This window comes from Pseudorca crassidens, chromosome 12 (assembly GCF_039906515.1).
Source record: "Pseudorca crassidens isolate mPseCra1 chromosome 12, mPseCra1.hap1, whole genome shotgun sequence".
Taxonomy (NCBI): domain Eukaryota; kingdom Metazoa; phylum Chordata; class Mammalia; order Artiodactyla; family Delphinidae; genus Pseudorca; species Pseudorca crassidens.
Window position 1 is genome coordinate 44,320,692 of NC_090307.1, and position 72,089 is coordinate 44,392,780.

Below are 72,089 nucleotides of genomic sequence, written 5' to 3' on the forward strand. Positions count from 1 at the left end.
CCACTGTAAACACCCACTTCATCTCACATTCTGACCTCTTTTTATCAACAACCATTTCTGAAAACCTGGGAAACAACAACAAAACAAGCAGATGAGCATACTACCATGAAATATGCAAAATTCTATATTCTTGTTTGATGGGTTGTATCTATTGCCCTTAATCCAGTTTACAAATTGAAGGAGCTTAGGATGCTCACCGACCTTTGTGTTTGATGAAGACACGACTATATATTTAAGAGCTGGCAAGTCTATTGAGCCTGGCTGTGATTGTAGCAGTAATTAGGCATTTTAACACATATTAATGTAAACAGCTGTGTAAAATCCAGATCAATGTTAGAAACACAAGTGATATGGTTCAACTAAAATATTACAAGGTTGGTCTCTGAAAGTGGCTGGAAAATGCTAAGATGTACCTGAGAAAATTCATTGTTCCCACACAACAACCTAGGCTAACAGAGGTGAATTTAAAGGAACTGCCTTTCAGATCGTATAAACCAGAGAGGATGCAGTAAACGGGAGACTCTGGGGCCAGGATTCCTTTTCTAACTCAGCCCCAGTCTTCCTGAGATGTCCTGCATCTTGATAGAGCAAGTCTCACTATTGCTCACGGGAACTGGAAGATCTCAATAAAAGTAAACTGGGCAAGACTGCAAATGCTACACCAAAAAGTTACTTGTCACATTAATCAGGCCACAACTAACCACTGCCACCTCTGACGAGTTAGCAACTATCAATAAGTAGCTCCTACACTGGGAAAACTTTAGCCTAGAAGCAATGTATAGGTTTTTGGGGTGGACACACCTGATCTCAAATCTCTGCCCTGCTCTTTACTATCTAGATCTGTTCTAGATCTCAGTTTTCTCATCTGTGCAAGGGACACAATATCTGTACTGTGTTAAAAATTAAATGAAAGTATATATCTCCTGAGCGTGCAATATAAGACCCATATTGTCATAGATGATATGGATATCCCAAGAAGGATATCATAAGCAAAAGATAATAAAATAGACTGTTACTCTATCACTTTATTTATTATGCTATACTTAAAGGATCCGATCCTCCAATGCTTCCACAGTCTTACGATGGTAGGTATGTTGCCCGTAAGGGGCAAGCCAAAGGACTGTCTGAGTCCACCAGCGTGTTCTGATGGCCAGAATCCCTGGGGTCAGAAGCAGAATTTGAAGACCTCAATACCAGCTCTACTGAAGCCAGTGCTAAAGCCAGCACTGGATCAACCAGACAGTCAAATGGTCCAGGTAAATTCCTGCTGTCCTTGGTGGGAGAGAGACAGAGATAGTGTAACCCTGCCATCTGTTGACCTAGCAGCATATTGTGCTGCTTCTCATATGATCTAAGGGCTCTCAAAGCTCAGAAGGAGGATAAAAGATCGATGTTTACAAGAATGGAATTGCTAACTTTATTCTGCAGACTCTAGCTGTACTACTGCACTTTAAATATTATACGCAGTCTGGTGAAACCAGAGATCCCAGGAACAATATTACCCTGCAAGTTCTTTCAGTTCTATCCCACTCCATTCCACCCGAATACCAATATGATTATTAAAACAGCTATCTGCACTTCTCTGGGGGGCACATTCAATCGATTTTTGAAGGTAAATCATATGAACAAAGAAGAATAACTCCAATATATGTCACTAGAAATAAAAAGCTCCCTATAGGGCATGTGGCCTTTTTAGCTTTACATACCCGATCTGTTGGCAAACACACAATACTGATCAAAAATTAATATACTATGTTCAGGGGAAACTGTAGTTCTTGTTCTAAAATATAAATTGACCTCTGATTAGATTTAAAATCCCCTCCTAGAGCTGAAGCTGTATTTCTTGAGAAAAAGAAATCAAGAAATCATCATTCCCCTATTTCTAAGCAGGACTACCTAAGTGATTTTCAGATAGCTTCTAGTCTATCCCATTTTGAAAGATCTCCAGAAATTCCACTCTTGTTCTCCTTCCATTAGCAACCACAAAAGCACCTACAGCTGTAGGATGAGCTCGCTTTGTGCCAGGCTTCAAGCTCCTTTATCTGTTTTCCTGTTGCCAATGAGGGTTGGCATGAGTGGGTTAATAAACCCTCTCCTAGAAGAGCTCTCTAAATCTTTAAGACAAGTATTCAACTTGACATTCATGTACTCGTTACTGAGGATTTCCTTTGTTTTGTCGTGTTTTGTTGGTTTATTTTTGAGAGACAGGGATGTTTTCATTCCATTTATGCAATGAAAAGATGTTTACATGGTGCCTGTTAAACAGTGAGCAAAATGCTGAGTGATGAGAATTCTGGTGCAGGGGTTGGATACGTCACAAGCAAATACTCAGGTGTGGGAAATGTGGAACTTTTCCACTTTTTTCTTTGTGTCCATTAAAATCCCAATGTTCAACCCACATTTCATTTAATTAAGGAAATTTGCTACAGGTCAGCTCAGGGTTGTCTCACTCCCTTTCTCCCTAGAGTGGCATTAAAATTCCCAGAGGATTTCTGAGAATTTCAGGCATCCTCCATTACCTACACGTTCTCAATGCGGAGTCCCTCTTCTATCTCATCTTTGGTCTGGCTCTAATTTTGCTGCAGGGAGGTATTTCAGGTCCCCAGATGGCCACTGCTCCTCAGGCCCTGGTAGTCACTCTGCGTCCCCACATCTCAACCCCACGGCTCCTGCTTCCACCAGCCCGCTTGGTGGTATTCCACACCCCTCTCAGGAAGCACAGAAACTGTGATGTTCTCCTACACCTCTCTGGGTGGCTCTAGGAAGGAGGAGAAATGTCAGTTCAGGAGGTCTGTAGAGTTCCTGGCAACCAATTTTTGTTTGTTTCTTTCCGCTACTCTTGCCTGGGGCCGTGGAGGACTTCCCAGAGGGGCTCTGCCCAGGCTGCTCTCCTGTCCATCCCTTCTCCACTCATCCCCATCTCAGGCTCCCTGCCTGCAGCAACCAAAGGGCCCTCCCTTGGGACACATCTAAACATTCTTCTGGGACAAGCTAAGCTCTTACAAGCAACTCTTCCCAAACTGAAAAGTATTTTCACTACCCTTAAAGGATGTGAATAATCAGGCTTTCACTTGTTTACTTACTGTTCTTTTGTATCCTATTCTACTATTGCATTCCATTCAGTACATACCCCTTGAGACGATGAATGTCACTGATTCAATGGGACAGAAAAAGGTGGGAAATTTGGAAGGGAAGTGGTGGCTAAACTGGAGCTAATACAGTATCTCCAAATTTTATTTCACCACCCACCCAAAGAGGTGGAGCACACACTAGTGAGATTTCTGATCTGACCAGCCTGCAAATTATTTGAAGGTAATGTAGTGCAGTTAAAATCCTACTTCCTGTCTTTATAATTACGCATCTGTTCCCTGGAACTCCTCCTATTTCTTCCTCCTTCCTTTTTGTATAATTTCCATTACTTAAAGTTTCTAAGCGTACACTGACCATGAAAAATGAGTTGGTCCTCCCAAAACAATGAGGTCAATCCCAGCATTTCACCTTCTGATAAACCATGTGGGGGGGGATGGGGGAAGTTTTAGTGGATGGGACGAAAAAAAACTAAGACATGTTCTTGTTACTGAGTCCAAGCTCGCTCTGCTCACTGCACAACAGGCCAATAAATTGGAAACAAGGGGTTGAGGCAAGGAATAACGACTTTATTTGGAAAGCCGGGGGTCCGAGAAGATGGCGGACCAGCGTCCTAGAGTACCATCTTATCAGGGTCTGGATGCTAGTTTCTTTTATAGAACAGAGAGGGAGACGAGGTGAAGAAGCAAAGTAAAAAGGCCATAAGTCTTGCAAAATATCTCCTGGTTTTGGCCATCCTCTGGGAGAGGATGTGTTCATTTCTTCTTTTCTGCAGCCATTCACAGGTAGGCAGGGTGAGGGTGTTTCCCTGTGGGCTGAACAAAGGGACTTTAATTTAACATTCAGGCAGAGGGACAGGGTTCCCTGAGGCAGGCCATTACGTATGCCTATAACTATAGAGAGATCACCAGCAATGGAAAGCAAAGGTCAAAGTAAAAGAAACAGATCCAACATGGAGTCAGATTTTGTTCTTCCCTGTTCCATTTTGACAACCACATTTCAGGGAGAGTTACCCTGTACTTGGTCAACCCCAAGAGCAATTCATTCTCCCTATACCCAGATGATGAAATTGAGTATTTCATGGAGAGTTAAAAAGATATAGAGGGACTTCCCTAGTGGTCCAGTGGTAAAGAATCCACCTTCCAATGCAGGGGATGCAGGTTCTATCGCTGGTGGGGCAACTAAGATCCCACATGCCGCAGGGCAACTAAGCCCACGCACCACAACTACTGAGCTCATGCACCTCAACAAGAGAGCCCATGTGCCTGCAAACTACAGAGCCCGTGCACCACAACTAGAGAAGAGAAAACCCGCATGCCACAACTAGAGAGAAGCCTGCGTGCCGCAACTAGAGAGAAACCCAAGCAGACCGAACACTGTAATGAAAAGATCCCTCATGTCTCAACAAAGATTTCATGTGCTGCAACTAAGACATGATGCAGCCAAAAAAAAAAAAAAAAAAGGATATAGAAAGCCCAGCATATCCTCTAAGACCTTATTTCTTTCTACTACCCTGAAAATCCTGGAAGAATCATCAGTCTAGAACATAATATTTTTAGTTGTTCATTTTCAGGAATAAAAACCTCTATATTTATAAGTTCACATAGTATCTTTGTTGGATAAAGCTGGAAGAGCCCAAATGGTTTACAGTCACAGCATTTGGCAAGGTGACAGAAGCACACAAGATCACCCCTTGTTGAAAGGCAAGGATGATGCTAAATCAGAAATCTCTATACCACTGCTACGTGTCCTCGAACTCAAGTATTTAAACATATGTTCCAGTGTGATGATTGACCTTTACTTTTCCTCTCAAAAGTCCCTCTTTGGACAATAAATATATGGTCACCCTTTCCAGAGTCTAGGGCAGTTTGATTTCCAAGGTTTTCCTCCTGTACAACTCTGAAAACTGTTGATGGCCAAATTTCCTAATGTTTCGGAGGCATCTACCCCCTCGCCAGAGTGGACCTCTTCCCTTCAGGACTATTCCCTCTACTTAACAAATGCACATTATTTCCCCTAATAAACTTCCTGCAATTTGCCAGCTTTTATGGAGTGATAAAGGCTTTCTTTGAAACACTTACCTTGCTTTTTAGTTAGGAACAAAAGAAAGCCTGTTCCCCTAATGTTTTTATCTCCTATATGGTGGCAAGTGAGAAACCACCCCTTTTCCCCCTCCCCCACCTACTTTTTTCCCCATGCAGTGTTTAGAAAACTCTGTCCAAGAATATTGCTCTATAAAAAAAGAATCATCTCAAAATTATTAAAATCTCTGTGGGAATTCATGATTAATTTTAAGGCCTGGCAGATTAAAATACATTATTATGTACACTCTAGTGCATCCTTTCAGATATTTTCAGAATCTGATTTTGCTCTCTTGATACACACCAATGACTCTACATGTATCTAGTAGATTGCAAGGAATAGATTAGCATTAAAGAGGCAGTATTGTGTTGTTAGGTTGTTATATGTAACTTGTGCTCATACATCAAGAAAAATGTACCTGGCATTCCCCTGGACATGACCAGGCCTCTTAAAAAAAGAAAACGAGCGAGAGAGTCATTAATACTTGGTGACAATACAGTTGTGGCAGCAGTTCTGAAATTCTGACCTTTGGAATATCCACTGACGTTTTTATCCAATTCCCAGACAGAAGATGAACCACAACAGCCTGCTAGAAAATGGAATACAGGCATTTATTTTCTGAAGCTGTCAAACTTCCTACTTCCTAATCATAAAAGAATTGTCGTTTTGGCTTTTCCTAGGAGGTCACGTTTGCAGCTGTAGAGAGAAGGATAAGCCTACAGCTTCCTTCTCTGTGTTAAGGGCAGAGGGTGAAATCTATGATAAACTAATAAACAGCAACATAGACAAACCTTATCATGTTTCACTTCCAGGTTATTCAAATACACTGACAGGGAAATTAGCTCGTCTGTTCTTCTAGGATATGACACACCCACCATTTACAACCTTCCTCCTTGCATGACTTTGAACAAGTCTAAAAAGGGAATTCAGTGAGAATCCCACTTGAGAGCTTGTATTGCTGAGCACAGAGGTGATGTCCTCCAACTAGCCCTTGCAGGAACACAGGCTGTGGTAGGAGAGCTCTCACGGAGACAATGTCCAACTTCAGGGCCAGGCGAGGCTAGTTCTAGCCAGGAAAGCGGGTGTGGAAGTGAGACTTTGCCTAATGCTGGCCCAGCTCAGTGCTGGTCATTGACGATACCAAGGCAAGGTCAGAGCTTCTAAATTTTGTAATGATGAAAAAGATGAGATGTTTTCATCAGCTTCACATACATTCTCAATAAATATCAGATGGATCTAGTAAATACACATACATACATATTGTGTGAACATATGCCGATAGATAGATGTTATATAAATAGGGAACAGTGAGAGAGAGAAACTAGACAAAGAGAGAAAATACTCAAGGTAGTATTACTCCTTTCCATCCCACTTATCATTTTACGTCCAGGAGAATAATATATATAAGCCATGTAGAATTAAAATAGAATCATCCATTAACATTTTAAAAAAAGTTAAAAAAATTTTTTTGGCTGCATCAGGTCTTAGCTGCGGCATGGGGGACCTTTCGTTGCAGTGTGCGGGCTTCTCTCTAGTTGTGGGGTGTGGATTTTTCTCTCTCTAGTTGTGGTGCACAGGCTCCAGGGCGCGTGGGCTCTGTAGTTGTGGAGTGCGGGTTCCAGAGTGCGTGGGCTCTGTAATTTGAGGTATGTGGGCTCTCTAGCTGAGGCACACAGGCTCAGTAATTGTGGTGCATGGGCTGAGTTGCACCATGGCATGTGGGATCTTAGTTCCCCAACCAGGGATTGAACCTGCGTCCCCTGCATTGGAAGGTGGATTCTTTACCACTGGACCACCAGGGAAGTCCTGAAAAATTAAAACTTTTAAATAATAACATCATTATTTAAAAACAATGAAGCTGTATGATATAATGGAAGAAACAAGCACAGTTTTTGAAAGTTAAACAGACTCAAGTTTAAATACTATCTCTACCGCTGTGTGACTTTAGGCAAGTCACTCAACCTTTCTGAGAGCTGGTTTCCACATCTGATATAGTATATTCGTGGTTACTGAAATTCAGACACATATCAAGTATCTCGGACACTGAGTTTTCAAAAAATTTTAGCTGCTTCTGTTTCCCTCATTGTTGATAGCATAAAACACAAAAGAGGGTCCTCTGAGTGCAGAGAGAGAGGTAGCTTTCTTTCTTGAAGGAGAAGGAACAAGAATACAACTCCATCTGCAGAACTGAAATAAATTCCAGAGCCAGAAGGGCTGACCTTAGGGTCCACAGGCAGGGAACAAACTTGGAAATAAATTCTGTAAAGATCAAGTTCCGTAGATGCTAGGACTAGAGGTGAGCAGTGGGGATCCATGTCAGATGTGACTGAACCAAAGGAATTAAAGGTTTTGTGCCCAGGAGATAGGAGAAGAGCCACTCTGCAGCCTTGGTGACGTGTATTTGGATAAGTCATTAAATGTAATCATGTGATCTGGAGAGAAGATGAAGTGTGAAGAATTTACAGCTGTGGTCCTTACTTGGAAGGAGTTCTTTCTTTCTTTATTATTTGCTTGATTGATTGAGTTGTTTTGCTCCTCATTAGGAAGGAGAAGGCAGTGAAGAGTAGGCTAGTTTACACACTCATGAGTGTGTGGCCTGAAAAAAGAATGGTTAGATGGGAGGAAGCTGCAGCCTGGGAGTGAGGAGAAGAGCCTTCTGGAAATCTGGAAGAGAGCAAGAGGACAACTGGCCTCCTTGTGCTGTACAGTCTGGGAGCTTTCCTAAGAAGTTATGTAGTATTTTTACACAATGCAATATCCCCTCGTTGCCACCACCCCCTCCAGGAGACTTCAGTGTTAACAAAAATAATATTAATTGCATCTTCCAGGTATTACATGTTTGCCACGTACACTAGTCCAAGCTCGTGAATAAGTTAATCCTAACACACACCAAGGAAATAGGTGCACCCTTTACTTCATCTTGCAAATGAGGAGACTGAATCACAAGGAGGCTAAACAATTTCCCTCAAGTTACCTGCCCAGTAAGTGAAGGAACCTGGCTCTGGAATCTGGGCTCTTAGCCGCTAGAGAGTGGCTTCGGATTCTGGAGTCTGATGTTTGTTTATTTTCAGTGAGATCACATATGAAGAAGAGAAAACGATGCCCCTGGTTTATTCTACCCACAGGACTAATTGTAGCAGTGACAACGGCCACTACCCTTACTTGTGATGTGCCGATTACCGGTGTTAAACACTTTATACATTACTTAATCCTCTCAGCAGCCCATGAGGCCGTCACTCTGTCAAGTTACCTTCAGTGAGGAAACTTTAAGCTCATAAAGATTAAATAATTTGTACCAACACTAAGTGAGATATATCTATGCCCTTATAGTCTCTGGTTTTAAGTCGTTTTAGCTTCTGGGTTGAGATGGGCAGTGTGTTGGTGGCAGACCCCAGTGTCTGGAGCACCATGAGAGGACTGGTGAAACTAGAGGGGACAGAATTACTGGGGACAGCAGTGACGGAGGTGCTTTTCGTCCTGGTGACTTGCTAACTCACAGCCGCCCCTTAACTCGTACAATTAAGTGTCTATGAGATGCATTAGGCCACTTGCCTACCTAAGGGGCATCCCTGGACATGCAGGCAGTCTCACACACACACACACACACACACACACACACACACACCCCTCAGTGTTGTACCCTAACTCTCTCTAGACTTAAACCTCGTATTGATGGACAGCTAAAGTGGAAAACAAAAATTCAGGTCTCCTATTCGTTCAAGTTTCACTTTTCACAACAGTATTAGATAATAATTCATAAAATAGGCTCTGATTATGATGAGTTTAAGTCCAAATACATTAAGATTTCCACTTGCAACCAGGGTTAAAACGCTGCCTTGATTTTCTAAGACCTCACAGTGAAGTGGGCCCTGAATTCTAAATGTCCTACAGTATTAATTCCCCTTTGTGTCTGAGGCGGCTTAGCCAGCAGCTGTGGGCAGACCTGTGAGTAGGAGAAAGAAGAAGCGAGAGGAAGGTGAAGGGGGAACCAGTGGTGCATGAATTGACGGAACTCAGCCTTTCACAAAAGGATTCTGTAGTCAACATTGTAAAAGGGCTTCTTTGTGAATTTCCCACTCATTTTTTTTCTACCCTTGTCACAAGATTTTTTAGTTTTAAATGGGAAAAACTGTAGAAAAGAATCATCAAAATCAAGAAGAAAGTGAATAAGGGGAAAAGCAATGTTTGGTCATTATGTAAAAAAAAATTGGAAGGAGGTATTTGTAACTGCAATATCCTTTGCTGGAGAATTCATTAATTCATTTATTGTTTTATTCAATAAATATTTACTAAGTAGGCACAGGGTCAGGAGTGGGAGATATAGTATACCCAAAAAAGATGACATTCTGGGCTTCATGGATTTCATATTCTACTGATAGGGAAAATCAATACACAAGTACATGTTCAAATAAACTTATATTCATGAATATTATGAAAGAAGGTAACAGAAAAGGGAATAACAGCAGTGGGAATAATACCTTGGGACAATATTAAATTGGATAGCTGGAATAGAAAACAGAGAAAATCACATTAAAAAAATCAGAAATTCTCATTCAATTAATTTTTTTTTTTAGCAGACATTCAACACTGTGCTAGGCATGGGTACATTCTTGGTTTTGATTGTGACACAGTCTAGATGGAGAAAAAGGAAGACAGATGGTCACATCATTGCAATAGCCTGAGATATCTCCTCCAATGGAGGTATCCATGGTATGGAAACGGTTGGAAGGGCTGAGTAATCAGAGAAATCTTCAAAAGAGGAGACTTTTAAGCTGGGCCTTAAAAGATAGCAAAAACTTAACAAATGGTAATGTGTCTGGAAAGAAACTTGGAATAGTATTATTATGAAGAGATGCCTGTCTGCTAAGGAAATTACCCTTTATCCTATGGGCAATGGGGAGCTACAGAGACTTGTATGCAGAGGAGGGGGTCCATCACATTAATGTTTGAGAAAGATAGCCTTGAAGAAAGTGCAGGGAATCTGTAAGATCAGTCACGGATAGAGCCGGGGAGAGTAGTTAAGAAGTTATTAGGTCACAGGAGAGAGGCCCTTTAGCCATGTTCTCTACTCCTAGTAGCCCCAGTGAGAGTTATGGAAGGAAATAGGCTGGAGAAGGGACCACAGCCATGCATAGCCTTTGCTCAGAGGTCAACGGGCCATATTAGGGGCCTGTGGGCATGCCTTCCCAAGCTGGCAGGTGTGAAACCTGCAAAGGAAGGCACAAGGCGGGGACAGTCCCTTCCCCGAAAAACTGAGCCTACATCCTCAAATCATTGTGTGCCTCCACCCTGTGCAGATACAAGCCTGAAGAAGAAGTGCTCTCATCTACACAAGGCTCTCTCTGTGCTTTGGCACTTTGGGGATGAGAAAAGAACACCACTTGTCATGCCTCAGGAAGACACCTGTGCCATTAAGACCGAAAGGATCTCTTCCTCTAATCCCACGTGTTTCTAGCCCTCCAAAAATTCAATATCATTGTGAACAAATAATCCTAAACTGGTTATGTTTGAGTAGGAAAGTAAACATACCATCAGCATTAAAGATATAATTGTTCATCTTCCTCATTATTCAGTAGCCTTGGTCTCAATTTCAATGTATGTACTTTTTATTTAAAAAAAAATGTATTTGGACAAAGTGTTGTTTTTAGACTTGCAGCTGTCCTTGGTCTGGTTTTGTGTCATTTCCTATTTGAAAACTTCAGGTGTGGCTTTCAATACTTGCTGTTCTTGTCCTGATGATTTGTCATACTGGCATATCAAGCAGGACCTGGCAACTAGAGGCCACGGAGACCAGTAGCCAGGAGGGGAAAGATATATTTTTAATAGGCAAAAATGACATGGAGAATATAACAAGGCTACCCAAATCCAATGGTAGAAAAAAATCTACTCCCCTTTTCTCATTCTAATTCCTGACACTTTCATCCTTTCTTTAAAGGTATTTCTTTCAGAGCTCAGTCCCCCTCCCCCCAATAATGCCCATGATAAACAGTATCTTGGTTTCGTGATAGGAGGCTTGTTTTGTTATGCAGAGAAAAACCAACACACTCGTCACAAATCCAGGGGACACAATTCTCTTATTTTCTTAGGTTTACCCGCAGAAGCAGCACAGCTACTTAGAAGCCTGGGAAATTTTACATCCTATGAAATTGGATACAAACCACCTCCTTGAAAATCCACAAGCCAGGAATACATCCTGCGAGCAACCCATGCTTTGAGATTTTCAAACTCACCCCTGAAACATAAATTATTATTTTTCCCTCATGTAATTATTTTTCTATAACAGTTGTTCTGCTTTTCTAGTTCTCTGCTTGCCTCCTTTCTCTACCTCAGAGAGGATGTTCCCAGACTGATCTCACGCGACTGAGAAATAGTCACCCCAGCTTCCAAACTCCAATCAGAGAGAAGGTCCAGTAAGGGAAGTGAAATGGGTTTTGTTTCTTGTTTTTAATGGAGAGCCATTTGTGGGACCCAACATGGGATTCAGTGACCTAATTCCCCCATCTCGGGAAAGGCGCTCCAGTTTACCCATTCTCAGAGGTGATCCACCCAAGGGCAAGAAAGAACAAGTAATAAGGTGTTCTTGTCATGCAGCTCAAGATTTTTAAAACACATTAACTGTAATTTTTAGATAGTCAGAATTTAGTGAACCATTAAAGGTGGCCCAGCTCACTGAACCAAACTGAACTGAACAGATGGAATTCCACCCTTACTATGCTTGAGCGAACTCCAAGAACAATGCAGGGTCCTCTTTTAAATCCCTCACTTAGGCAAACATGTCGGGATGCTTTGGTCATTTTTCTGTGTCTATTCTCTTACTGCAGCTGGAAGCTGGGACTCAGAATATGCCGAATTGATGGGGCTGAGTAGTCCTGATTTTTTTTTTTCTCTTTCAGTACCTGTGTCAGATCCAGCTCTCTTCGTTTTATGGCTCTCTTCCTTCCTTCATATTCTCTTTCTTCCCACAAACATACTGGAGGTGATACTCTCCCGTGTCCTTCGTCTGCTATTGGCAGGCTTCCAGGCACAACTGATTATGGATACTTTGAAAATGAAACGTCTACTCTTCAACCTCTCCTGGTAAAAAGTGGAGCTAATAGAAACGTTCCCATGAATCCGAGAATGGCATCCCTATGGATCAGAATCCTCCAGTAACAATGGCAGCACATCTTCTGTTGTTTAAAAAAAACCCCAATATCCTGAAGAACAATAGGATACAACCATTGGAAAATGAAAATGAAAGGCCTCGCGGAGCCACTAGGCAGTGAGGAAACAGTGAGAATATCTCACAGAAAGAGATACATAAAAGGTTAAAATTGTGGCAAAATAAGAATAAAACCCAAAGACCAAAGCAGAGCCATCTGTACCTACACAGACTTTAGAAAAATAGAGATTAGAGAGGTTTCATTATGCTGGCTCTCACGTGACTGGGGAAGCCGTAAAACAAACTGTGTTACGGTCTCGGGATGAGGTCTTAGAAGTGGAACCAGAATGGGTGCGCATTTGTTTATTTTCGTCTGTATCAGCTTTAAGTGTTAATTAACACAGTGCACTACATTATCTCTGTGTCTGTGGAGCAGAGCGAGGGCCCACGTTGTCCCCACCCCAGTCCCCGCATAGCTTCCATGGGACAGTTTGGTTTGGCCTCTAGCCGCCGTGTAGCGCACAGAGATGCAAACTTTATATCCAGATGGGAGCTTGGCTCCTAATTTGGAAATGACCAGTCAGTTATCCTGCGACTTCAGTCACTCATCGGCAAGATGGGAATGTTAGTACTGTTCATTACGGTCCTGAGGAAGCTCACTGCTCCATTCTGATTGGAAACTCGGGCAGTAGCAGCCAAAGCAATGGTTGACATTCCAGCTTTTCCCATCCTTTACAAATCTCAAGCTCTCCACTCTTTCCAGGCTTTTCTGCCACCTGCCCTCGTTCATGGAGATAATCAAGGAAAGTGGCCAGGAATGTCTGTGTGCAATCTGTCTTCATCTTCTGTGTGGCTGCTGTGACGTGGTGGCCAGAGGAGCCTGAGGAAGTATGACAACACTGTCTTCATTCATTGGTCAAATATAATGTGTATGCAACTAATCTTACTCTTAGTTACCTCCAAGTAATTCATTCATTAGTTAACATCTATCAAGCACCCACTATATGCAGGTTCTACAGAGACAGAAAGATGGATAAGACAATCATTGCCTTAAAAGATGTCTAGGGGGGCTTCCCTGGTGGCACAGTGGTTGAGAGTCTCCCTGCCGATGCAGGGGACACGGGTTCGTGCCCCGGTCCGGGAAGATCCCACATGCCGCGGAGCGGCTGGGCCCGTGAGCCGTGGCCGCTGAGCCTGCGCGTTCGGAGCCTGTGCTCTGCAACGGGAGAGGCCACAACAGTGAGAGGCCCGTGTATTGCAAAAAAAAAAAAAAAAAAAAAATGATGTCTAGGGGTCATCAGACTTAAAAAATAGTCATCATATGAAGATGCAATGGGTATCTGAAATGGCTTGCACTGTTTCATACCAGTGCAATTCAAAACATTTTTTTAAAAAAGAAACAAAAAAAGAAAAGAAAAGAAAATTCCGTACCAAACAACTGAAGTCAAATAATAAACATTTTTCAGTTATCGATTGCCTTTCAAAAAGTGGCATGGACACTTTCAACAAGAACTTTCCTGAGAGACAGGAGTGAGGGTGTTCTTTCTCCAATTATCTTTGTGCCATTGCCTCAAAATGGTCACAACTGCAGCATCAGTGATGTCATCTGGAATTTCTTCATCATTCTCAAGCTTCAAGATGAGAGCGCGGAGCCATAGTGTGCATTTCCTCAGCCGATTTGAAGATTTCAGCAGGGATTCCATCAGCTCCAGATGCCTGGTTGGTTTTCATCTGCTTGATGGCTTTCCTCACCTCATAAAGAGTTGGAGGGATTTTGAGATTGCCACTGATTGGGAGTTGTGGGATGGAGTTGAAAACACTCCCACTGATAAAATAATTTCCACCAAAGACCTTAAAATGGTCTTTTCAATGTGTGTTGACATTTTCTCTCTCACTGAGCAGTTTCCAAGCACACTTACCTTCCTGAAGGCTCTTACAGGGCTTCAGTGGCATCAAACCTAATCCATGTGGATGTTGAATCGACTTCACCATGACATCTCACCATCTGCCCTGTGTGTTGGAAGCCTCCTTCAATCTCTACCTTGACTTATAGATGTAACAATGTCTTCTTTTGGGATCAACGACAATGCCAAACACCCAGAGATTAAGAACAAGAGAATCACCGCAGACTTAGGCTCAAGATTGTGATAAGCTTACCAATTTGCATCTACTAAATAATATTTAAGAGAGTCAGGGCCTTAGGGAGAAACTAGCATATTGTGGCTTTTGCAGTGTTCACGTTAGGTCAGAAGAGGTGCATTAATTCACATGGGTATGCATTGTTTTGATTTAAAAGTCTGTTCTCAATAGTAAATTGAGTTCAGAGTGTTCTAATCTTACAGGAAATAGTTCTGAGAAATTGGCTTTCTTTTGTTCTCTGAGTAGATGCCTCTTTCCTATTTACAGGAACTTATTTGGATTATAGCTTCAATTTTTATCATGAGAGTATTATAGCCCCAGTATTGCATTAGGGCTCCTATATTTTACTATGTAGGATCATCTTTTCAGAAGGCATCATTGGGCATAGCAATCTAATGCAGTTTTCTACCCCTATCTAATACAGGACAAGTATTATATATATTGCATTATAATTATCTTCATCATAAACTGTCAGAACTGGAAAGGGGCTAGTACTTTAATTTTTTAGTGAGGAAACAGAATCCAAGAGAAGTGGAGTGATAGTTATCCCAAAGTCGCGTAGCTGAATGGTGATGGAAACCGTTCTAGAACTCAGTGCTTCTAGGGCAGAGTTCTTCTAGCTGTGATATTCTTTCGCTCTTGACAATATTACATCTAATAAGGAATAAAATCCAAATCCTTTATCCTCTCTAATTTCTCTTGTAAACAATACCCAGGAAGCAGGAATATTTAGTGTATTTAGGCCCTCAGCAGTGTGAAGCACTACAGTCACAAACATTATAGCACTGACATTAATAATACATCTTGAAAATCTCAATGTTTAGGGCACCAGAAAAAATATATAAAGACCATTTCATTTCAAAAGCAACAGCAATCAGAAAGACCACAAATGTTTTGTTGCTGTATCTAACAATGAGAAAAGAACTACAGGAATTCTGTAAATGTAAACCATAAGGTGTATGACCTGCCAGAAGACTCCAAGGTACAGAGAAGGTCCACATGTGACTGTCTCAAAGAAACATCAAGATTAGCAATGGATGATCTTCCAAAATACAGGAGTTGGTTTAGGGGTTTCTACTGGGCCTTGAACACATTCATCATGAACCATCATTGTATATATCCAGTGAGCAAACCGCAACAATACTGGAGTAGACTTTCAAAGGCGGCATAAAGCATAAATTCCTGTCCTTGAGTCATTTATTGACTAAAAGGAGAAACAGGACACACGTGAATCAAGGGTATGCAAGTGAGGGTCAAATTATTTCAATGAAGAGTAACAAAACGCATAACCTTGGAAGACAAGAGCTCAACCTTTGTGCAAAGTATAGAGGGTATATATAACTCTAGGAACTTGGTTACTCAGGCTTCCTTTCCACTCACTCTATTTAGCATATTAGAGCCCTGTCCCCAGCCTGCTGTCATACCTCCCTGTCTCCCATAGCCTGACCTACTTCCATGCATTCATGCATTTATTTATTCTGCAAATATTTAGTGAACATTCCCCAGGTAATAGGGCTTGATATGTCAATGAGAAAGCCACAGTCCCTCCCCTTGGAGGTGTTTAAAGTCTAGTGAGGGGACTTCCCTGGCAGTCCAGTGGTTAAGACTCCATGCTTCCAATGCAGGGGGCATGGGTTCGATCCCTGGTTGGGGAACTAAGATCCCACATGCCACGCCAATGGGCCTAAAAATAAATAAATAAATAAAGTCTAGTGAGAATGATAGAAAAGGAAAACATGATTCAAATACAGTATAACAACTCCCTCCGTAGGGGTGGGCACATACTGCTAAATAATATACAAGCCAAACTTGGCATTAGAAGACATGATGTCCAATCTGAAACTGTGGAGTAGAGAGAATTGCACATTTGATCGATTTTCGAGGATGGAGAAAATGGAGGAGTGGCGAGAGAATACTTGAGAATAATAAGCAGAAATCAGACAAGAAAGGCCTTGTGTGCTGATCTTACAAGGTTGAAAAAAAATTGGAGGGGGGGTGGACTATAAGGCAAGATTCTCCTTAATCCTCTCTCATCATTAAAGGGAGAGGTATGGACCCAAACCGTCCATCACCACAATGTCTTACTCTTATCAACTGCATGCAGGTTAACAGAGAAATGTTCAGGAAAAGAATTCACTTTAGGCTCTAATATTCCAAGCAATCTATACAGAACCCACCTTAGCTTCTGACATCTGTTTATCGTCCCCACCATCTTCTCAACTGTACAGAGACTATCCTCCCCGTTACTTATCTCCTGGTCCTACTCCTTACGTGGACACCAAATCTCACGTTTCCTGGGGCTTTTAGATTCCTTCACCCCCCTCTTCCACTTCATGGATGAAAGAGGAGCAGAAAAGAAAGCAATCCTCAAAGGTCTGGCCCCAAACAAGGTAGAAAGCCCGAAGACCGTCACAGAATCACCCTGGGCATGATCACGCTACGAGTTCCTCTGTTCCTTTTCTCTGCTTACAGATGCTTCAGCACAGGCACCATTTTGTGATCGGTGTAGGTTTAGTCCTAAAACGGAGTGAACGTCTCATGCCTTCCGAAGATGTTTATGGTCAAGGAAAAACACCCCATGCTGCTACATTTAGGGTTGTGGCATGCCCCGGAATGTGGATGAGAAGGAGCTAAAAATTAGAAAAAGAGATGTATTCTAGCGCGCGGCATTCCTGTGCTTGGAATGGCTATGATCAGATTTGTGTCTTAGAACACTTCCTCTGGCTACCTTGTGGGAAATAGGCTAGAAGGGGGCATAACTGGAGAGAGGGAAAACCATTGAGGCCTGTATTAGTTTTCTGTTGCTGCTGTAACATATGAACACAAACTTAAAGGCTGAAAACCACATGAATTTCTTCTCATACAGTTCTGAAGTTCAGAAATCTAAAATGGGTAAACAGGGCTGCACGCCTTCTGGAGGTTCTAGAGAGAGAACCCATTTCCTTGCCTTTTCCACCTTCTAGAAGCTTCCTGTGTTCCTTGACTCGTGACCTCACCTCACTCCCATCTGTGCTTCTGTCATCACATCTCTTCCTCTCTCTGGCCCTCCTGCCTCCTTCTTATAAAGACTTGTGCATATATTGGGCCTACCCAGATATTCCAGGATAATCTGTCTCAGAATCCTTAATCACATCTGCAAAGTCCCTTTGGCCATGTAAAGTGACATGCTCATAGGTTCTGAGGATTAAGATGTGGACATCTTTGTGAGTGGGAGTTATTTAGCCCTTTAAAATATCCAGCCAAAAGAGACTTGGGAGAAGTAGGTGGATTTGAGAGATATTCAACGAGTGGAATTAGGATTTGGTGATTGGCTGGTTGTGGGGATGGGGAAATAGAGAGGGAAGTCCAACCAGAAAACCTCATGCTTTTTAACGCTATCAGCTTTCCAACTCCTTCCATTTTCTAAGACAGGATACGCAGGGAAGCAGGTTTGGCGGGGGCTGGATAATGAGGTCCATTTTTGACAGAGTGATTTTGAGATGCCTCTTAGAAATCCAAGTGAGGCTGTCAACTGCCAGGTGAATATACAAGGCTGCAGCTCAGGGAAGGAAGTGTGAACTAAAAGGTATATATTTGGAAATCAGGAGGGAAAAAAACAAGATAATTGAAGCAATGAAATCTGTCAGGAAGGGTATGTAAAATGAGAAGAGATAAGGCCTAGTGACAAAGGAATACCAATATTTTAAGTTCCGGCAAAGCTCTGAAGATTCTAAAGAGACAGAGGAAATGGGGGAAACCTATTTTCTTCCAGTAGCGCCCGTTCTTTCTCTCCTGTTTCCGTCCCTTTTCTCTGCCCCGTGGTTTGGACTTAGTAACTACTCAGCCTCTTTCTTTAAGGAAGCACTGATTCTATATGACCCCCAATAAATGCTACCACCAACACTCCTGTTGAAAGAGTAACCGGCATCTCCAAGGAGATAGAAAGAAAGGAGCAAAAAAAATAAATGTCCGGAAGAAGTACGTGCAACAGTTGATGGGGTGAATGCAGACTCTGTGGTTGGGAAACTTTTCCTCTTCCTGCCTTCTCCCCTGTCGCAAACATCAAAAACTATCAAAAGGAGAGGAGGGGGTCAAGTAAAAAGTTCTGGCAGTCCCCATTAGCAGGGAGGTGAGCCCCTCTGGGAGCCACGGTGGGCCTTCCTCTTTATCACGAAGGCCTATCACAGATCAGGCATAGACAAGACTTCCATAGGCAAGAGGGCATTAAGCTTATAGAGGTGGCTTCTGTATGTTTGAAACATCAGCTCATCATCCTCTGTGTTGAGTTTCTGAGAGTTTGGCAAGGTCGGTTGGAGTATCTTGGGGCCCAGGAGGCACAGTGTCTCTGAGACAATAGGCGGGAAGATGTAAACAACAGCTCCCATTGTTTCAGTGGACCCTGAAAACTCTGAACTTGGATTCAGGCCAGGGCTTAGACTCATATCTAGCGTGCTGTTCCACTGTCTTTATCACATGCCCAGCTAAAATCACATGTCCATCACCAGCAGTCCCCTCCCCGCCAAAGCATCGCAGCATGAAAGAAGAAACAAACGCCTAAGGTCTTACTCTGAAGATGCGCTCTGACCAGGATCGAGACGGATTGCTGGGCAGGGTACTGCAGCCAGAGTGGAGAAGTACTGGTAACCTCAAGAATAAATCCTTTGTGGTGCAACTGCTGATGAGGGAAGTTCAGCAACAGGAAGTGCTGGCCGCCACATCCCTCATCTGATGGCAAACGCCAGACTCCACAGCCAGCAACTTCTGTCAGAATGTGGGTAGCTACTACCTGTGCCATCTCTTCCCCGGGGAAGGAAGCAAAGACAGGGCTTCTGGGGCACAGAGATGTTAAAGGAATTCTCACTCTGAAACAAAAGCATGAACAGTCATGAGAATTCTCACTGTGTTGTGTGTGTGTGTGTGTGTGTGTGTGTGTGTGTGTGTGTGTGGTTAAATCAGAAATCAATTGCTTAGTTCCTATCTGCCATGTTTATCATCTAAGGAAGGGCTTTGTCAACAGTCAGGATTCGAATTGTGGCTCTACCACTTACCCTGTGGCGTGGACACGAGACAGTATCTCAGAATCGATCGCCTGGCCTCTACCTACAGGTATATGCAGTGAAGTAGTTAGTGCCTGCCACAAAGCTGGCATCCTTCCCCTACTCCAATAAGGAAATAAAAGATAAATAAGGCCAAGCCCTTGCCTCAAGAAACCTCCAACTGAAATAGAAAATTAAGTCAAAATGTATGAAATGGTCAAGCCCACTGAAAAATTATTGACTACCCATTCAAGCCAGCACCAGAAAATGGTTAATCGCCAAACCGTCTGCAGACACAAAACTTGGTGAATGAGTTCAGAGGAGGATCTCTCTGTGATCAGAGAGCACAGGGAAGGGCTCTCCTGATAAAAGAATCCCGAGAATCAATACAAAGGGCCATCCTTGAGTCAAAGGCTTGATGTTGTCTGTTCATTATTCCTTTACTGATGTGTCACTTGGGGACGGCTTCCTGTTAGGCACATGCTCTCTCCCTTCAACGAAATCAATATGTTTTGCCATATTCTTTTTCATATCACTGCCTTTTTGTTTTGTTTGTTTTTTTTTTTTTTTCTTTTTTTTTTTTTTTGCGGTACGTGGGCCTCTCACTGTTGTGGCCTCTCCCGTTGCGGAGCACAGGCTCCGGACACGCAGGCTCAGCGGCCATGGCTCACGGGCCCAGCCGCTCCGCGGCATGTGGGATCTTCCCGGACCGGGGCACGAACCCATGTCCCCTGCATCGGCAGGCGGACTCTCAACCACTGCGCCACCAGGGAAGCCCTTGTTGTTGTTTTTGTTTGTACGTGGTCTACGGGGGTCACCCTGTAAAAAGCCCAGCAGGATGGTCTGCATGAGGAGGGATCAGCCCACGTCGTTCTCTGACGCGGAAGTAGGGTTTAGGGCTCTTCTCCTGGGAGAAAGTGTCACACCAAATGCCTCTGGAGCTCCGACTGGAGACTGAGCGCAAAGGATTTCAGACCTTCACGACTGCCTACGCCAGCTCTGCAGCAGCAGAGAGTGATCCATTTCTTGAATTTGTAATCCCTCTATATTTTGTCACTGATCGTGAAGAGCTTTGTGATGCAAAATATACAATATAAAATGATGTGGGGATGAATAGGACTTTCGCACTCACCTGAGGGTTTCTGTCCTTCTAGCTCTTTCTCCTTCTGCCGTTGACACAGATGAGAAACAAAACCCCAGGAAGACCTTCCCTTTCTGTAGTCCATAAGGTGAGAATTCAGCAAAGCAAAGGAAATCCATCTCTGAGGCCAAACATAGAAACTCTCCACCCAACTGTTTGGTGGGAATGAAAGCCAAGGTGTGCTTTGCAGAGCCAAGCACTTTTCTCCTCGAGCCATGAACTCCTGTGCACAGCAAGGGAATTTTAGCCCATTATGTTTCTGATTCATTTGCACTTAACTCATCAAGATATTGTTTTGTATGAGCTGTTTGATGTCCGAAGCACCTTATGAGCCTTTTTACGACCCTTTTATCTGAGAAGCTGGGAATTATGCCTAGCCAAGAATAAACAAATCTCAAAGGTTCAAGTTCAGTTCCAAACACAGAACCCCTATTTAGGCAAAGACTAAATAGTCCGTCCTTTCTGAGTTTTGCTGTGGTTAATTGGAAAGCGACTCAGAGGTGTATAAGGCCAGGAAAAGCCGACCCTGGTTCAAAAATGCTTTCCTTCCGTCCCAGGGATGGTCAGTATTAATTAGTAAGGAAAAATATGTCCTCTTTCCTAACCAGCCTGTTTTTGAAGTGAGGTACAGTGATAAGCAGATTTCATTTTATTGTTGTTTTCTGAGCTTCCATTCTTAATCAGATGAATGAACTTATTTGTACTAGTTAACTTTGCTGGAGTTTAGGAGTTGTATTTAAAACAGATTTTATCCTACAGTGATATTAATTTGATAGGATCCCTGATCTGTAAACCATTGGTTATCTTGGTCTCTCCTGATAAGGAAAAAAAGTGCCGAGGATTTCCAGTTGGTGAGCACATTTGGGCAGAATCTTTCACACGTCACAAATTGCAGATGGGAGGCGGTGATCTCGAACATGCAGTCACATTGCGTGACCATCTGACACCTTCCATTTAGAAAAATAATACTTTCCTCCCAGCATACGCTCCCTGCTGCAACCAGCACCAAAAATTATGCCTGGGAGAGCCGTTCCTCCTAGAGCAGGGTCTTAAATATTTCTTAGGCGGCTTTTAAAAGATTCAGATGGCCGCAGCACCTAGCTCCCACCCTAGTCACGCTTAGAAAAATCCGGGAAAGGCGACTTCGCAAAGATGCTGCTGATAACGAAAACAGCCACAAAGAACAAAAGGGGCGGGGGTGGGGGATCTGGAAGGAGATGAGAAAATTACACCAGACACATTGGTAAGGTGATTTATTCTTGTCTTCTGTGTGATTCAAGCATACTCATGTTAAAGTCAATGGACTTCTTTGTCGGCTCATTTCTAAGCCACTTCACAGTGGCAGAGAATTTCGCAGTCCCCAGGAGGGGCACCGGAGTCACTGGGATTGTGTACAACTTGCTCATCCCCCAGTGTTCTGCACTAACCCCTGCTCATTTAAGAAAAGGAAGAGCATCTCTGCCTGGCCTCCTTCCCTGTACACTTAATGACCCCTGGCATTAGCAAAGGCAGTGATTTCCGACAGACATGTTCAGGCAGAGAGATTTTTAAACAGAAATTCAGAATTCTGATAGAATGTCGAAATGGGCACAGCTTATTTGCTGATTAACAAAGGCCATGGCAAATTCTGTATCTGATCTCTCTACACACACACGCACACACACACACACACACACAGAGGTTGTCTGAATCCATCCATGTACATGCATACACACATATACAGATCGTGCATGACTGTCCCTCCTTTTTGCCCCAGACTGAAAGCAAACACACTTTCACAACCTTCTAGGTTGCTAGTATCCACCTTGTAAGAATGAAGAGGGCTTGGGTAGCTGCTGTCCCTTGAGAAGTGACCCCAAACTGTTTTCTTAGAATCTTTTGGGGAGTTGAGGTGGAGGGAAGCGATATTCTCTCTCCATGATCACAGAACAAAGGTGACCAAAACAGTCACCCACCTGCTTTAAAAAAATACAAGCTTCTTCCCATTTTCACACTGCCTTAGGTTTCGGGGGATTTCCCAGAGCAGCAGCAAGTGAATGGTTTTAAGGCTGTATATAACAGGATCTACCAGAATGTTTAAAAAGAAACTTTTCTTTTTATTAAAAACAAAATGGTACTCGCAAGATGAATACCCTGTTCTCTGTTCTTATAGAAACAGGGAGCAGATAGCCTGATAATTAAATGTAATAATAACATCATCTTTCATTTTTATAATGAAGAGAAAGTGCTTGAAAATTACTTCATCAGAGACAGACAGGTGGGTTTGTTTTCAAGCAAGCTCTAGTGTCAACTGCAGAGAATCTGACTTATTTTCCAGCAGCTTTTAAAAAACATAGGAGCAATCCTCATTTGTAAAATCAGCTCCACTTCTGTATCCAAGGGACAAGAATAGCAAGTGGAGGACTTTAAAAAGAAAAAATAAATTAAAAAGACAAAGCTGCTTTGATCAGGATTGCCTTTAAAAAATCCATCGCTCCAGAGGTTTTGTATAAATATTTTAGCCTGTTGTAGTTCTCTCCAGATCTTCAACGGATAAAGTCTGTAATAACAATAATCTTGGTCTTACAGTCTCTTACTTTCTCTCTCACTCCTTTTTCTACTTGTACGTGAATATTCAAAGACACATATTCAGGTATGTGTACATGCGAGAAATTTAATCAGGTATTGCCTGAAATACCAAACAATATAAAACTTCTTCCAAAGTCAATCTGTCCATGGGATCTACAAGTATCATAACTTTGTAGTAGGGTTGAACAGTGTGTGACTGCCTGATGGTTTCATTAGGTATCTCTTCTAGGTATAGCCTCAATCCATTTGTCTACCAGGTATCTATTAATCTTTATCCCATAGCTTTTACCTCATGACTAACTCAAGGACAAGGTATATTGTATTACCTTGAATAATTAAACAAATGAAATGCCTGATTCCTAAAAGCTCCAGATGATTGAGGAAGTAATGATTTGGGCCTGAACTATTGCCTGTATTGTCCAGAAAACGACCAAATCTCAATTTGATATTGAACTTGGGAAATCTATCATAACTGGCAAATAATAACGAGAGCTCACATTTATTGAGCACTTATTTGCCAGGCTTAGTTTTAAACAATGAAAATGTATTTGAGCAAGGTTCTCTTATCTTCCTTTACAAATAAGGAACCTGAGACACAAAGAAGTTAATTTCTCAAGATAACAAGGTAAATGAGCAGTAGGTCCAATATTTGAACTCTGGAAGGCTAAATCTGCCACACATGTTCCCCACCTCTCTGTAAACTGCCTCTTTGTGAATTCTGATCTAGGGATGCTCACCTAACAGTACTTGGAAGGGCTGCCTGTTCAGGTACAACTCTAATCAAGAGGAAGCTACATGAGATGGAACTTTCTTACAGAGGTTGAAGGGAGGTGGTGTTTAGTATACTTGGGCTAGATTTGAATCTGTTATCTTAACAAGAAAAGCACTTTATGCTGAGAATGGTAGAGCAGAAAGATGGAAGGAATCTAGGTTCTAAGGACATCTCTGTCCCAACCCTGAGGGTTCCCCCCAATCTCTGGACCTCCAGGTATAGGATATAATGTGTCCTTATTGTCTCTCTATGACTTTTTTTGTTATGTTGTGTTACTGCACTATTATATTTGAAGTTGTATAGCCCATTGAGTACTAGAAAAGTCACATTAACATTTTTAGTTTAATATTTGTTAAATTCCCCATAAAGTATTGTCACTATTTTGGTCTAGTATTTATTTAAACCATCATGATATATTAAGTGGTAAAAGAAGTTGTACATCAGAGATTTTAACCATAACAAGGAAAAAATCAAACGTTAAAAAAATGTTAATGGGGACATTTTTAATTAGACTAACGTTATAGTTAGATTCAGTATTTTGCATGTATCTTAAAACTATAAAATTGGCTTATGTGAAAGAATGCATCAAAAATTGTCAGCACTATATCTTAAGAAGAGGGGTAGAAAAGAATAACATATGCATAATGATTACTGTTAGATGCACTGGCCAGATCTGAAGTGTCTTAACCAATTTCGTAATGTCTTTCTCCAAACTGAAAAAAAATTGATGTAAACTAAAAAAAACATAATGTAGACCAATCACTTGTCCATTTTATTTTTAACTGAAGCCATTTTGTGGTAGCTTTTATAAGGACAGATTCATGCAACATTCTATATCTTTCCCTTCAATTTCTTCAGACAATCAAACACAAACCTCTTCATAGTAAATTGAACAGATGCCAAACAGAAACTTCGGGCGGTAGCTTTGCTGCCTCTTCTTTGATAAGAAAAGGGAAAATGCACCATCATTCATTTAACAAATCTGTACAGAGTGCCTATTATGGGACAGGCACTGTTCTAGGGACATAACACTAAATGAAACAGATAAAAACACCTGTCCATATGGAGTTGAAGGAGATGGACAATTAACCAAAAACAACTAGTAAAATAAGTAGTAAATGTTATAAAGAAAATAAAGCAAGAAATGAGGATGGGAATGCCTCTGAGAGGGGGGCTTGTGATTTTAAATAGGATGGTCACAAAAACTGGCACTTAGATGAGGTCAGGTGGCAAGCCCCATGGATATCCAAGGAAAGAGTGTTCCCCGCAGAAGGAAGCCGCAGATGCGAAGACCCTGAGGCAACATCATGCACGGCCTTTTTTTTTTTTTTTTAACATCTTTATTGGGGTAGAATTGCTTTACAATGGTGTGTTAGTTTCTGCTTTATAACAAAGTGAATCAGTTATACATACACATATGTTCCCATATCTCTTCCCTCTTGCGTCTCCCTCCCTCCCACCTTCCCTATCCCACCCCTCCAGGCGGTCACAAAGCACCGAGCTGATCTCCCTGTGCTATGCGGCTGCTTCCCACTAGCTATCTACCTTACGTTTGGTAGTGTATATATGTCCATGCCTCTCTCGCGCTTTGTCACAGCTCACCCTTCCCCCTCCCCATATCCTCAAGTCCGTTCTCTAGTAGGTCTGTGTCTTTATTCCTGTCTTACCCCTAGGTTCTTCATGACATTTTTTTTGCCTTTTCAAGAAGCTGCAGAGGTCAGTGGAGCAGAATAAGCAAGGGAGAGGGATTGTAGTTGAATGTGAGGGTCTTGAAGTAACAGGAACCTTCTGGGGAGGGATGCAGGGAAGCACTTGAAAGCATTTGAGATGACCTTGGCTCTAAAATACTCTCATAGAGGTAGGGCTTGAGGAAAAGCATTTCACTGTGGTCATGCTTTAGTTAGTATAGATCTTTTTTCTCTGCCTCTCATGTGGCCCAAGTCTGTTAAGTGCAGCCAGGGTAATAAGACGGTTCACCATGTACCATATTAAAAGGAATGATCAGCTTGAGACAAAATCTGTCTAATCAGTTATTTTTTTTTACCTTAATTCTATATAGCTTTGCAAGTTAAAATTTTCTTCATGATTTCTTTTAGACTTTTATGAGCTTTTATTTTTTCAGTGTCCAAACAAATCTATTGATATTGTTATATATTTTAATCCAATAATAATACTAAATGAGTTTTAATAAAAACCAGCAGAAACTTGCCCTACCTCTCCCCAGTTCTCCTTAAAAACAGTCATTCTCTCTTTTACCTGCTGTTCCTGGCATTCACATCTCTATATATATTTTGTTTGTTTGGTTGGTTTTGGCTGCGTTGGGTCTTCGTTGCTGCATGCGGGCTTTCTCTAGTTGCAGCAAACGGGGGCCACTCTTCGGTGCGGTGCACGGGCTTCTCATTGCGGTGGCTTCTCTTGTTGTGGAGCACGGGCTCTAGGCGCGCAGGCTTCAGTAGTTGTGGTACGCGAGCTCAGTAGTTGTGGCTTGCGGGCTCTAGAGCACAGGCTCAGTAGTTGTGGTGCATGGGCTTAGTTGCTCCGCGGCACGTGGGATCTTCCCAGACCAGGGCTTGAACCTGTGTCCCCTGTATTGGCAGATGGATTCTTAACCACCGCGCCACCAAGGAAGCCCCGCATCTATATTTATAAATAATTTGCTAAGGTGATATGTCTTTGTCTATCACTTTTGACTTTCTGATACCTGCCACTTCTTCCCATTTTTGATAAAATTAAAACAAAAAATAGTTAAATCAAAAATCAGTGTTCACATTACTACGTACTGCAGAATGAAATAATTATTATTATGATTACATTTCCTTTCTTATACAATTGCCCCTTTCTGGAATTTATTTTTGCCTTTGTCTTTTACCTAAATAGATTTTTAGAAGCAAATGCATTAAAAAAAAAAATTCTGCTACTCCTTTGAAACCACCATACATTTGTAATTAGTTATATATTTTCTTAAATGCTCAAACTCTAGCATCCCTTTTGGCCCTGCCCCACGTTTTTTTCTGGGAATTTTCTTCCTACAACCTTTAGTTTTTCTTCTTCATTCTGAGTCTGATTGCTCTTTAGGTCTATGACACAGACAGCATCCTGAGATTTCCCTGCCCAATTCTCATTAAATGTATATTTTTGTCCCTGAGCCCTATGTCTTCTTTTTCTTCAATTACTTCTTGGTTCTGCCAAAGCATATCCTCTTGTAGTTTGCTTAAAACTAACTAATTAATTTTTTAACAAGATACACAGGAGGTGCACTAGAAATGGAACAACAATCATTGGTTATTCTCTAGATGGGTGATTTGATTGGGTAGAGAATTCTGGGTTGAAAATTACGTGAATGTACAAAGAATTTGAAGTCTTTCCATTCCTGGAGCTCTGCCATTCCCATCGCTTTGCCCAATATGGTGATTTTGTTTCCATCCGTTGTGCTGAGTGCCTTGAATCTCATGTTCTTCAGGGCAGAGAAATTGTCTTTTTCCTGATTAATCCGCTCTGCTTTCTCTACCATCTTCTTCTTTTAGATTGATCGTTTATATATTTTTTCTTATTTTCCTATTCTTGATCTTTTTATCCTACCTTGAAGATATTTCATGATCTTATCTTTAATTCTTCTTCTAGATATGTTTCACCTTGTTTACAGATACTTCATTATTCTCCTTTTCATGTCTGAGAATATTCATTGGGCAGCTTTGTTTCTTATTTCTATTTTTTGGTGTTGATGGTGGTTGTGGTGGTGGTTGATTGGTTAGTTGGTTGATTTTGTGTATTTTCTTCTCTTCCCAGAATCTTCTCTATTTCAAGTTTATTTTTTTGTTGTTTTATTTTTTAAATTTCTGTCCTTTAGATTTTCATAAAAAATAGAGTTACACTTATCTCAGTTTCTGTTTATACTTAAGATTCATGTACTAAAGTGTGTTTGGACATTTTATGTCATTAGGCAAGATTGTTGATTAGCAAACATTATTCTTGAGTCCGAAGGTTCTCCTTCCCCTTTATTCAGAGAATAGCTCACAGTCTTCCACCTGATCAATGAGAGGGTGAAGGATGTTGACTCTACTAAGGGGGTTACTCCTGGGATCTGACACTGTTAATATACTTCTAACCACCTCTGACTTTCGGTACCATCTTCAGCCATGCCCTGCACTAACATGGGAACTCCGAGTCCCAAGTCCCCTAGAGGTTCTAAAATGCAAATCAGTTCACTTTTCATTACTATTCACCACTGCAAGACCTTTAGGTTTTAGTTTTTTCCATGCTCATAACCCCACCAAAAGACATTTTCTTAATATATTAAGATACCTCCTCTGCTGCTCTCTTCTCTCCTTTTATCTTTGCTCTTATAAGTCTGTTTTATCCCTTTATTGTCTTTTTAGAAATAACCTAGAGAGAGAGGAAATAGTATGGTCACACAACCGTCTCTGATCTATAACTGTGATTTTGATTTGAAACATTTTCTGATTTTTTTCTAAGACACACTTACTGACAAGTAACAAATCTGAGACTATGTTGTTTTGATTTGGTTTCAAATAAAATAATGCCTAACAGAGCAGCTACTCATAAACATTTATTTACAGGTAGTGAATATAATGAAAGTATTCTGTAATTTAATGATTACTGTATAAATGACTGGTCAGTTACTGAATTTGAGCTAATGCATAGCATCAGGGAAATATTTTACCTTGTCTATATGAAGAAGTGTCCTCCTCTTTCTGTAAAACAACAGGCACTTTTTTCTTATGAGGCTTCTAGTTAATTTCTTAGCTTCAGAAATATCCATCTCCTTAGTTCTGAAAGCCATATTAGAATAATTTAAATAAGCATTCTGATAGGAGACTGCTCTGTGTTTTCTGGCTGAAAAACCTTGTATGGACCTAGGAAAAGTTACCACCAGATTATATAATACCATTTAATATCGAGTCCCCCCATGAAACCTATATCCTTCTTTGGTCAGCCCGGCCTATGTTCACTGAGGTTTAGGGCACTGAAGTGTTCATGCGAAGATCTTGCCATAAAAAAAAAAAAAGATCTCCTTTTGGAGTTTTTTTTCTCTGACTGACCACAGATTGTTTTAAAAAAAAAAAAAATCAGAAACACTAATATGGCAAACCTCAGCTTGCCCTTAGCTCTGTGATTAAGCAGGATAAGCAATAACATTGACAAGTTGCCTTGATAAATTTCAGAAGCCAAATGAAACTGTTGACTCTTGGGAATGAATTCACTGGAGGATGTTACACTATTCTTAAGGAGTAGTCACTGGAGATTTCCCCAGGACTCCACAGACTTAAATAATAAAAATTAAAAAAATAAAACTGTTGGCAAAAATAAAATAGAAGGGCAGAGACAAAAATAAGGGAAAACTTATAAAAAGTGTTTTTGATGTTGTTGTTTGTTTTATGACAGCTTTTTTGAGATATAATTCACATAAAATATAATTCACCCCATTAAAGTATACAATTCAGGGAGTTTTAGTACAATATGTTTAGTATATAAAATATTTAGTGTATTTAGTATATTCAGAGATGTGTAGCCATCATCACACTCTACTTTTAAAACATTTTTATCATCTCAAAAAGAAACTCCATACCGCTTAATGGTCACTTGCCTTTCTCTCTTCCCCCAGCTGCTGGCAACCATTAGTCACTTTCTGTCTTTAGGGGTTTGCCTATTCTGGACATTTCATATAAATGGAATCATACAATATTTGGCCTTTTGTGTCTGGCTTCTTTCACTAAGCATAATGTCTTCAAGGTTCATCCATGCTAGAGCATGGATTAATATTTCATTCCTTTCTGTCACCAATAATATTCCTTTGTGAGGCTATAATACATCTTGTTTATCTATCAATTGAAGGTCATTTGGATTGTTTTAACTTTTTGGCTATTTTAAATAATGCTTTTATGAACATTTGTGTATTTTTGTAGACATAAATTTTTATTTCTCTGGGGTGTCTTCCAAGGAGTGAAATGGCAATCCATACGGTTTAAAGTGTTAAGAAAATGTCAAACAATTTTCCAAAATGACTGTACTATTTTATGACACCAGTTGTGTATAAGGGCTCCAGTTTCTCCACAACCTCACCAACACATCTTATTATCATTTTTTTTAGCAATTCTAGTGAATGTGAAGTGGCATCTGATTGTGGTTTTTATTTGCATTTCCTTAATGAATAGTGATGTAGAGCATCTCTTCATGTGCTTATTGGCCACTTGTAGATCTTCTTTGAAGAAATGTCTATGCAAATCTTTTTATAATTAGGGTTTATTTCAATCTAAATTTCATTCCATTCATCTATATGTCTATTCTTATGGCAGTACCACACGGTTTTATTTACTGTAGCTTTGTAATAAATTTTGAAATTAGCAAGTGTGAGTCCTCCAGTTTTGCTCTTCATTTTCAAAATTGTTTGGGTCCCTTTTGTTTTCATATGAATCTTAAGATCTACTTGTCAAGTACTGCAGAAAATACAGCTGAGATTTTGATGTGGATTGTGTCAAATCTGTAGATCAGTTTGGGTCGTACTGCCATCTTAACAATACTAAGTCTTCCAATTTGTAAACATAAAATATCTTTCCATTTATTGAGGTTTGCTTTCATTTCTTTCAACAATATTTTTCAATTTTCATGGTAGACATCTTGCACTTCTTTTGTTAAATTTATTCCTAAGTATTTTATTATTTATGATACCATTATAAGTGGAATTGTTTTCTTAATTTCATTTTCAGATTGCTCATTGCTAATATATATAGAAGAACAATTGATTTTTATATAATGATCTTTTTTCCTGCAACCTTGCTGAACTCGTTTATTAGTTTGAATATTTTTGTTGTGGATTCCTCAGGATTTTCTCTATAAGATCATGCCATCTATGAACAGAGATAGTTTTATTTCTTCTTTTAAAATCTGTGTGCCATTTTTTTCTTATTCTCACTAATTTCCCTGACTAGGACTTCTAGTACAATGTTAAATTGAAGTGGTGAGAGCAGACATCCTTATTTTTAATTTTAGGGGAAATCATACTATCTTTTACCAGAAGTATATTAGCAGTGGATTTTTCCTAGATGCCTTTTATCAGGTTGAAGAAGTTTCTTTCTACTGCTAGTTGGTTGAATGTTTTTATCATGAAAGGGTGTTGGGTTTTGTCAAAAGCTTTTCCTGCATCTCTTAAGATAATCATATAGTTTTTGTTCTATAACCTACTAACATGATTGTGTCACACTGATTCATTTTCAGATGCTAAGCCAACCTTGCATTCCTGGGTTAAACTCCATTTGAACATTGTGTATAATCCTTTTTATATGTTGATGACTACCAGTTTGACTTTAGTTGTGATCAATACTCCGCACACTATTTGGAAAGTGGTGACAACACTAAGTATAACAACAGTAATAATATGCTTGCCTGACTCTGTGCTGGACATTTTTACATCCATTGACTCATTTAGTCTTCACACCAGCCCAATGAATTGGATCCTAATATTACCCTAATTTTACAGACTATAAACCTGATTCTCAGAGAAGTTATGTAACTTGCCCAAGGTCATAGTACTAGTACTATTGAGTGGAGATGCTGGTGTTCTGAACAGTCTGACTGACTGACTGAGCTTTTAGCCCCACATTCCAGGAGTATATATTGAGATACGGATACTCTTTCCTAAGTAAGTACTGTATCTTCTCTTTGTATTTTCACTTCCATCTGTCTGTTGTGTTCAGGGTTCAAGCCACTAAAGATGAATTAATAGTGCTGATTGACAAAGTTGTTTCTGGGGCAGAGGTACAGGTTCATTCAATTTAGATTCAGTTTGGCACTCACATACCATAATCTATAGGGATGAGAGTATGTGGATTACTGAAAATAGATCACAGATACACACTGGATTTAATTAGAAAATGTCCAATTTCTTTTCACTAAAATGCAGAATTATGATCTAATTCACTGTCTTTAATATTTGTATGATTCTTTTTTCCAGGTGTTTAGAAAGGCTTCCCTGAGCTTACCTTGCCAGATCTGTTTGGGTCCCTCAGGTTACAAATATATTAAGGATAAGGAGTTTGCAAAGGAATTAAGTCTTAAAGAGAATATGCAAAACTTGTATAGCCATAAAGAGAAATAAAAATAATGTTGGATTGGTAGAACATTGTTTTCATTTTCCAAAATACTCTTTAGTATGAACATATTGTTTTACAGTTCAAGGAAGGAGAAACATTAAATAAGTGAATAAATAAGCTTATTTTGAAGAAAAAGGAGACTGAGATTGTAATGTTTATTCAAATACCATTTTGAATCTTTTTTCTACTTTCTGAGTTATATTTCTCAATGTCCTTTAAATTTACTGTATTTAATAATCTGCTGGGATTTTTTTAGGAAGTACTAAGAAACATTAGCTACCAAGAGGAAGAGCGCTTTGAAAAGCAAAAATAAAATAATGTCCAACAGAAAATTATCATTCAGATTAAACAAAATGAGCTAACGTTAATTAAAACTCCTCTTTTCTTCCTCCTGGTGAATGTCTCAGTTCTTACCAGTAGCTAACAGATCACGTCGGAGAGTATTTAGACGTTCAGAATCCACAGTCCCCAAAAGAACCTCCAAATCTGAACTCCAGGAGCTAATATTTAAGTAGTTGTTCATCAATTCTACTCGGATGAAGAGAATTTCTGAGGAGCCCTTGTCTTTATCAGTGAGAAAAGCTGGAAGAAAGGGGCCCAACTCAACTATCCCTGCCCTAAATTCTTATGATTCCGAGCTCTTCTGTTTCACAAAGCAACCCTGTGTGAAGTGTCAGCTCTGTGCTCTCCCCCACTGCCCGTCTGTAGTGCTGCATGGCTTTGCATTGCTTAAGGATAAACAGGTTGAAGTTGCATATGGTTAACATTTTTTGTTTGAGCTGGGGCAGGGAGAGATTGATTAGCATCTGCAGGTCTCACATGGTGTCATGGGCAGTAAAGGAATGACTGAAGTAGTTGCAGACAGCATGGAGTCTGCGTTCCTCTCTTTGCCTAAGAAATCATGGATAATTAACACGGATTGAATACAAAGCATGAGAGCAGAGGCACGAGATCAGTAACCCCCATCTCCTCGTGGGATCTCCATATTTACCTGTATTATATGAGGCAATAAAAACCAGAGGAGAAAAGTAATAAAAACGCAATAGTAATAAAAACTTATATTTACATAATTTCTTTCTGCCCCAGGATTCCAAAGCATTTGATGAAAATCATATAGGAAAACCTGTCACGGGACCTGTGACTTATAACTGGCAGAAGAGCTCATTAGCAATTACAGGCTGGCCAAAGGAACCAGAGACAAAATGCATTTTAGAAAGAGGGTCCTGCCTTAGGTCTTCTGACTTATCCTGTTACCTTTATGACTATAAATCAGAGTGATCAATTTCAAACATACTCCTACTTGTCATTTGAAAGTGGCGAGAATCATTAAAAGCTCACAAATTCACCAAATGACAATCAACCTGTAACTGTGAAATCCATGCTTCCTTAGGGAAGTGTTAAGTGCGCATTTTATGTCCTTTCATCGGTGCTTCCCAACATGGAATTAAAGGACAAGGCCTTCATCTTATGTGCCCAGCATTATCAGGTTTCCCAGACATCTTTCCTATACATGAGTTGAAATTCGTACTGTGGCTATGAAATCAGGCCGGTTTTGTTATGACTTGAAAAGGTTTGTAAGGCACAGATGTCAGCTCCAGCTGTTTTTATCAGTGATCTGCAGGCTACAGTGGTCCTTTGTAAGTTGTGCTCTTACAAATGCCATGAGGGTGTGTTCTACTAACACCCACATATTGAGAATCCCCACCAAAAACTGGATTTGAGAGAGAAATTGTGCTTGAAGCCAAGAGGATTTTTGAAAGATTAGACAGTAATAAAATAGCTACTTCCCCAGAGCATGAGGACTTCTGTGGCAAATCCATTGCTTTTCAACTCAACAAAATCTCTTGTATGTATCAGACAGGTGTCAGTTATAATTCTACTCCTCATAATAATAGTGAATGCACATGATGTAGGTATTCTGGAAAGTCTTTAAGCATATTACCTCGTTTAAGCCTCAACAACATGATGAGGTAGGTACTACTTTTATTCCCATGTAAGGATCGCAAAGTTTGGGATGGTTAAATTATCTGCTAACGTCACAGCCATTTGCAAAGTGCCGTTGGTTCTAAAATGAAGTCACAATGAAATCATTCTTTAGTCTTATCTCTCAGATTCTTATCTCTAGATAATAAGTCCAAGAAATAAGAGAAAGTAAATGCCCTCCTGCCAGTTTAATTGAAAGAAAAGTGAGGAGTAGAATCTCATAAAGTCAGAGATGAGACAGCAAATATAAAATCAGCCCAATATCCTAGCTATTGATATCATGTCATTATTTTTTATCAATTCACCCAACAAAGACTATATATTTTTCATTGCTATAGTGGAAATCACAACTAAATGGTTATAATACCAATTACACTAGAAAAATAAAGCATAAGCAAAGGGTTTTTATGTTCTACTTGATATGACTTCATGAGACAAGATATAATAGATGATATTACCTATTTGTGAATTTCTCCAATCCACTTATTCACTCTACACACTCCCAGCCTCAGTTTCCCCTCTAAAATCCTCCCAGCTCAAAAATTCAATGATCCTATAATTCTAAGTCACAGCAGTTTTTTGAAAGTATGCTTTTCTCATTATTCTTTTTATGCCTTTCAAATATAAGACAGTTGATATTAACCAAGTATTCTCAAATAGTCTCACAAACATTGGATGTTCATTATAGCAATCCTGACTCCAACAAACTTTCATGAATCAACCTGTTATAAAATAAAGTGTTACAGTAAGGCAGATAAATATTATCATCTGCTACAGCTTCCCAAAACATTCTTCATAAGTGATGTTTTATGTGACATGATTGGAAAGCACTGCCATCCCCCTTAAGGTTAAACTTGTGGTCATCATGTAGATAGGAAATAAAAACCTCTGCATAGAATTGTATTCATATCATTTATGAAGCAGAAGCAAAGAATCAGAGAATGAAACGTTTTCATAACAGCAAAGAACCACAGCTAATATTTTTTGAGTCTTTGCTCTGTGCAACACTTTATAGGCATTACCTCATTTAAATTAAGTGTATAATAATCGTGGGTAAGACTTCTTGAGGCTTCTCTCATTTAATACTCACAATAACCCAATGAAGTAATAAAGTAGATAACTGATATTCTACTCAGCATATTATTATTTAGAATGTTCACATTTTATTTGAATTGTTTCTCAAATTCTCCCCCATTAATAACAGAGACTGTTATTTTCCATCCCATGTATCTCTCCTTCTTCCTTTACTAAGAGAATGCTAATTGGATTAAGGGTGCCAACGTGCCCACATAAACACTTGCATTCCCAGCCTCTCCAGTAGTGAGAGGTGTTCCTGTTACACACGCCTGACCAATAATATATAAACAGAAATTTCCTGCTAGGAATTCTGAGAAAGCCTATTTATTTATTTATTTATAGCAGTAAGACCAACGGCAGCAAAGAGTTCAGCTTTTTATTGACCCTGTTACTAAAGAGGTTTAGTCAAAAAGACCAAAGCACATGCCATCATAAGACTCTTCAGATTCTTCTTTCTTTGTTTCTGCTTTCTTCTCCTCAGCTGGGGCAGCAGTGATGGAGGGGGCAGGACCCCCTGCTAGGGCAGCATCAGCTGCTGGGGCGGGTCCACCAGTCCGCACATTGCGCATGAGGATCCCGATGTTGACATTGGCCAAAGCCTTTGCAAACAAGCCTGGCCAGAGATGTTCAACATTTACACCGGCTGCTTTAATGAGGGCATTTATCTTATCCTCCGTGACTGTCACCTCATCGTCGTGCAGGATGAGGGCCAAGTAGATGCACGCCAGCTCCAAGACGGAGGCCATGGCGCGGGCAAGTGCTAGGTGGGGCTGCCGGGCATGGTGCTAGTCGCTGGATGAAGCGACGGCCTCACCCCAAAAGCGGCCTTTGCTTCTCCGGAAGGACTGAGCAGCTTAGAGGCAGCTGAGGAAAGGCAAGTGAGCCTTTTTGAATAGGACAGTTTGTGCTCTTGCCCGAGAAGATGTTTAAGGGGACACACGCTGCAAACAGATGGTCCTGGGTGGATTTACCCTGACCCAGTCACATCTTGTTTTTCTTTCCGTACCACTTCGTACCTCTGGGTGTCAGGCCCCTTCCTCTCTTCCAAAGTGGGACCATTGGAAAGTGTGGTCTTCACACTCAGTTTGGATGGAACTCAGCACAATCTGGAGAATGTGAGAGGATCCTTAAAGGAATGCCGTTGATGGACAGCATCCATGCACTAAAACACAGGAGCAGGCAAAGTTGTGCTCACCAGGCTTTCACCTCCCTTCTTTGTCACTTCCTCTCCAGATGCTGATATTTCTTTCCAGGTGACCCTACAAGGTGAGTCTAACCCTGACCTCCTGTAAGGTCATTGTCCCACCACCATCAAACCAGATCTACCAGCCTGGGAGACTGAAAGTGGAGAGTGGTAAGGGGGATTCCTCTGCCTCTCCCTCTAGTATCTTCCTAATCTGTTGTTAGATCCTTCACTCTTTTAAATAGTGCAAATCTAAATTTTTAAGTAAAATCATAGAAATACTAGAAACTGTGTTGTAGTTGAAAATGCATTTAATATTAGGGTTGAAATGTATTGATAACTGTGATATCAAAGCAACAAATACTTTAAAGGAAAAGGTAAACTCCACACGTTTGAACTGTCTGAAACAAAATAATTGAAAGACCTTTTAACTGGAAAAATATTTTTAACATATGTGACATTTAGATTTTACTATCTTTAATATATGGAGGGTTCTTAAAAATTAATTTTTAAGAAAGAGCACGTATTCCAATAAACAAATGAGCAAAGAACATGAACCGGCAGTAAAACACATACACAACTAAAGATAGACCAGGAGAGGCTTCCATGGTCGTGCAGTGGTTAAGAATCCGTCTGCCAATGCAGGGGACAAGGGTTCAAGCCCTGGTCCAGGAAGATCCCACATGCCACGGAGCAACTAAGCCCGTGCGCCACTATTGTGCCTGCGCACCTAGAGCCCGTGCTCCGCAACAAGAGAAGCCACTGCAATGAGAAGCCCGTGCACCGCAATGAAGAGTTGGCCCCGCTCGCTGCAACTAGAGAAAGCCTATGCACAGCGACGAAGACCCAACGCAGCCAAAGGTAAATAAATAAATAAATATTTTTAAAAAACAAAAAACGATAGACCAGGAAAAAGTTTTAAGTTCAATTATTTCAGCTAGTCAAATAAAAGCTGATTAAATCAGTGAGTTTTTGCCTAGAAAATGTACTTTAAAATTGATAATATTCAGGGATAATGATACAGGAATCATCAATAAGCTTAAGGAGTATAAATTGGTACAGCTATGCTGGATGTAACTTTGGAAAAATATATCCATTTTTTTAATCCTAAAATTGTGTACAAACTATGACCTAGTAATTCTTCCTCTAAGAATTCACCCTAAGAAAATGATTACAGATGTAACAAAGATTTATTTACCAAGGTTGTTTATCAATGTACTTGTTTATAATAACCAAAAACATGGATAGAACCTCTAGCCCAACATTAGGGAACTGGTTGAATAGACTGTGTATACCCATATAATGGGAAATTATAAAATCATTTTGAATAAGATTGAAAAATAGCATTTAGGAAGATAGAAATATATTCATGTTATATTGTGGGGAAAGGTTACAAAATAGTTTATACAGTGTGATTCATTATTGTAATATTTGTAAATAAAAATATCCATGGAAATAAAGAAAAACTATATACCATAACACAGGTTATTTCTGGTTGATGATACTGCAGTGTTTCTTATTTTCTCTTCACCCCTTATCTAATTGTATAAATCTTCTACCATGAACATCAATTGTTGTCATAAGAGACTATTATTTTAAACTATTAAAGTTAATGGCAAATAATTAGATAATCAAGTAGTCAAGGAATTAATTTTGATGCAATATGAGAAAGTTGGTTTGAAATATGTAACAGGGGAGTATCAGAGCATTTAAATCCCAACGTGGGAATGAGGAAAGCAATTGTGTCATGGAAAAAAAAGAATTCAAATAAAACAAGTGTACAGAGGAAGACAAGCTGAGATTTGAAACTGGTAAAGAGGGGAAAGGATGATATTGACTATTAGCTCAGATAAGAAAGTCAAGGAGCAAGCTTTCAGCGCATTTGAGTATTATAAGTCAACTTACTATCATACAAAACAATAATGTGTTTTTATTCAGTGCAAATGTGGTAATGGCCAAATTACTTACTCTAAAATGCAAACACCTTAAAGGGGAGCTAGTAGAACACTGGAAGCAGTTAACTGATCTCCAGCATGATTGGGATTTTCAGGCTGGTGTTAAGTTTAACAATCTTGAAAGGTGTTTTGGAGTTCAAATGCAAAATAAGTCTCTCCCTTGGAGGGAATTCTGTGAATTAATTGGAGACACAGGCATTTACAGCTCACAGGTTTCCTCATTTGCTGGAGGGTATCGTTATCTTTATAGTTCTATATATAAAATAGGCAAATGTCCTAGGTCATGCCTCTTCCCATGAAAAATTGATCATGTGCTGGGAAGCAAGGGGAAGCCCCAAAAAAGTCTGCCAATGGACAGAGATACAGATACATAACCCAACACAAAGGCACATCAGTTTAGAAAACTGATGCCTTTCCCCAAACATCAAGGAATTTTCCTCTTAGGGGGAAAATGGTTATTTCTGAGGACTACTCGTGATCACTCCCAGAATTTTCTTATGTTCCAGAAAAACCACCACATAGAAATTTCCACCACAGTAGTATTCATATTTCCTAGCACATAGGTGTATAGAATGCTACAGCAATTGGCTACAAAGTGGACAGAAAGTTTTGTGGTTAATCAAACCAACTTGCCTTGTGAAGCAGGTATACCTGGATTTACTACTGAACTTGTTTTCCTTATATGCAAAATTGAGATAACAACACCTCACTTACACAGTTGTTTAGAAGATAAAAGTAAATAATACTTATAATGTTGGATCCATAACAAACAATAGCTATCATTGGGACATGTTTTTTGGGGGGGAGGAAGTTGGGGAGAACTTACTGTAAATGTATAAGACATGAAATACAGTTGACCCTTGAACAACATGGGTTTGAACTGAGCAGGTCCACTTATATGTAGATTTTTTTTCAGTAGTAAGTACTACAGTACTACACGGGTTTGTGGTGGTTGAATCCACAGATGTGGAACTGTGGACGCAAGGGTCAACCATAACTTATATGTGGATTTTCCATTGCCTGGGTGGTCAGTGCCCCTAACCCCTGCATTGTTCAGGGATCAACAGCATATGTAACTTGAACTGAAATACATTATTACAATAGCAGTGTTTTGGCTGACAACTTTTTATCTGAAATGCCACAAAAATCCTAAGCAAAATTCAAATGGTTCTATTTATAATAAAGTTGGAAATTCATTTCAAATTCATATTTTTATCAGGTGTGGCCAGCATTTTAACAATTATTTTGACTTTTTAGCTCCATTCACATTCTCAGTGGCAAGTATATTTGTCCCATTTTTAGACCATTCTATACACTTAGCACAGCCTATGTGAGCCAACATGCTTATATTAATGTCAAAAGACCGGTGAGATTGTTTTCCTGCTCTCAATAATTAAAACATTTCTGTAGTCTGGTACCTAAATCAGTAAAGAATAGAAAATTGTTAAGACACTGTTAAGCTATCTCCATTTGTGAATTTTTCTTCTGTTTCTTTCTTTTTTTTAACAAAGTAGGTTAAGTTTTGCCTTATTCACATAAGATATTTTAGAGAAAAAACTTTTCAGATATAATAATTTTCAAAGGAAATGTCTTATGCAAGCTTATTTGAGCCTGTTCTTATAGAAGCAATCTTTCTGAGCCATTGATTGCAACCTATAACCACTACAATATGGTGACATAAGTGACAATGACATGGTCAGTTAATCAGGAGTACATTTATTTTCGTTTAACAAAATTTGAATCAAGTGTTTTAGATCTAGAAGACTTCAGTCCCCTCTTTTCAGAGAGGGCAAGCTGTTTGGCTAAGGATTCAAAGCCGGTTAACAACAAAACCTGCCTTAAAACTCAGGTACCCAGCCTTCAGGTAAAAAGTGAAGTATTGGCATTTCTGAGAAAGGGTCAGGAATAGATTTTAATAATCAGCTTTTAAACACAATATTACAAAGCACACCGTATACACGTGCTGTTTCTTAGCTAGATGGTTTTGCTTGTAATTTCCAGGGTTGTGAGTAGAATGGAGTTGTTGAGTAGCATGATAAATGTTCGAGTCTCTGCTCTGCCATTTCATACAACCATAAACTTTTCCATCTACGAAATGGGAACAATAGCATCTACCTCACAGGGGCATTAGGAGAATAAAATGAGAGAGATTATGAAAGTAAAATCAATTTTTAAACTAATAAAAAGTTTGAAAATGTTCAGGAGTGGTATTATCTTTATTAATCAGCTTACAAAAATCCTGGCTCCATTTTTGTGAATGAACTTGATTTCAGGCTCTCACGCTTATTTCAGCAACATAGCTCTTAGATTTAAGATATTGAGGATTTTTCTCACCAGTGGGATTTTTGCTATGCAATAAGAAAATATAAGTAATAAGGCCAAAATAAGGCCATCTAATTATATCAGGGGATTCTGATAACAGCATAAACCATGAAAGTGGAACCTAAGTGCTTTACTATCTGAATCATAAAACAGAAATACATTCTGTTATTGCATTATTACGAATTCTTTATTTTTATAATACAGATTTGAGAGTGCTTCCCAAATTGTCATTTTTATACTGAATATGTTCCTGTTAATTTTTCATATTGATGTTAATATTATTTCACAATATCATGCCATTTTTACTAATGGATTTTTTTTTTGTAAATAACCATAGTTTCCACATAAAAAACATGATGGAGTTGAAGTCTCTGCTATAGTCATTAATTCCCCCATGTAATACACCAATTAGGCCTGTATCATCTCTGCAAAAATATACATAAGGCCGTTTGCACATAATTCATACCCATACCTAATGATAACCTCATAAACTGTTTTCCCACCATTGAAGCACACATGTTTAACTTTGAAATGTGTTGCCAGAAGAATGCCTTTGAAAAAACGAATCCCACTGCAGATGAGGTCTCATCAATTGCTGCTTTTTTTTCTACTGTATACTTTATGAATTGCCTCATCATAATTAACTCCAGCCACTGGAATTAATTACTCCAGATGATCTGGAAATTGGTCTTCTCAATTCCTCTGAAATTCGTCAAGATCATCCTGCAAAGCGGGGGAAGGGGTTTGAATAAAGCAAAAATGTCTTTGAAAAACTGAATATGTTTTAGTGTTTTGTTTTTGAGAGAAGGAGAAGTAGCACAGGAAGATGACTTTAGGCATATTTTATTCTTTTTTCGTTCCATAAAATGATAGACATTAGGAGCTGAAAGTGATCATAGTGAATTTCTGGTTCAACCCCTTCCTTCCATACACGTGGAAGGGAGAGCCTAAAAGCTTGGGTGAATTGGCCAAGGTCCACGTGGTCATGGACTCATGATCCAAAACCCATGTCAGGGCTCTGTTTAGCAGTAAAATAAGAAAGAAAGATAGATGATTGATTTCACAGACTTTCTCATACAGAAACCACACATGGCACTGAGGAGTTACAGATGAGAAGGATGTACTGAAAATGAACACTTTGCTAAAAGCACACTAGGATGCTCATTTGAGGAAGCTTTCAGTTTGATTCAGCCCATCTCAACTTGGTCCCAATTGTTTTCAGGTTTTCCATCACAGTCATTCTTCCCTAAATCTGTTATAATTAGAGACCATTTATATTTGATAGAACAATTCTGTGTCAGCCAACTGCAAGGAAAATTGGAAAATAGTTGATACCAGTTTACGAGTTTTTAACTGTCAGAGGAGATTTTCCCTTTTGAATAATGTACATATTTGTTAGTGTCAATTCTTCCAAAATGTTAGCATTCTTTCAAAACATGCTAGATTCTCTCTTAGAAAGAGTACATAGGATCCAACCAGAGCAGAAACCTGTTAATCAGGGATTGGAGGCAAGGAATATCGCAGAGTATGTCACACCTTTATATAAAGCAGAAATTGGTGTAAATGGGGAATATATGAGTAAATAAAAAATAATAAAAGTAGGTTTTTAAAAATTGTTTTCCCCTATATTCTCCGCAAGCTCCTGATACAACAAAATAAAGGGTGACATGGTGTCAGTTGAGTCTTTCCAGCAGCAGATCCTCAGACAGAGCTAGAAATGCAAGGTATTAATTGGGGATAATGCCTGTTACAGATAAAGGGGAGAAGGAACAAGAACAGTTAGAGAAAACTTTCAGACTCTGATGTAGGTCTGATGCCTGTGGAAGTACAAGGGAAGGAAGGAGAGTCAGGTAGGGAGAACCTCAGCCTGTGGGGCAGCTCTGAGGAAGCCTCGGTCAGCCAACAAGGGGCTGCAGGACAATAAGCTCCCAGAAAGCAGTGGGAGAGATACCGCTCTCCAGAGATCGCAAGCCCTTCACCACTGTTTTGCTCAATGGTCTGCTGAGGGCTGCCATGCAAGTGCTCGGCACTGGCTTAAAAGCCAAGGCAGATCCCAAGGTCACCTACACTCAGAGGCTGTTGGCTACTCACGCTCCTTGTAGCAGGTCTTCCCTTGAAGGGATGGCTGAGTGGTGCACCAGGATGGCTTTCACTTACAGGCATCGATTCCTTTCCAGTGTGATTGCATGGGCTGAAATTGATGACAGCCAATCAGGTCACTGCATTGCTGCTGCCAACTTTAATTTGGATGTGTACTCTTTCCCAATGACTTACCCAATTACTTTCATAAAGAAATTCCTTTGTGAAAAGTTTCCACATCTTATCAAGTCAAAAAACATATCATAAACACTTTTGAAACCTTCTCAGGTCATGGACTGTTTCTCCACAGATGCGACCCACTCCCTCAAACCCATTGAAAGCACTAAATGAAAGTAAAAGTAACTTTGTGTTTAGGAACAACTAATTCTGACACGTTCCCTTCTTATTCTGGAAAATGTATTCTCTCCCCTGCATATCCATAGGACATTTACTCAACCTTGATTCTTCTCATTGATTTTTGTCTCCCCACAGAAAAGCTTTGTCCTGCTGATTTGTTTTAATCAAATTGCTCAGTGATATAAAACAGAAAATAAAGGAAGGTGAGTTTTGCTTGTTTGCTCTGGATGTATTCTGGAGCAGTTTGATTTCTGTTCCTTCTTCCCCGGCTGGGTCTGTGTGCATGACCTTCATTGATGTCGGCCGTCAGGGTCCTCAGGACCTCACACAGGCCAATACATGGAGCTGGCCTGGCTCCCTGGGCCCTGTCCGCTAGGCCCCGCAGGGTACTTGATGGTGTTGAAGGCAAACTGACTCAGAAGAAATTTTTTTCCTCTTTGTCCGAATTTAAATCCATGTTATTTCCATAATTTTGAGCTATAAATGTAATGTTTTCATCTAACAGCAGAGGATAATGCATTTCCAAATTTAATCTTGAGCCCTAACCTCGCCCCAGATTCTAAAATCATGTATTCCAGTATTTGCTCGACATCTCCATTTGATGGGTGATTAATAGGAAAAGACATCTCAGACTTAACATGTCCAAAGCAGAACTCTTGATTTCCCCTCCCCCAAACCTGTTCCTCCTTCAGTCCTTTCCCACTTGGTAAACAGTACCTCTACCCTCTAGTTGCTCTGGTCAAAAATTGTGGACTTGCCCTTGACTCTTCTTCCTCACCTTTGTATTCTATCCATGAATGAATCATCTCACCTCTCCCTAGAGCATTTCTAACCATGTCCACCATTACAACCCTAGCCCAAACCACCATCAGCTCTCACCTGGGTTATTTCAAGAGTCTCCTGAGTGGTCTCCCTGCTTCTTTTGCCTCTTCAATCTATTTTCCTTTCTTGCTGCCAGAGTGGTCCTTTTAAGCATAAGATATATCATCTCACTCCCTTTACCAAAACTCTTCAAAGACTTGTCTTTTCATTCTGGATAAAATCTGAAGTCCTCGCCATGGTCTATGGTGCTTTCCATTATCTGTGCCCTGACTACTACTCTGACTGCATCTCCTGTCACTGTCGCTTTTTCCTACTCTGTTCTAGCCCTTGGACTTCCTTGCTCTTCTTTGAGTAAGTCAAGCTCACACTTACCTTAGGGTCTTTGCATCTGCTTTTCCTTCTGCCTGGGCCAATCCATCCAGCTGTTCTGAGGGACAAGGGCTGCTTCTGGAAGAGAAGCAAGAGCATGAGAGATAGTTAGAGGAAACTCAGAGGGCTCAAAGCCAGGAGTGACCTAGCGATGCACAGACACAACAGAAAGTGGATTTGGGGCTTGAGTCATCTTTCCCTAAGCCTCAAAACACTGGGGAGCGCCAGCTGCCAACTGAGCCATACTAAACAATGGTGAAGAACCTCCCACTCTCTGTCCCCAAAGGAAATATTTACTGTTGGCTTTCACAAACCCAGTGCTTTACATATCTTATTCCCGTAAATCCCTACAACGATACTATGGGGTACATATGATTATTATCCGTCATCGGTGTACATCCACACAGGGTTTATATGTTTCACATATGGTGAGGTTCCACGTCACACAGCCAAGAAATAAAGGCAGAGCCAAACACAGGTTGAGCCAACGACTCCAGAGTTCCTGCTTTTCTCTTCATGTCATGCATGCTCCTAGTTAAATAAGACCATTCGCTACAATCCCCACAACTTTCCATTTCCCCGTTTATGATATTGCATCAGAATATCCCCTCACACTCCCAGTTCCTCCTTAAATTCTTACTTGTACTTCCAGGACCAGCCCCAGTGATCACCTGGACCACCCTCCTCCCCACCTCAAATAAGAATGAGAGACTTTCCTCCCTATCTTCATGGTTTGTGGATGTGGTCTGTGCCTCGGTTGTACCCTCATTGCTGTCAGGTGTATACGTGTCTAACTCCACCCCATCAATCCTAAGCAACTGGAGGCTAGAGCCGTATTTTCATCATATTTTTAACCCTCAACACACAGGACAGTGCCTTACACGTGTTGGATGTTCACCAATGCAGTTGCAGTTGAGTAGACTTGAATGGAAATAATACTACCAGGTCCTAGTTTGCTGGTCATTGGTAATAAAGGCCAACTTCCATTGATCACTTTCTAGGTGCCAGGTGCTTGCTAATCCTTTATGTGATCTATCTCGATTTATTCCTCGCAATAACCCTATGACCTGGGAAATGTTATTATTCACATTTAGCATGGAATGGAACTGAACAACAGAGAGGTTAATTCACTTTACCAGTGACTTCAGCCCTAGGAAATGGCAGGATTTGAACCCAGGCTGTCTGAATTGAGATAGCCCCATGAGGTAACTATCACACTATCCAAAATTGAATTTTGTGACCTCAGTAACTACTGTAACGATTGCCTCTTTTATTCCAACCCTGCCCACAGCTGTGCCACGTGATGCTCTATTGTCTGCGCATTTGCCCGTTTTAAGCTGCATTTCAGGGCAGGATCCAGGAACCAGAGAGATTCGCTTTGTCAAGAGGTGGATGTCATATGTGTGCAGCGTGGCTATGGGGCTACATGTAAAGCAAGTCCCAGAATTTGGAATTCCCACTTGAGGTCTTAACTGCATCCACATAATACCACTGACGACTATGAATCGGTCTAACCAGACTCACTCATCCTAAAAATAAAGAATTCTTTTTTTTTTCTTATTGATGAAAATGTGTGAAGATTCAGGAGACCAGGTAACGTCTTAGTGACCATGGTTTTGGCCCACAGTGATCACCCATCCTGACAAAAATGATGGACACAGCTATCAAACCCCGGACATGGGCCAACACCATGGTGCACGCTGGCCACGGCCGTCCAGTCTTCAAATCACCTACCAGACCATAGGCTTCACTGCTGCCTGAGACAGGAGCTCTTAAGAACACGGACTCACAGAGAATATTAAATCTTAAAGAACTTCTGTGGGGATTGCTGAGAGGTTGACTAAAATTTGGGGCTGATTTGAACATTTAAAACTAGCTTTTTCCACTTGGATATCTATTTTTTTCTACATCTTAAAAAAGACAGATACCTTTTCTCTTAATAATAATAAATAATCACATTTTTAAAACTGTACAAGATGGATAACTGCTCCTTAACTTGCAAGTGAAAATTAATTTCTTCATCTCAGATGTAACTGGATGGATTGCAGTATTGATCTGAGCACATTCTGTACAATTCCTAATAACATCAACAGAGAAGGAGGGGGCTGAGGTGTGACCTCTCAGATTCTGCAGTCCCTTGACAGTGTTGAGCATTTGTCATTAACAGAGGGAACTAAGTTCCTCTACTCAGAGGGAATAGGATTTACAAACTGTAGCACACACAAACAGAAGATAAAATGGAAGGGGGATGCCAATGGTTTGTTTGTCATTTGAGATGGAGACAGGGGAGGACTGGTATTGTTTCATCTGAGTCAAGTAGCAGAAAGTCTGAATTTAAGTGCAGCTCATTTGATTTTATTACCGAGTACACGTGGATATTAGCAGATTGGTCTCTTTTCACCCATGCCCGCTGCCCTGTTTTTGGTCATTAGATTATTTGATTTGACACCCATCCTACAAATAGGTTGTGCTGTATCAGGGCTGATAGGAGGAACAGAGGAGGAAGAAAAATGGCACAGCTGGTAGTACAGTGAACCCAAAAATATACAGCAATGTACCAGAGGGAATAGTCATCAACACGAAGTGAATAAGCACCCAGACTATTGATTACATGCTGCTCACAGAACACCAGGCGTTTCTGCCAACCCCTTTCTACTCATACACTGAACTGCAGACAGCATGCTGTACTTTGCATCATCAGTTTTGATGAATAATGCACTGATAAGCACTGCAGCCAGTATTCCGGGGAGCTGGGTAGCCAGATGTCATCTGGATCTCCAGTAGTTTGAACCCTGGGTCTCTGACAGACACTGATAAAAATCCAAGGCAAGCACTGCAGAGGGGGCAAGGCCACTGCAAGATTCTGGTGAATATCATGGCGTTTGGAAAATGAATGAGAATCAGCTTTGTCATGTGCAGCATTTTGAAGCATAATTTAAACAGAGGGTTAGTTGCTAAGTGGCAACGCCGGTGAGGTGAACTTCCATCTGAGACTTGTTGGGAAATCGCACACACAAAGAAAGGGCTTTTGAGAGGAAATCATTTTTAAAGGGCTTAAATCCACTTGGCTACAAATGGGCCATCGTGACAAACAGATGGAACGGGTTCCCTCCACGATGGAATTCAGACGGTGGTTATGACAGATTTGAATGTCGCCTTGGCGGGAGGGGGCGTGGGATCTGATTCCCCCCGCCCCCCCCCCCCCCCCCCGTTCACTGCACACTCGAAGCATTTCAGCAGGAGTGCTGCATAGATCATGTTTTAATTCCATCATTACAGGTAAATGTTCAAAAGGATCCATTAGACACAAGGTTTCCTACACTCAGTAACTGCAGACCTACCTCAGGTCGTTTTATGAGTGAAACCTGGAGTTCGGGCAACCATTGTCTTTGCTCCATTTAATTCTTCGTCTAGACAACAGATTTTTCTGACCCTAGATTCACAATGGTCTCTGGCTCCATCCTCAAGTGCAATCGGCTTTCCTTCTCCACTCCTTTCCAGGCCGGCTCCTCCCTGCGGCTCCTCCCAGCCCTGTCACACTTTTCTCCAGCAGCCTCGACTCTTCCAATATACTCATCCTCCACGACCCACACTGTCAGTGTCAAACGCTGATACCTGGCAAATCTATTCCCATAGCTGGAAGGACTCAATGATAAATCTCCAACGTGGGAGATTTAAGCTACAAACATTGTGAAGCTCAAGCTATTACTTTGACACTGTCCCAACTTGGACCCACTGCACCAGACTGGATCACGTGAGCCGAGAAGCAGAGGGCATCCTGGGTGGTCATTGCCTGGAATGTACAGACAAAAGCGACACGAGCTTTGGGTGGCAACACCCCTATGAGGTCAGTCACTTCAGGCTCAGTTCTAATAGCATCATAACAGGCAAAACTCAGATGAGGTCAAAGTAGTTTTCCAAAATCCCTAAAGTAGCCCATAATGTATAATACAAATAATTTTGTATATGCAAATGTATAGTAGGATATTATAATAGCATTTCCACGTAAAATATTCTTTTGTAATAGCGTTTCTCTCAACAAGGAAGAAGACAACCGAAAGCAAAGCCCATACTCTCCTTTTCCTCACTCCCTGCCTGTGGTCTGAGTGGAGACAGGCTCATCTGCACTGGTGTGTTGGGGGGATTTTTGGTTTTATTTTTACTTGTTATTATTTTAAAAAATTGAAACACAGAAGAGTAGAAAGAATAGTATACTGAACATCCATGCAACATTTACTAAGTTGTGAAAGACATTAATCTTGGTATATTTGCTTTACCTTTTCTGAGAGGGGGATTGAAAATGCAAAATAAATTACAGATACTGTATGTTACCCAAAAAACTTCAGTATCTCCTTCAAAAGGGAATTTTCTTTAATGGTCCAATTTTATTATCACACCAGCAGAATTTATAACTTCTTAATATCATCTAACATCCAGTCCGTATTCAAATTTCCTTTAGTATACTCAAAATACCTTCTATAGTTAGTTACTTTGAACTTGAATCCAATTAAGCAACATGCATTGTATTTTCTTTCCCCTGCACTATTTAAATAGGTATTATTTCTGTCTGTCTGTCTCTCTCTCTGTCTCTCTCATTAAGTGCACTTAAGTAAACTTCATTAAGTTAAAATGTGTAACATGCAATTTGTCTTAATGATAATATAAAGAACATGAAATATGTCTCAATAGAACATAGTAGAAAATTTCATGGGATAATAATGACTAAAACAATAAATGTACTTTGGGGGATTAAAAAATATATGTTCACAAGTTCTTTGATACCCCTTCTTTCAGGAGTTGAAGGTTAATTCCCTTCCCTTTGACGTGTGGGCTGAACTTAGTGACACATTTCTAATGAACAGAATATGGCAAATGGGATGAGATGGGCTTTTGACAGATTGCAGTTTCCATCTTGAATGTGCTCTCTCTCCTCTCTCTCTGTCTTTCTCCTCTTCTCTCTCTCCTCACATCTTTCTCAGAAACCACGTCCTGTGAGCAGCCTTATCACAACTGCATTGCCTGTACCTCAACTTCCCATTTAGAAGCACCCAAAGCCTCAAGACCCTTTTAGCCAACAGCCAGAGAATTCTTGGCCTCATAATTTCACAGCTCAGCTACAGTTACCACTCTGCTATCATATCATGGTCTTAGAAGAGAAATCAGGAAGCAGCCCTGACATCCAGGAACTGGTCTGACGCTTACAGCAAGGACTCAGCATTGTTTGAAGCTGGCTTGGTGCTCACAGCCAGGCCATGTGTTTATATATTCTTCTGTTAAACATAGATTATCTCACAGAACCATCATCAGACAAGGTCACTTAGATAAAACAAGACCACTTCATAATTTTGAATGAATACAGATGAAAGCAAGGTCTCCGTGCCACCCATGAAATACCAAACATCCCCCTGTATAGGCTAACGTGAATGACTGTTCCTTCTTTACCAACCACTACGGCTCTATCCTGACCCAGGGTACCCTTCCTGTCATGATAGAATGACTCCTGCTTTCTATCCTGTCCAGAGTGAACTCCAGCCTCCTTGGACCCCTTCCCAAATCATCCAACCAAAGCCCAAGTCCTCTAATAGGCTCTTTCTAATCCCCTTACTAAGACCCCCTACGGTTCCCCATGGCATGTGTTCTCCTTTCATGCAAGGAGTGATAAACCCAAACTTCAACTACACGTGTGTTCCTGGTGGTCTCTGGCTAGAAAACGTTAGCATAGTAATAATTATCATTTACTTCTTCTCCAATGGGGGCACAGACCTAGGTTATTATAATTCTGGCTCTATAACATATTACTTGTATGACTTTCGCTAAGTCACAAATTTTTAATGCCTCGATTTCCCCATCTGTAAAATGGTACAATATCTTAACTAATCAGGGAGTTGTACAAACTAAATGAGGTAAGGTATATTAATCACTGATCTTACTCCCTTGCACATAGAAAATGCTCATTATATGGGTTTCCTTCTTATTTTAGTGAGGGTAAAAAAATTATTTTTATAAAAGCTAGGAAATTATTTCAAGTTTTGCCAAAATTTAAAATATCCTAGGATAGCTTATATTTGACACTCATCTAAAGCAGTGAAACTAATCTTATACATAAACACTTACTTAACCTTCCCAGGATGAGAACTTATTTCTACTTGGTGAACTGTGATGTAATTTTTCAAAGCTTTGACCTCTTTGAAATGGTATATTGGTTAAAATTATTTTGGGCTTGGAAGCTTCTTGGAGTTGTCTGTAAGGCTGAGTTGTAACAATAGATTCATTAAATGGGTCTAATTTTACCAGTGTTTGGATGTGTCAGATTGGTGTTTCCTCTAGGTAGGCAATGTGTACACTTTGGGGGCTCAGATGAAAATCCCCTGTCGTGCAGAAGCAGCCTCTCCAGGGAAGCATGTCTCGCCTCCAGGACTGACGCCCTTCAGGTGCATGTCCTTGGTGCGTTGACCACAGTCCAGGGGCTGTCATCAGCCTTGCATCCTCCAAAATTTCACCTTATCTTTATTCTAGAGACCACCTAACTTCGGGACGCTAAAGCATGCATCAAAGCTACTAACAGATTTACTTGTAAAATCTGAATTTTTAATTTATAAGGAGAAGGTTAACTGCCAAAGAAAACTTTAATATCAATAGTGCTAAACAAGCACATATTTTCCCTATAGACAAAGCACATAGGAAATCAAATTATGAAAAGATTGGCATGGAATCAGAATGAGTGGGCATATGATTCTGAAGTTTAATAGCATTAGTTCTGATAGGGGCTGCAGATGGCTATTCAAGGGAGAGGACACCTCCCAGGGGCAGGGCCTGGAGATCCCTAATAAAACCTGTCCTTCTGATTGTCCCTTCTTTGTCCTTCCACTCCTGGAAAGTCATTCCTTCTTCTTTTCTTCTTTATGCAATATGGAAATTTGGAAGCAGATGAATAACCTAGAAATTTGGAGATGTCTCAACATTACATTATTTTATGTTTGCCTTGTTGAACTTTCAGGCTAAACCACAAACCTACATGTCTAGACAAGACTGCTCTCTGAAAGGAATGGATGTCTTCTTTTGCTGTTCATCCTAAATATGAACCTGGAGAGGTTTGGGGCAGTGCTTGGAGGTGGGGACCGGCGGAGATATGGAAGGACAGAGTGAATTCTTTCAGTGGATGGCACGTGCTGTGTGGAAGATGGGCTGGGAGCGAGGCACAGGGCAGCCGGCTATAAGACGTGAGGATAATCCAGGTTGAGGAGATGTATCTCATTCTCCATGTTGATCTTCTGTTTGTTTTTCCTCTAAAACATCAATGAAGCCTCATTTTAAAACATATATTCTGGGACAAGATGCCAGAGTAAAGGCAACTATCAAAAGCACCTATTTATTACTAAATAATAAAAAGGAAGAAATTAATCTTCATTGAAACAAGGAAATAGTCCCAGTGCCAAAGCCCAAAATACGAAATGTCCCTGCCAAATATTGTGTCAATTGAGTTTTATTAAATTAGTCAGTTGATCAAGAATAATCACATCCCCAAATACTAATCAAGTGGGTGTTTGAATAAGGAGATATGCTCTAGGAGGACCAGGGCACATCCCATAGATGTGTCAGGGAGCCCTAGGAAGGCTGTAATGAAGGAGGAATTATCCTACCCATCTTTTTGATTGTCAACATCCCGGACAACTATCCAGGAGACAGTGTGAGGTGAAATGTGAGGAAGCAATGTCATGAAAGGTAAAAAAATCAAGTGAGAGACAAGCCATCAGGAGAAGGATATATCTTATTCGACGAACGGTTTTTTGAAAAGAAAATCTGGACAGAAGTTGTGAGTTATCCTACCTGCCTTTATTCCATCCTCGATCTCTGCCCTGCTTAGAATATTTTATAGCAAATATTAGAATCCATTCAAATATGAGCTAAGAATCAGACAGAAGACCGTATGGAACATAGGCATAGAAACTACAAAAAATAAGAAACAGAATATAAGCAAAGGGCACTCAAAGAATAACCTCAGAAAACAAATCAATCAAGGAAATGGAAGACCTAAAATACCACAATCTAAATAAAATTAGAGGGCTTCCCTGGTGGCGCAGTGGTTGGGAGTCCGCCTGCCGATGCAGGAGACACGGGTTCGTGCCCCGGTCCGCGAAGATCCCACATGCCGCGGAGCGGCTGGGCCCGTGAGCCATGGCCGCTGAGCCTGCGCGTCCGGAGCCTGTGCTCCGTAGCGGGAGAGGCCACAGCAGTGAGAGGCCTGTGTACCGCAAAAATAAATAAATAAATAAATAAAATTAGAGATAGCATTATGTCTTTTAAAAAACAAAAGAAGAGTCAAAAAAAAAAAGCTACAAATGTTCAAATAAGAGATTATAAACTAAAACAAAGATCAACTAAAACTGAGCTGGAAGAAAAATAAGAAAGAAATTGAAGAGAAATTTAAAAATATTACAGTGATGAAAGCCCATTAAAAGAAACAAACATAAAATAATCATGACTGGAAACTGTCATGAGCAGTGTGGACGTGTTTGAGAAAAGAACACTGAAATGTACTGAAAATGCTATACTGCAATCTTCGAGGAAAATCTAGAAAGAGAGGTGTGTGGAAGGGGGCTGTTTAAGCCCAGTCTTTCACAAACCAGCGTTTCTTAAAAATGCAGAGAAAAAATGCAGAGGAAATGACTGTATTAGAGGTGTCAGGGGGTGGGTGTCAGGGTAGGTTAGAGCCTAGACTGGCCAGTTACTGGGCCAGTCAGGGTGTGGATGGACATGAGTGACCCCTGGCACCTCCGGCAGTAGCCTGGGAGAGAAAGGGGGACCACACCTAAACTTCACCTGGAGTGAGTCTGGGCTTAGGATCAAGTTGTGAATTCTTCCCCATATTTTACCCCCATTCCTTTATTCCTAAAAGTTAAGCGACACCTCATTCAATTTACATCACGGTATTTGTAAATGTTATATTATAGGAAATTGGGGCAGGGCCTGTGCCCAATATGGTACAGAATAAAACCATGATCCTCCCCTAAGGATGGGCTGACGATGGCAGGTGTAACCTCCAATGAAGTTAGCAGTCATTAGCAGATGCACTGTCCGATGAGAGACAGTCATGGAAGAGGTAAGTGCATGGTAGCCAATGAGGAGGCCAGGGTAGAGGGATCTGGGATATGCACTCAGAGAACAGGTAAAGCAGCATCTTGGGAAGCTCCCTTGGATATGAGAATGAGTCTATTTCAGGTGACCGCCTGCGCTTCATTCCACGTGCACCGATTTTGTAACTTGATTCTCAGAGCGTGATCTGATTTCCCTTGTTTCCAAGTGCTTCTGTGTATGCAGAGTAATAAGTCCATACAATGAAATACTATCTTTCTGGAGTCCTTCTGCAATTGAAGTACAGTGTGCAAGAAATATAGTGCAAATACAGTGTGCAACCTTATAAAAAAGTTGAATATTCATTTCTGTTTATACCTCTGTCCCTCACTCTGTCCTGTTTCCCCACAGCGTTCACAACTCCATCTGCAGTGCAGAATGTGAGCACCATTTCATCCTCAGGGACAGTCCTTCTCTGCCATCTGCACCAGCAGCAATAATTCCAGCAGGACTTGTTTAAAACAACAGTATGCCATTTCAAGACAGGAGTTTCTCAAAAGGCAATTTTAAGGTACAAAGGCTCCTCCCATGATCTCCTTTCCATTTTTCTCTGGAAAGGAGATCTGAAAAAAAAAGAATCCATTTTTTAAATAAAAATAAACTGTAGTGTCTCAAAAAGGTCCCATTTAGAAGCAGAATTTTAAAGTTTTATATATATGTATATGGTTATATATTATATATAGTTATATACTATATAATTTTAAAATTCATAGTATAGTTTTGAAAACTCAATTTGAGCCTATAGATAACTAAAACAGACCCTAATGACCCTAAAGTTTGCCATCCAACAGTTTAGGAAAGTACATAGGATTTAACTTGACTGTATTATTAGTAGCCTTGTTAATTTCAAAAGAATATATTCTCTAAACTAATTAGTTTCTTTAGTGAATTAGAAGCACTGTGTTTAACATATCTTGAAATAATGTGACTATTGCATGAAAGAACCAAATACAATAACGATTCTCAATGAAAAGGTTATATATTTAACAGCAAATTTACTTTGTGGAGGTCACATCGATGGGCACTGATGAAAAAAATTAATACAACTGTTCAGCAGAAACAGTATATATTGGAAATCATCTGTTGTTAGGCACCCTGAAATTACTAATAAATGCCAAGTTGAATCCTGAAAAAAGGGAATGTGACACTCCCCTGCCACTCAGGTGTGTAATCTCCAAGGACAGAGTCCCCCGCTCTGCCAATGGCCCTCTCAGGAGGAAAATATTGGGCAAGACAAGACATCTCTCAACACTCTGGTTCAACAGCTCTGACTTACCCCTGAGGACAGGGTAGAATAATTTGAGGAAGGGAAAAGAGAAAGAAAGGTTGTCTAATTCAGACCCATACTAATATTTTAAAAACGTGGATGGACCTAGAGTCTGTCATACAGAGTGAAGTAAGTCAGAAAGAGAAAAACAAATACCGTATGCTAATACATATATATGGAATCTAAAAAAAAAAAAGAAGTTTCTGAAGAACCTAGGGGCAGGACAGGAATAAAGACGCAGACATAGAGAATGGACTTGAGGACACGGGGAGGGGGAAGGGTAAGCTGGGACGAAGTGAGAGAGTGGCATGGACATATATACACTACCAAACGTAAAGTAGATAGCTAGTGGGAAGCAGCCGCATAGCACAGGGAAATCAGCTCAGTGCTTTGTGACCACCTAGAGGGGTGGGATAGGGAGGGTAGGAGGGAGACACAAGAGGGAGGAGATATGGGGATATATGTATACGTATAGTTGATTCACTTTGTTATAAAGCAGAAACTAACAGACCATTGTAAAGCAATTATACTCCAATAAAGATGTTTAAAAAAGCAAAAAACAAATACACACTAAAAGAATAAAATAACTAGGGAAACTTGGTAAGAAAGGAACACCTAATAGTTGGGGCCAACTTATTTTATAATAAGAAAATTTGAGGAACTCACTATAATTCTCTAGTGTTTTGTACTGGAAACTTAGGAGCCAAAATCTTTATCTTGAAAGCTCATATGTTAATATGCATTTTTAAATGTATATTTTATTTCTACATCAGTTTTCCCTCACCCCACCCACTCTTATACATTTTTTCAAAAACACATTTTTATCAATACAGGTATAAGAAGACTGTACAAATCATAATTGTGTAGCTCAGTGAATTTATGTACAAGGAACACACCATCCAGATAGAGAAATAAATATCACCACACTCCAGAAGCCCTCCATGGACCTTTTCTTGGTACCTGTCCCTACCTTCCCCTCCAAAGGTACCTCCATCCTGACCTAGAAGACATATATTAGTTTTGCCTGATTCGCAACTTTATGTACATGAAATGATATACGATACGTGTACCCTCTGTGTCTGACTTCTTTCAGCATTGTTTATGAGCTTTATTCGTGTAATTGCATATAATAATGGTTTATTTTCACTGCTGTGAGGAATTCTATTGTGTGAATATACAAGAGTTTATTTATTTATTTTGTTTTTGCTAGACTAGTGGGTTGTCACTAGTTTTGAACTGTTATGAATCAGTATTAATAATGCTGCTATAAGCATTCATACATATATAGATACATATATACTATACCTGTATGTGTATATATAAGTATATGCGTGTATACACACCTTTTAGTGAATATATGTATGCATTTCTGTTGGAATGGAATTAAGTCACACGGGTATGAACATATTCAGTTTTAGTAGATACTCACAATGGCTTTCCAAAGAGGTCGTCCCAATTTACTTTCCCGTCAGCAGGGTATGAAAATTCCAGTAGCTCCACAGTTTAATCAACATTTCATTTCTCACTCTTTTTAATTTTCACCTTTCTGGTATGTATGGTTATTTCACAGTAGTTTTCATTTTAATTTCCTTAATGACTAATGATGTTGGACACTTTCTCATACATGTATTATCAAATGGGTACTGTCTACTATGAAGTATGGGTTCAATTCTTTCGCCCATTTTTTCCACTGGGTTGTCTCTTCTTTTCTCCTTGATTCATGAACAATGCTTATATATTCTCGACGGAAGTACTTTGCTGGTTATACATATTGCAAATATCTTCTCCTCTTTGGCTTAACGTTTTACTATGTTGGTGATATGTTTTGATAAATTGTAATCTCATTTATCAATATTTTGCTTCCTGGTTTTTTGTGTCATGTTTAAGAAATCTTTACCAACCCCAAGGTCATAAATATCTTCTTACTTGTTACCCTCAAGAAACTTTAATATGTTTTCATATTTAAGCTTATAATCCTCCTGACATTGATTTTTGTTTGAGACAGAGTTTCTCAGTCTTGACACTACTGACATTTTGAAGAAGATGATTCTTTGCTGTTTGGGACTATACTATGCATCATAGGATGTTTAGCAGCAACCCTGATATGTACCCACTAGATGCCAGTAACACTCCCCCACTCACTCGTGATAATAATGTCTCCAGACATTTCTGGATGTCCTTGGGGGTAGGGAGGCCAAAATCACTCCCACTGAGAATCACTGATTTATGGTATTAAATGGCGATCAAGGTGATACCCAGTCAGCCTAGCACTATTATAGGAATAACATTCTTTCTCCACAGTCTCAGGGTCACCAAATGTCACAAATCAAGAGACCACATGTTGTCAAGAGAATGTAGAGTTTTTTCTGGATTCTATTCTGTGCTCTTGGTTTAAGGGTCAACCTTTATGTCAAGTTCACACTGTCTCGTTATGAAGCTACCATAATTAGGTCTTGATATGTAGCACCATATGTATTCCAATTTTGTTCTTTATGATATATTTTCTCTTACTATTCCTACATCTTTGCACTTTCATATACATTTTAGAATCAGCTTGTTGATTTCCACCCCCTATGAAAACCTACTGGAATTTTGAGTGGATTACTTTAAATTTATAAGCCAATTTGGAAAAAACTGACAATTTAGTGATATTGACTCTTGTAATTCTTAACTATAATATCTCTATTCACATGGTTAAATCTTTAATTTCTCTCTGTGTTTTATGATTTTCAGTGTAGATTTCTTACATCTTTCCTTAGGCTTAGGTAAATGTATTTGACTCAACACTATTGTAAATAATATCTTTTCTTTAAAACATTTTTTTAACAGTAGTTTCTAGTATATAGGAATACAGCTGATTTTTTTATATTGAGCTTATACTAATTACCTAGATAAATTCATTTATTTATTCTAATACTTTATTTTTAAAGTATTTTATATTTTCTGAATGCTAACACTGTCCTGTAAAAAATGACAATTTTATTTCTTTTCTTTAATATTTATACTATTTTTTTCCCATTTACGTTGGCTAAAACTTTTAGTAGAAAGTTGAATAGATATGATAATAATGTGCAGTGTTGTCTTATGCTGATCTCAGCAGGGAAAGCATTTCATTTTTAATTATGATATTTAATGTAGATTTTATCAAAATAAGGAAATTTCATTTTACTCTTGGTTTGATATGAGTTTTTGTCATACATGATGTTGAATTTTATCAGATCTTTTTATACATCCATTGCAATGATAATATAATTTTATTTTGTTATTGCTAAAATTGATTTTAAAACATTAAGCCAATCTTGTATGCCAGGAATATACTAATTTGTACTGATGTATTATTGTTTTAAGTGTCACAGAATTTAAATTGTCAATCATTTCTTTAGGATCTTTGCACCTCTGATGATGAAAAAGATGGGTCTGCAATTTTCCTGTCTTGTAAAGATTTTATCAAGTTTTGGTATCAAGGTTACTCTGGCTGATGATAGAGATACTTTGAAGTTCTGGGTGTTATCTTCTTCCAGAGAAGATTTACTCTTGCTTCTGGCAGGTAAAGAATGCAGTTCAAAAAAAAAAGTTTATAGAGAAAAAAATATAAAGGAAAACCCAGGAGCATCCTTTGTTCTTGAAGAGACTTTTGAGAAATTCCTGTCTCACAAAGTCATACAGCTTTCTTAAACATCTGCTGGAATTATTGCTGTTGTAGTAAAAAGTAATTGAGAGGGTTTTTCTCCTATTTTTGTGTAAAAGTCATCCTATTTCTTCTGTAAGTGTAAGAAAGAATTTACTGACAAAGTTGTCTTGTTCTGACATTTCTTTATGAAAAGATTTTTTTTTTTTAGATTTAATGTCTTTAGTAAATATAGGACTGTTTAGCTTTTCTATTTCTTCTTACATCAGGTTTTTTAAATTGTGTTTCTCAAAGGATTTGTCCATTCTTTCTGAATATTCAAATTCATTACTTTAAATTTTTCTTAACATATCTTATTATATTTTTAATGTCTGAAGGCAATGTGGTAATATCTTCAATGCTATTTTGATAGTTTGAGCTTAATCTCCATTTTTTTTCTTCTGATCAATCTTGCTAGGATTTTATCAATTTTATTAGTCTTTCAAATACCCAACCTTTTGCTTCTTTGATTTCTCGATTTGTACATTTGTTTCCTGTCTGTCATCTTTATCTTCTCTGTGTTATTTACGTTTTATTTGCCAATCTTTTCATAACTTCTTGAAATAGGTGCTCAGATCATTGCTTTGTAACCTTTCCTCTTTTCTATAGTATGAATTTAAGACTAAAATTTCCCTCTCATCACAGCTTTAGCTGCAATCCACAAGTTTTAATATATCATATTTGTATTATCAAGTTTAAAATGTTTTCTAATTTCCACTTTAAGTATTTCCTTGTGAATTATCAAAGGGAATTTTAAAATTTCTAAACAATTGGAGATTTTCTTATTTTAAAACAACTTTATTGAGGTATACTTGATATACAAAAAACGGGCATATTTAATGTAAATAATTTAGTGAGTTTGGATCTATGTACACACCCATGAAATCATCATCACAATCAAGGTTATAAATATAATCTACTACCTCCAAAAGTTTCCTGCTGTCCTTTGCTTTTTTGTTTTTGTAGTAAGAACACTTAACATTAGATCTACACTCTTAACAAATTTTAAGTGTATGATACTTGTGTTAACTATAGAATATATTCTATATATATTCAGACTTTTCAATTTAATTGAATTTTTCTTTATGGCTCAACATATGTTCCATTTTGGTAAATGTTCTACATGAACTTAAAAAAAGTATATTCTACAGTTGCTTTGAGCTGTGTTCTATTTAAGTCAACTAGGTTAAGAGTGTTAATTGTGTTAGTCAAACTTTCTATATCTTCACTAAGTTTTCTTCATGCTTGCTCTCTCAGTTATTAAAAGAAATGTGTTTGAATCTATCACTATGATTATAGAAGTGTCAATTTCTCCTTTTAATTTTGTTAAATTGACTTTACTTAGTTTGAGACTTTGCTATCTGACACATACAAATTGGAACTCTTATTTCTTCCTGGTGAATGGATCCTCTCATCGTGAAGTCTCCCTAGTACATTTATCCTAAAGTCCACTTTGTCTGATATTAATATAGCAACTCTACCTTTTTTTTTCTTTTCAGTTAACTGGCACAGTATTATAATCACAGTTATTTTAAAGCCCATGTCCTGAATTCTCATTATCTGAATCACCTGTCAGTCTTTCTATTTTGCTTATTGTTTCCTCTTGGTTTTCTGCAACTTGGTGTTTTCTCCTGGTATTTTCCTTCTTGGCAATTTGTCGTTCTTGTTGTGGAATACCAGACATTGTGCATGATAGTTTGAAACTCTGAATGATGTCATCTCCTGAACAAATGATTTACTTTTGCTTCTGGTAAGCAGTGACACTAGGGGTAGTTTACACTAATCCAAGTTCAGATGGAACTGAATTGAAGCTGAAATTCTATTTTTGTGAAAGCTAAATTTTTTTACCTCTACTGACAGAGTGTAGACTTAAGGGGTCTCAACTGAAAAGCTAGCATGTTTCCTAGGTCCTGCTTTCTTGGTGAGCCCTGAATTTTAATTTTGTTTCCCCAGGACCACAAGACTGCTGAAAGTCTACTTGGCTTCCCATCCTCTTAGCTGAAGGTTTCTTCTTGGCTTTTCAACTTCTTAGTTGATGCTCATAAATTAGGAAATGTCACTTCTCTTCAGGACTTTGCTTAAGTTCTGGCTGCCCTCATAGCCCTGAACTCTAATTTTCATCTCCTCAGAGTTGTAAAACTGCCAGAAATTCTGCTCAGTTTCTCAGCTCTCAAGCCCACCCCACCTATGGATTGGCACATGCACTGAGAGGAAATGTATTAGCACAAAATATTGGGATAACCTTGAGGTACTTCCTTCTGCCTGAGTTAGTGGTCCCTCAAGTAATGACAACCTTGGTAGCTAACCCTAGCCCTAATAATAACTCTAACCCTCCAATCGGGGATTATTCCCTCCAATCAGAGATTTTTAAAGCTCCTTCCAGCCTTTCTACTTGTACCTGGAGGAGGACTATTTTATTACAACGTAGTCTGTTATAACCAGAGGCAGAAATACCACTCACACCCTTTTGAAATAACATTCCTTTAGAAAAATTCCAGTCCCCTTTAGCTGTGCTAAGGTGAGTGAAAACTACAAGATTGTTTTGTTTTTCTCAATAGTATTGCAGAATACTCCCAAGTCTGGCTTAGGTGATGAAAAATTTGGTTCAAGTGAGAAAAATTGAAAGGGAGTTTCTTAAGGGAAACTTAAGCGTCAATGTTATAGCCATCTCTTTCCATCTGGAGGTTTTCCTTCTAAAGCATAATGAGTATTAGAAAATATATAACTAGCACATAATGCCTCTGATTTTACAGGTATCATTGCTGAGGATTGAAACTGGTAATTCCGTGATAATCCACTTCAGGCAGACCTCATAAATTAGGTATGTAGGGATTGGGAGCCATAGATGTGGCATTGTGAAGGTGGTACACAAGGATACTTTACACCAAACAAAAAATTTTGTGATTCCGAGGACACTTCTTCAACTTTCCTTTTTCCACACCTTGCCTCTGCCTGGAGTGCTCCTTTCAAACCAATAGGACTGCATTAACCTGTTTGCCCTACTGCAAGCTCCAGTCCAAAGGCAAATGCTAGAGCTTCTTGGCTTCTCCAAACACTTAATTCACATTCCTGTACTGCTTTTATGGAACTTGCATCTGTTTTACTAACATTGTATTTGTTAATGAATGTTTTCTTCCACTCAGAATTAAATCTCATTGATGGAAGGGGCTGAAATGTTTTCATCTTTGTTTCCCCTGAAGTACTTTGACTTTATAAATAGTTGTTGGCAAAATAATTATGTTGAAAAGCCTAACTATAATGAACAGCCATATGGCATTCAATGTAAACCAAAGAACAAGAATAATTCTCTCTACTTGCAGTTGGTAATTCAATATACCAAAATGTAAAAGATAAATAATAAAAATAAAGGTGAATTATAATTACAGTACAACTGTGGGGTGTGTGCGTGTGTGTGTGTGTGTGTGTGTGTGTGTATGTGTGTTGGTGGAAACATTATCTTTTTCAGCTAAGGATGGACAGCCAATTGTTGATCATTAATCCCAACAAATTCATGCTTCATTTGTAATTAGCTATGTGTATTTGCATAAAAACAATTCAAGTAAAATCAACAAACATCATGTTTGAGTTCCTACAATATAAGACACTGTGTTGTATATTCTGAGAACCACAAAGAAATATACTATATTAATCCTGCCCTCAAGACGGAATATTCTGAGGAGTTAAGACAGTAACACATTAAACATTAAAATATTGATAAAAGAATTTTTAAAACCACAGTTGAAGAGATGTCACCAAATAATACATGATTAATTGCCTAATGAATTGTAGAGGCAATCACTGCTTTAGGAATTGGGGACATGGTGAGCCCTTTCTGGGGGACTGGAGAGGAGATGGTAGACAGGGCCACCATTCATGGAAGAACATTTATGTTCTGCATGAAAAGCCCAGGTGGATTGGGGGCGGGGCAGCTGAAATCCAACCCAGCTCTGCTCACCAAGCCCTCTGCCCTCCTGCAGCCTGCTTCGGAGCAGAGAGGAGAGGCCTTTTTATAGCAATTCACACAGAGATATGGTAAGTGCCAGGAGGCTCTAATTGAGTGGAATTTTACAAAAGGTGTAAGCTTTGAACACGTCTTGCAGTATGAGTGTACTTTGCTGTAATTCCAGCAGATGAAAATACCAAGGATATGTTTGGGACCACTTGTGGGGGGTGGGGCAGTATTTTTAGCTAAGGAAACATATGGGGAAGATGTATGTACCCCAGGCTAAAAAGTATAGGATTTATTTTCTAGCTACTCAGAGCCAACAAATATTTCTGAACAGGTTACAAGTGGTTGCTGTTTTAGTAACATTTATCTAATGCAGTATTAAGTAAACTGGAGAAGTGAGAGAAGAGTCAGGGCATCTTTTGGGGGCATCATTGTAATTGTCCAGGCATGATGTGATGAGGGTCTTGTCTAGGGCAGTGGCAACAGTAAGAGAAAGAAAAATCTAAAAGAAATGTAAGAAAAAAATGCAAGATAATTGGGAGGCTAAGATAAATAGGAGGAGAAAGAATCTTATTTTATAATAAAAGTATATTAGTTATTAAATGCAATATTTCTTCTTTAAGTTTAATATTCCTTTTCTGATCTTGAATCTTGATTGTTTTTCTTAAAGGAATTTCACTAGCCCTCAAAAAAATCTTCAAAAATCATATTAAAATTGTATTTACATCTTGAGACTAAAGTAACGAGGTCCCACAGTGTCTTAAGATCGCTAAAAGTATAGCTTTGGAGCTAGACTTCCTAAGTTGTATTGCAGATCAGCACTTACTCCTTATATGAACTTGGAAAAGTTACTTGATTTCTCAGTATCTCAAATGTATCATCTCTAAAATGGGGACAATAACAGTATCACCTCTAGTATCGCCTCATAGTATTGTTGTGAGGGATGAAACAGCACCTGGAACATACTGTTACTTCTCATTGAGGTTACTCTTATTCTTTCTTGTGTTTCTTAGGCCATATCAGCCTGGGGTTAATAAAATGGTCATAAAAGCTACAAAACAGTATTTCTCCAACTCCACACCACCTGCTTTTCAGGAATTTTACCCTCTCTGCTCAAGCTACCAAATAGTTCTGGAAATTGCCAGGTAACGTCTCATTGGGCTATCAGGATGTCCAGTCCTCCCCCTTTCTCAAAGGCTTATAATGTTATAATGACATTACCTCCAGCTTCACTGCTACCCATCAGAAGCTCTGCCATCACTGATGCCAATACATGTGACAGTGTTTCCAGTCTCCAATTCTGAGAGCTCTAAAAGGACACTGAGACACTGCTGTTATCACAGCCACCACTGTCAGCCCCACTGTACTGCTCTCTCCAGCGCTGCCACTTCTAGGACAGTACAGCTTCTCCTCCTTCACCATATGGCAGTAAACACCACGGCCACTGATGTCAATGCTACTTATACCCTGTGTTTTTATCATCCCTTAGAAGTGGAGAAATTGCACATTTTATTTTCCCTTGGTCTTCTTTTTCCCTGTCCCTCAACCCTAAGGACTCAGGTTTATGTCCTTGTGGCCAGCCTACTGGACCCTTCACGTGCCAAGCACAAATGCCATATTAGGATTTTCTCCTCTGACTTGAAAGTTACCGTTTGCCCTTGAGCCTCCTCAGGAGGAGTTCTTTCCAAAGAGTTAGTTGATCCTAGAGGGCAACAGCCCAGTTTTTGGCAGCTCTATCTTCAGAGTCATGTCAAAATCTTGATAAACGCTATACGGGCTCAAGTTGGGATTCCTGGTCCAGTTGGTTAAAAAAAAAAAATGTCATGCCACATAGAAAGGCCACTTTTCTAAACAAGAGTCGAATTCATAAAAACAGTTATTAATGTGAGGAGATAGGTTTTCCTATAACTGAAAACTAGGAAATGAGCAGGAAAAAAATGGGGAGGCTTTAGAGAAATAAAAGTAGTCAATGTGATGTAATTTCAATCCCCTGACAATGACTGATAGATCACAGGAGTGGTATCAGATGGAAGCTTGTCTCTGAGTGCATTGCAAAAATGTTCCCTCACATAGCTTGTGAAGCAATCAACAGGACCAGGGGCTATTCTGGACTCAGTCCAAGGAAATGAAAATAGGTGAAATGAATACTGCAACATGGAAGCTAATAAACCCCTAGGGGAAAGTTATCATAATATCATCAGATTGGAACATACTTCTGAGAATATTTGTGAAGGGTAATAGAAATATAAAAATATTGGAAATGTGGAATGAGTTAAAAAAAAAAGTTGATTGGAATCAACGGTTGTGTACTATAATGGACAGGTGTATAATGTTGAGAAAGAGCGAGTGACATTTGCTCTCCTGAAATTCAATTCTAAGAACAGAAGTTAATGTAGTCTCATAAAAATGTAGTAATGGAAATCCAAAACAACTTCATTATTTAAAAATACTACCAGCTTTGATATGGGATTAGAGTCTGGAGATTAAAAAGAATGAGAGAAGTCACAAGCAAAGTTCAAAAATGTATTTTAAAATGTAGTTTCAACGGAAGCTGTATAGGATTGCAGAAAGAGCAGGGATTTTGGATATGACTGCCCTGAATTCATGATGCTAAGCAAGTCACTTCTCTCATTTTCTACCTAAAGTATGTACAATAATATCTACTTTTTTTTTTTTTTCCTGCGGTACGCGGGCCTGTTACTGCTGTGGCCTCTCCCATTGCGGAGCACAAGCTCCGGACACACAGGCTCAGCAGCCATGGCTCACAGGCCCAGCCGCTCCACGGCATGTGGGATCTTCCCAGACCGGGGCACAAACCCGTGTCCCCTGCATCGGCAGGCGGACTCTCAACCACTGCGCCACCAGAGAAGCCCCAATAACATCTACTTTAATGGAACTATTGCTCACAGAAAGTCAGATCAGTCATGTGAAAGCACTTGCATGGCACACAGCATTGGGTAGCTGCTCAATAAACATCACCTCCACTCCCTTGATCCCCCTTTGTTTCCATGACCAACAGTGTATCAGACATTAGTGGTCTCTTCTCGCTTTCTTCTTACTTCTACCAAGATAATAGTATCTCCATTGCCAGGTCAACTCTTAAAATCTGATGGGCCAGTGGGAAAGATGGAGGAATAGAAATGGACTTGAGAAATCTTGAGAGAATAAAACATATACACGAATTACATTATAGGAAGTGCTTTTCACCAGCTGATAGACACTAATCCAGCTTAGGGTAGCTCTAAAATACAAAATAAGATCATCAGTGGATTGGCCTTTTTTTTTTTTTTCCCAGTGTATAATGGAGAAAATGCAGGCATTAGATGGGTAAGACCAAATGATTTCTAATTCTCTTTCAAGCCATTTCTTCTGATTCCAGCCAGACTGACGTGTCCTTACGAACCTGGCGTCCAGGGAGTAGGGTTGGTAAACCATGGCCGCCTCCCCAGATCTGTGCCCTTAAAATGTAGGCAGTGTCCCCATGGGTGCTAACAAAATTGTATATTTTTAATATGAAGGCTCTGTCCAAGCTTACAAAAGGACATACAAAATGAAATCAAGAGAACTCTCTCTGCTATTTTTACCATGCTCAGCTTATGAGGTATAACCCAAATGTAACTTTCTTTTGATCTCCCCTCCCTCTTTAAAATGTACGTAATGGGGGAAAGTTTCCCCCGCCATTAAATTCCCTCTTCAAAACATCCCTTTACTTTTGTGTTTACTATTTAGAAATAGATGCTTTTAAATTCACCTTAGGTTCAAAACAGTCTCAAATCAAGAGTCAGATGCTCATCGCTGGTAATTAGCAAAATTCTGAACTTGATTTAGAGTTAAATTCTCTCCCGTCCACCAGCTGGGCCAGTTTCAGGAGAGCTGCCTGCCACCTAGAGGGCAGGACACTCTTCTTCTTTGTCCAGAATCGCTCTTCTACTCCTCTTACCCTGCTCATTGGCTATGGTTTCTAACCCCTCCTGGGTTGCCACATAGCGAGTTAGAAAGCAGAAAGGTGGCAGGGAAGTTTCTTTCATGAATTGGTATTGCTATAATCTGACTTTATGCTACCTGTGTCTGGAAGATGTCTAAGTTCACTCCTTCTCTCATGGAGGTTATAGTAGCTAAATTTGGCAAGTCCCCTACCGGTCCCCTCCAACTCTATCTCTAGTTTATGCTTCACCTTGAACTGCCCTCCCCTAATGCCCCACCTGGGCCCCAGTTCTCAGACGGTCCATTCTATAGAGATTTTTCTCTGCTGGAGTCCCATTGCCTCTTCTAGGCCAGTTTCTTTTCCAAGACATAAAATGGCTTCAGGTCATTCGTACATCAAATCTCTCTCTGATCCCTGGGGTTTGCCTCTTTGAACTTCTGGCAAGAGAAAGAAGTTACTTTCTGGATGCAACAGAGACAACTCTGTTCAGGTGCTCAACCATCTTTCTAACACATCTTGTCTACTCCCTGATTTCCTGGGCTGAAATCAGACTCTGTCCACTCTGGGCTCAAAATCAGAGGAAGGATAACAAGCTCACCAAGTGATCCTTGACATTCTTCCTTACTCTGTGTGAGGACAGGTATGTCTCCAGCTGCCTTCCCTTAGGGGAAGAGGAGGCTGTCAATGCAGTGTTCCCTGAGAAACAGTCCTCAAAGTGCTCTCTCCTGTCCTCTCTCTTAACACTGTTACATTCTCCATGTGGGTCAGTGTCCCCCTAGTGTCAAGCTCCAAATCTGTGAAACCAGCTCTTAACCTCCTGCTTTAAAGCACCCACATTTTGATCCAGCACCTCACTTTGCTGTGACACATCTATTGTCTCGTGAAAACTTGGTCAAAAATTTTAACATCCTATTACATATACGCACACCAATTTTTTTTAAAAAACACTGGGTATAGGAAAATCCACCATATTAGTATCAGGGTAATATTGCACCAAAGTACGGGAAGTTATTCAGCTACACCTGAAGTATTGAGGTTTCCACTGAGGAAATGGAATTTCCTCAATTCCACTGAGGTATTCGTTCATTCATTTATTCCATATCAATTGAACATATATCATGTGCAGGCACTGTGCTAGGCTCTGAAACCACAGCAGTGACCAAAAAGGGTTGTGGCTCCTGACAGTGGACTGTACAGTCTATAAGGAAGGTGTCTGTCATTTGCCCTCCTTATTTTTCAAGTAAAGGCTTTATTAAGCTCTTGTACTCTTGTTTCCACATTGAAACCACACCATTTTCTTGTGTCGGCCTGTATGAGGCAATTAAGTCAACGTATATATGAGACAACCAGTTCTTGCCAAAAAGTAACTGGAGTATATGATATGAGCTTGTTACCTAAAGTCCTTGCCAAGGTTTTGTGTTATTGAAACCTGAAAGTTCACTTAATCAGAAGTACTTCTTGGTAGAGCACCATGGGTCAGTAGGTGAAGCAATGAAATGGAAAGGACTCTGGGAACATGAATTTTAATTTTGTTCTGCCACTGACTGTGACCTTGATCAAGTTCCCAGACGTGTATCTCAGTTTCCCTGCTGTAAGAGCAGGAGGGGGTTGATAATAAAGTTGGCTGAGTGTTGTGCCCTGCTTGCTTTACATCTAGAGAAGACAAGTTAGCACTGAGTATCGGTTTTATGTGTATTAAAACAGAGCTACAAAAAAAAAAAAGTCAGAAGATGATTCTAGATTCATATAGTGAATGAGAAGCCAACCAAAAGTTGGAACTGAAGGTCTGTAACTCCCTGATCTCTTAGCTTGGTGATGCTCTTGGCAATGTTAAAAATGAGTTCAGGTTTTAGTGCTTCAGTTTTCATTTCCTTTCCACTGTCTTCCACAGAAAGTTTCCATCCTCAGTCCTTCCCATCCTTTAGTGAAAGAAATATATAAGCTGCTTCTTGAAGTCATATGTTTTTACTATGTGGTCTAAGGATGACATGAGCTGAGGGAAACAAACATGTACTACAGCCCTGCTGTGAGCCAGACACTGCCGAGCACTAAGTATATAAAAGAATATAATCCATCAGGGGTCATGGTACTTGAGGGCTTACTATATGCCAAGTATTTTATGCGGAATTTTTTAAACTATGAAAGCAACTTCCATATTGTAACAAACAGCCATTTTACAGATATTGAAACTATGACTCAGAGTTGCTAAACATCTTCTCCAAAGTCAAGCAGTAAGTGGAGGAGAGGAAGTTTCCCCCAAAGCTTCTAACTCCAGAGTCCATATTCTTAACCACCAACTCGCTATGCCTTCCAAAGATGAATAAGATTAGATAGAACCTCTTGTGAAGAGGCTCAAGGCTTCACCTTGAACTGCCCTCCCCTAATGCCCCACCTGGGCCCCAGTTCTCAGACGGTCCATTCTATAGAGATTTTTCTCTGCTGGAGTCCCACTGCCTCTTCTAGGCCAGTTTCTAGGCCAATAAATAACTGCTACGAAAGTACAGAGAAATGTACAATTAAATTTGTTCAGAGCCGAAGCAAATGGGTGCATGAGAAAGTGTTGCAAGGGAGACAATATCTGAACTTGAAGGAAGCAAATGAGGGATTAGAAGTAGGCATTCCAGAGATGACGGCATGGGGCTAAGATACTGTAAGATGTGTTGAGGAAGGAAATCTGCACTGTCGAGTGTGGCTTGAACATAGTACAACTGGCTCCTTCCTTCCTAAGTGTCCATCCACTCTTAGACCTTGCAATGCCTGCACCAATCCTGAAAGGAGACATAAGACTTCTCACTACTCTGCCCTTCAACCCAAAGCCCATGGGGTGGGGAAAATCTACAACTGTAAAGATATTGCCAACTCCACATCAAGCACTGAGAAAATGCCCATGGAACCAGTTTACTACAGCTCCATTGTCCCCCAAGTAAAAGCATAAAATTCTGAGATAACCTTCGTTAATCAATAGATGAATGAATTTTGTAATCTTGTCTGATTGTGGAGCCAGTCACAGACTAATGGTAGCTTTTAGGACAATGGCCTTTTGTCATCAGGATCCAAGTTAATCTCACACTCCATGTGAGAGTGTGAGACACTAACATATAGGCAATATAAATACGTTAGGGTTCAGAATTGGGTTTGAGTAATGCTATTGCAGATCTGGCAGTGGGAAGGAATAAGCAGCAAGAATGAGAGTGCAAGCAAACGTGATGGAAAAAGAGAAAGTCACATTCAAAAGTATTTCTCAAGAGCTTATGAAAATGCAGGCTCAGATCTAGGCTAGAAAGCAAGGCTCTTGCCCTTTATTTGATGTTATTTTAATATTTTAAAGAAAGTGTTATGGAAGCCCAGTATGAACAGGGAAGAAAATTGATTTTTTTCCTTTGTAATGGTATCCATCAGTTTCTGCCTCAGGAGTCTTCCACATATGGTTGTTTTTTTTTTCCATAACAACTCATGGGGAGTAGTTAAAATAATATTTAAATTAAAATATTTTCTAAGCTATTCCACAGTTGAAAATCCATTATTTTAAGTCCTAGCAACACACACAAAAGAAAACCTTATTAACTTTATTTCCATACAGGAAATACACAGAATCCTTTAAGAACTCATTTTTGTGTGGTGTTGGGGTAGGTGACAATGTAAAATGTTTGCCCCATGATGAGTCATACTTAGAACAAGATAGAGAAGGATTTAGATTTGCTCTCCCTAGACTTATATCCAACTCCTGGACCTTCAATCAATGTTACTAGATGGGCAACTCTGAGTGTGAGCTTAGAAAGATTTTATACAGGGTTTTTAAACATATTATAAATATGTATTTTATATAGGATATTTCAATAAATTTCCTCATAAGTATTATTGCTGCTTAATAATAAACAAAACAAGCAAAGACTTCCTGAAAGGAGATTGAGTCACTGGGAAGAAAAAAAATCAATGGGAATAGTCAAGCTATTAACTTTGTAGAATATAATATTGCATCCTGAAAGGGAAAAGGATAAAATTCCTGAATAAAAAATCCAGGTCGGTATTAATGAGGATTGTGATAATAAAAATAATGTCAACAAATAATAATTTTGCCTCTAGTATTTTTCAATGTTGAATATTTTGCACCCTGAAATAGGTGTCATTCTTATTTTACACTTAAAGAAACCATGGCTTTGCGAGGTTTAGTATAGGAATATATAAACTCAGAAATCCAGATTCGCCAACAGCTTTCCAACACTGTATTTTAATACTCTCGCAAAATATTTAATTCTCTGCCCTATCCTTCATCTAATCCAGAAACTGTCTTCTTGCAAACTCAGACATGCCTGTCCCTCTAACCAGCTCTAGTCTTAGTTCAGAGCCATGTGAAGGGCTGAGAGCCACAGGACCATTCAACATCAAACTCATGCTTTCTGTTTATATCCCATGCCTATTATTCAGACCTTTTGAATGGCTCCTAATCTCTTGTTGTTGAGGGGTTTTGACCTGGACTCATGACCCCATGTTGCCAAAAACTTCTTTTTCACCCCCTGACCTTGTGTGTTCCGGAATCCTAACCTCAGTATCTGATCCCTAACGCCTGTCTCCCTGGTTTCTGGTCCTCTTACTTGCAAATTTCTCCCTCAGCTGACCTCTCTGGAATTAATCAACAATCCACCTGCCAGTACCTTTTGTGCCTACCCAAACTCCCAATCCTGGCCCCTCTGGCTTTACCTCTGGTCCATTGTCTCCCAAACACTATTAGAACATGCTTTGAAGAAATGGTCTGATTTTCAAAGAAGCAAAATCAGTGTAAAGCTTTACAAAACATAAGCCTTGAAAATGAACGTATCTACAAAATCCCAATACTGAAGATATTGACGTGTGTCAACAGACCATTGCACCAGTTATGAGTCAAAATAGGAAGGTGAACAGAGTAAAACAGAGACTTGAACTTCGTTCCCTTTTAGATCCCACACAACGTGCAGTATAATGCCTGACACTAGTTAGCCCTCATACATATACACTGAATTAACTAATTGATTGACTAATGCTTAATGAATTGACTGCAAACAGCCTTTTGATCTCTTGGCCCCCTAAGAGGATCTTTGGCACTTTGATTAGCAATGCATGTCTATAACCATCTATATCAGTTTCCCTTCCCTGTGCTGTCAGGATTTTAGAAGCCAAGAAAGGACTGAAATCGGTCTTGTGGTCTGGCATTCATCTGCAGTTCCTGAAAAGAAGTGAAAATTACATAATAAAGTCAGGCAAAGAGAGTAACACACTAGTCCATGTTGTTCAGACCTATTCACACACACACACACACACACACACACACACACACACACACACAGTCTTTCAAGGTATATCTATATCTGGACAGGTTAAAGTGAATGACAACTCAGGGCAGCATTAAAAGAGAACATACACTTGGAAACAAATGGAAAATAACATTGGGACTTTGAAAATGATGGGGGTGTCCCTGAAGGTTTCAAAATGGACTGCCTTCCCTTCTGCTTGAACAAAAATACCACATAACCGAACAAAGGGCTGAGGGGCCATGTTCCATCCTGAGAGCTCCCCACGTGTTTGCATTGGTGAGGTAAGCAACTACAGAGGAGGGGACTTAAAAGAAGACTTTGTATTGCTTGTGGAGCCTTTCAAGCAGAGCGAGGGTGGAATTCCATCTGTTCAGTTCGGTTCAGTGAGCCGGTTCACTTTTAATGGTTCACTGGGTTGTGACACCTAGTAGAAATTACAACCAATGTTTGAAAAAAACCTTTAGTGATCATTTATGAAACTGTGTAGTAGAATTTGTGAAAGTTTAAAGTTTTCAGCTCCTTGTGTGTCTAGTCTGTTTCCAGGGCATTTCTCTCCTGGTGGGAAAAAAAAACAGAGTTAGAAAATGGCCACCGAAAAAGAGGAATGTATTTGTTGAGCTCTGCTTTGCACACTGGCTTCATTTGTGCATGATTTCAGACA

The 72,089-nt window shown here is 39.7% G+C and overlaps 1 pseudogene; it reads right to left on the bottom strand.

The window, feature by feature from the left end:
* Positions 1-35,513: 35,513 nt before the first annotated feature.
* On the bottom strand, positions 35,514-35,877 carry LOC137204116 (large ribosomal subunit protein P1 pseudogene; annotated as a pseudogene).
* Positions 35,878-72,089: the final 36,212 nt, after the last annotated feature.